Source organism: Schistocerca gregaria, chromosome 5 (genome assembly GCF_023897955.1).
Source record: "Schistocerca gregaria isolate iqSchGreg1 chromosome 5, iqSchGreg1.2, whole genome shotgun sequence".
Classification (NCBI taxonomy): domain Eukaryota; kingdom Metazoa; phylum Arthropoda; class Insecta; order Orthoptera; family Acrididae; genus Schistocerca; species Schistocerca gregaria.
Genome location: NC_064924.1, coordinates 360,527,342 through 360,599,430, shown reverse-complemented (window position 1 = coordinate 360,599,430; position 72,089 = coordinate 360,527,342).

Below are 72,089 nucleotides of genomic sequence, written 5' to 3'. Positions count from 1 at the left end.
CGCTCGGTCCTACAGGCGGCCACAATGGGACGGACCGGTTCCAGTGGCGGGCTCTTTGTGGCCCACGCGAACGCGCAGTTGCTAACGGCTCACTTCGACGAGTTCTGTGACCTGTTCTGCCAATCGCTGTTCCACATTATCCTCGTCTCTGAAACTTGGTTGAAACCAAACATTTCTTCCGACGCTATACGAATTGCTGGGTACTCTCTCCTAAGAGCAGATCGTGAAACACGACGCGGGGGTGGTGTGGGCGCCTATGTTCGCTCTGATCTGACACCTACTGTACTATGCACATCGGATGCAAAGGGCCAAGGAGAAGCAGAGTTCTTGTTTTTCGAAATAAACACATCAAATCAGAAACTGCTAATTGGAGTAATCTATAAACCTCCAAACGTCGGTGCCATGTCCTCCTTTCAGTCTGCCCTGTCCTCACTCGTGACACAGTATGAACACATAATCATTATGGGCGACACAAACATCGACTTACAGTTAAAATCTCCCTCCGCCGAAAAACTAAGGCGACTGTTCCACTCCAATGATATGAGTATAACACCGCTGGACCCAACTCATCACACGCCACACAGCCACTCAATCATAGATATAATAGCAACAAAGCGACCAGATAAAATAATCCGCGCCAATCAGACATCCGCTCCGGGACTCTCTGCTCATGACGTGATATTCTTAAATTACTCAATGCATACTACCAAAGAAAAATCACACCTGGTAACCTACAGAAACTTAAAAAATGTTAACCATGACGCTCTTCAAAAGGATTGCTCAGACATCCCTTGGCATGATATAAGCAATGAACCGACTTTAGACGGAAAAATTCGGCAATTATGTCGCAAAATTATTACACTGTATGATAAACATGCTCCTCAACGCACTGTCAAGGTAAAGAGAGCTCCCGCTCCGTGGCTCACCACTGCATTACGCCAGTTAATGAATAAACGTGTTGCTGCGCATAGGGCCTTCAAGCGTAACCCAACTCCCGAGGCGTACGAAGCTTATAGGAAACTCCGAAACAGAACCAAGCAAAGCGTGGGGAATGCCAAAATCAGACATGCCCGCTCTGTCGTATGCGGCATATCAAAACCTGCTGCACTGTGGAAAAAGCTGCGCAGTTTCGGTATAGGGAAGCGAAGATCTGACGTTGTTTATCAATCGTCTGCAGAAGAATTAAACGATTTCTTCTCAACAGTTGTAAACTGCCACGCAGCGACAAATTACCAGCCCCAAGATATCAATCTCTCGAGAGACAAGTTTTTCCTAAAACATGTCGCTACAGGCACAGTACACAAGGCAATTATGAGAATCTCTTCCGAGGCAGTAGGAAATGATGAAGTGAGCATTGGCATGATTAAGAACTTTCGTAGACACTATTATTCCAGTTATCACAGACATCTTCAACCTGTCTCTTGTCAGTAGTACGTATCCTACTGAGTGGAAGCAAAGTTTAATTCAGCCTATACCCAAGACTGACAACCCTAAGTCGCCAGGTGACTACAGGCCGATCAGCATACTACCTGCAATTTCTAAAGCCCTAGAGTACATCGTCCATGAACAGGTGACGGATTACCTCAAAACTCATAACATCCAGGACGAATATCAGTCAGGCTTTCGAAAGCACCATAGTACAGCAACCGCATTAATCAAAGTAACTGATGACATTAAACATGCTATGGACAGACGTGAAGCTACTATCCTAACACTGCTTGACTTTAGCAAGGCTTTTGAGAAAGTTGACTTCGATATATTACTAATTAAAATGAAACAGCTGAATTTCTCAAACAGCGCAATACACTGGTTCAACAGCTACCTCAAAAACAGAAGTCAACAAGTCATTTGTAGGTCGGAAAAGTCATCATGGAAAAGCGTGCGCTCTGGAGTTCCCCTAGGCTCCGTCCTTGGTCTACTACTCTTCTCACTGTACATTAATGATATTTCTTCAGTGATTCACTCCTGCAACTACTATCTTTATGCCGACGACATCCAACTGTACATAAGTACAAGCCCCAAAAGCATTGCTGGCGCAGAAGCGAGTATGAACGCAGATCTTTGCTCTGTTTCCCGATGGGCACAGAACCTAGGTCTGAAACTAAACCCCAAGAAATCCCAGGTCATACTTATATCTCATCCAAAGTTCATCAGCCGGTACTTTCGCGAAACAGTCCCTAAAATACTCCTCAATGGTACCCAACTACCATACCAAAAAACAGTAAAAGACCTTGGAATAATCTTGGATGAACACCTAAACTGGGAAGAACAAACAGTCACAGCTTGTCGGAAATCGCTCTCCTCCCTACATGCAATTCAAAAATTTAGAAAAATATTTCCAACCCATGTTAAACCAAAATTAGTCCAAACATTAGTCTTGCCTAATCTTTACTACTGCGATGTAGTTCAACGCGGCACAAATAGTGAAAATTCTAGATGCCTCGAGCTAGTGATGAATGCTTGCGTTAGATACGTGTGCAATATTCGGTTGTACGATCATATCAGTCCGTCATACTCCCAGCTAGGTTGGATACGCCCACATAAGGCACGCGATCTCCACACGATGTGCTTACTTCATCGATTTCTTAGCCACTGGTGCTCCCAATACTTATCTTCTCACATTAAACACCTATCATCATTCCACAATCGCAACACCAGATCGGATACGTCTATCATCTTGGCAGTACCTTTACATAACACAAAATCTTTCCCCGTGTCATTCTCCATCTCAGCCATACGACTGTGGAACGCGCTCCCCTGTGATCTTCGTCTTATCCAGAACTACTCAACATTCAAGAGGGAACTCAAGACTTACATATTAGGGACGGTATAGCCACCATTGTTGTGCCCCTCCCATCTCTTTCTTTCTCCTCTCCATCACAGCTTCGAATTTTACCGTTCTATTTCTCTTCCTCTAACCTATCTACCTCTTATATATCTCTTTCACCCCATTCTATCGTCTTATGTCTCTGCTCGATGGGAATAACTCACAAGCTACAAGAACATAACGAGAAAATTTCCAACTAACAATGAGACTGACATTCAGAAAAGAAAAGTATGTTTACTTTCATATACATAGTCATTATTATTATTATTATTATTATTATTATTATTATTATTATTGATTGTTATAATTATTTTTTATTGTTATAATTATCATTGTACTACTGTTATAATATCTATTTTTCTCTTTAACATCAATACTGCATAATACGCTATATTTCCTTAATGTTATGTAGAAACTGTAACTCGTTCAATCTGAGTATGCCTGGTTAGGTGTAAGAGAGGGCCTGAAGGCCCTAATCTTGCCAGGTAAAATAAATGCATAAATAAATAAATAATAAATAAAACAGCGCCTCAAGCGAACAAATGTACAACTAAATGAAACTTTATAGCTCCCTTAATTCGCCAACAGATAGTGCTTAGCTCTGCCTTTTGTCGATGCAGAGTTTTAAATTCCTAAAGTTGTGGTATTCTTTTTGAATCTCCCTGTATTGTATCTGAGTTAGGAGTTTAAAATTGCATCACAGTTACAATCTGATTAGGAAGGTACGAATGGTAGTCATGTTTATACTACTGGTACAACTATTCGTCATCACCAAACAGCGTTTGCTATTGTTCGAAAATCTCATCACATTACAATGCTTAAAGGCATTTCAATGTTTGTCCTATAGGGGAACTCGGGGCGGAACGGGATACTTAATGTTTAACCATTTATATAAAATAAGGGAACACAAGGAAACACTTCTTAAAGTTATAAAAAACACCTTGTAGTGTAGCCTAATGTACCTTATTTTAAAATCACTTAAAAATACATGTAGCATTTTTTACAATTTTTCAAAGAAAGCCTTGCATATTTCCCGTTCTGCCCCACCCACGGGGCAATAATTTTTGTTAAATTATTACGTAAATGTAAATGTGAATGACGAATATCGTATGAATCAATGACAAAATGTTGCATAAAAGGAAATTCAGACTAAGGGATGTGTAATTTAAACATTTAAAAAGTTATTCTTCAAAATAAAAAAATATTTTAATGTCATTCTGAAAAATGTACAGTTCTTAATAATCACCAAACCACTAACTACTAGCCCTTTCGACAATAGTCATAAATCAGTATTTCCTCGTCATCTTACTGTCTATACCAGTACATGAATTGTGTACCCACTTGAAACACCTCTGTCATGCGAACGAGCCCTTATTAGAAACGGAGAAGTCCCCACAGTAGAAACACTGAGCATCCTCTCTCTCTGATTCTCTCTTCTCCATCATCTTCTTCCTTTTATTTTTCTTAAGGTCTGTGATGTCCTCTGTTCTGGATTTCTTGGGTGTACAGTTTGAAATATTTGCCTAAGTTGCATTGCTCTTGACGTCTCTGTCCTGACATTGTTCATATTTGTGCAACCTCCTCCTTACTGAAGGCCTACTTTACGTGTGACAGCATTCGGCAGTTCCTTCGTATAAGGAGAATCTTTTAATTCGACGGTTTTTCGTTTCCGTCTTGTAGTCTGCCGAGTATTTTGACAGATTAGTGGGATTGGAATGACGGCCTCTGGCGATAACTGGAAAGCTGTGTTGTTCGGCGAACATAGCTGGTTGGGTGAGTCTGGCATTCATGAACATCCTGGCTGGGGGTAAATGATTGAGCCTTGGTCAGTCTTAGTCGCAGACCTACTAGTGGCAGGTTCAGTAGACACTGGAGAGCCTGTAATCAGTGTGTCAGATTGTCCATCTGCACAGTTTGTAGTCGGACTTTCTGGCGCTGATGGGAGGTAGTCTACATCTGAAAACACATTCAGGTCAGACGGCCATATTACAGTTCTCTTAAAGCCATTTACAGCCGTCGGCATCCTTGCACCACTTAAAAACGCGGCCTCAAATAGCGAATGATATTTGGAAATGAGTGACAACTTTTCCTGAATAGATTTGGAGCCATTTTCTTTTATCTCTTCACTGTAACAACAACTCAGGGGCTTGAAAACCTTTACCTCTAGCGGTTGTAATTCATGTGAAGTATGTGGCTGTAAACAAAGGAGGACTACATCATAGTCTCTAGCCATATAAAGCAGCTCCAGGTTTTTAGTGTGAGTTGAATGTCCATCAACAATTAGAAGCACAGGTGGTTCTTTTGTGGCCTTAGAAAATCGCACAAACATTTTAAACCATACTAGAAGTAATTCGCTATTGATCCACCCCTCCTGGCCGCGGTGGCTGAGCGGTTATAGGCGCTTCAGTCCGGAACCGCGCTGCTGCTACGGTCGCAGGTACGAATCCTGCCTTGGCATGGATGTGTGTGACGTCCTTAGGTTTAAATAGTTCTAAGTCTAGGGAGGGGGGGGGGTTTAACACGTGGTCTAGGGGTAGCGTCTTTGATTCATAATCAAAACGTCTTCGGTCCCGGGTTCGATCCCCGCCACTGCCAAAATTTGATAAATAATCAGCATTGGCGGCCGAAGACTTCCGGCATAAGAAGTCAGCCTCATTCTGCCAACGGCCTTGTCAAAGAGGGCGGAGGAGCGGATAGAGGTTGAGGGCACTCTCTTGTCCTAGGGGTGGTAAATTGCCCCGAAAGGCGGAAAAATCAGCGATGATCAACGACATGAGGATGCAGAAGGCAATGGAAACCACTGCATTAAATACACATAACGTTTATCCACAGGACATGTGGCCTGTAGTTGAAGAAGTGTCAAGTTGATCTCTCCATTGGCAAAAGATTCCGGAATAGTCAGCCATTCGGATTTCCGGGAGGGGACTGCCAAGGAGGAGGTTACCATGAGAAAAAGATTGAATAATCAACGAAAGGATAACGTTCTACGGGCCGGGTAGTGGAATGTCAGAAGCTAGAACGTGGTAGGGAAACTAGAAAATCTGATAAGGGAAATGCAAAGGCTCAATCTAGATATAGTAGGGGTCAGTGAAGTGAAGTGGAAGGAAGACAAGGATTTCTGGTCAGGTGAGTATCGGGTAATATCAACAGCAGCAGAAAATGGAATAACAGGTGTAGGATTCGTTATGAAAAGGAAGGTAGGGCAGAGGGTGTGTTACTGTGAACAGCTCAGTGAAGGGGTTGTTCTAATCAGAATCGACAGCAGACCAACACCGACAACGATAGTTCAAGTATACATGCCGGCGTCGCAAGCTGAAGATGAACAGATAGAGAAAGTGTATGAGGATATTGAAAGGGTAATGCAGTATGTAAAGTGGGGCGACTGGAATGCAGTTGTAGGGGAAGGAGTTGAAGAAAAGGTTACAGGAGAATATGGGCTTGGGACAAGGAATGAAAGAGGAGAAAGACTAATTGAGTTCGGTAACAAGTTTCAGCCAGTAATAGCGAATAAACTGTTCAAGAATTACAAGAGGAGGAGGTATATTGGAGAAGGCCGGGAGATACGGGAAGATTTCAATTAGATTACATCATGGTCAGACAGAGATTCCGAATAAGATATTGGACTGTAAGGCGCACCCAAGAGCAGATATAGACTCAGATTACAATATAGTAGTGATGAAGAGTAGGCTGAAGTTCAAGACATTAGTCAGGAAGAATCAATACGCAAAGAAGTGGGATACGGAAGTTCTAAGGAATGACCAGATACGTTTGAAGTTCTCTAACTCTATAGATACAGCAATAAGGAATAGCGCAGTAGGCAGTACAGTTGAAGAGGAATGGACATGTCTAAAAAGGGCCATCACGGAAGTTGGGAAGGAAAACATAGGTACAAAGAAGGTAACTGCGAAGAAACCATGGGTAACAGAAGAAATACTTCAGTTGATTGATGAAAGGAGGAAGTACAAACATGTTCCGGGAAAATCAGGAATACAGAAATACAAGTCGCTGAGGAATGAAATAAATTGGAAGTGCAGGGAAGCTAAGACGAAATGGCTGCAGGAAAAATGTGAAGACATCGAAAAAGATATGATTGTCGGAAGGACAGACTCAGCATACAGGAAAGTCAAAACAACCTTTACTGACATTAAAAGCAACGGTGGTAACATTAAGAGTGCTACGGGAATTCCACTGTTAAATGCAGAGGAGAGAGCAGATAGGTGGGAAGAATACATTGAAAGCCTCTATGAGGGTGAAGATTTGTCTGATGTGATAGAAGAAGAAACAGGAGTCGATTTAGAAGAGATAGGGGATCCAGTATTAGAATTGGAATTTAAAAGAGCTTTGGAGTACTTACGGTCAAATAAGGCAGAAGGGATAGGTAACATTCCATCAGAATTTCTAAAATCATTAGGGGAAGTAGCAACAAAACGACTATTCACGTTGGTGTGTAGAATATATGAGTCTGGCGACATACCATCTGACTTTCGGAAAGCATCATCCACACAATTCCGAAGACGGAAAGAGCTGACAAGTGCGAGAATTATCGCACAATCAGCTTAACACCTCATGCATCGAAGTTGCTTACAAGAATAATATACAGAAGAATGGAAAAGAAAATTGAGAATGTGCAAGGTGACGATCAGTTTGGCTTTAGGAAAAGTAAAGGTTCGAGAGAGGCAATTCTGACATTACGGCTAATAATGGAAGCAAGGGTAAAGAAAAATCAAGACACGTTCATAGGATTTGTCGACCTGGAAAAAGCGTTTGGCAATATAAAATGGTGCAAGCTGTTCGAGATTCTGAAAAAAAGTAGGGGTAAGCTATAGGGAGAGACCGGTCTTATACAATATGTACAACAACCAAGAGGGAATAATAAGAGTGGACGATCAAGAACGAAGTGCTCGTATTAAGAAGGGTGTAAGACAAGGCTGTTAGCCTTTCGCCCCTACTCTTCAATCTGTACATCGAGGAAGCAATGATGGAAATAAAAGATAGGTTCAGTAGTGGAATTAAAATACAAGGGGAAAGGATATCAATGATACGATTCGCTGATGATATTGCTATCGTGAGTGAATGTGAAGAAGAATTAAATGATCTGCTGAATGGAATGAACAGTCTAATGAGTACACAGTATGGTTTGAGAGTAAATCGGAGAAAAACGAAGGTAATGAGAAGTAGTAGAAATGAGAACAGCGAGAAACTTAACATCAGGATTGATAGTCACGAAGTCAATGAAGTTAAGGAATTCTGCTACCTCGGCAGTAAAATAACCAATGACGAACGGAGCAAGGAGGACATAAAAAGCAGACTGGCTATGGCAAAAAAGGCATTTCTGGCCAAGAGAAGTCTACTAATATCAAATACCCGCCTTAATTTGGGGAAGAAATTTCTGAGGATGTACGTCTGGAGTACAGCATTGTATGGTAGTGAAACATGGACTGTGGGAAAAACGGAACAGAAGAGAATCGAAGTATTTGAGATGTCTTGCTATAGACGAATGTTGAAAATTAGGTGGACTGATAAGGTAAGGAATGAGGAGGTTCCGCGAAGAATCAGAGAGGAAAAGGAATATTTGGAAAACACTGATAAGGAGAAGGGACAGGATGATAGGACATCTGATAAGACATGAGGGAATGACTACCATGGTACTAGAGGGAGCTGTAGAGGGTAAAAACTGCAGAGGAAGACAGAGATTGCAATACGTCAAGACGTAGGTTGCAAGTGCTACTCTGAGATGAAGAGGTTAGCACAGGAAAGGAATTCGTGGCGGGCCGCATCTAACCAGTCAGTAGACTGATGACAAAAAAAAGAAGTTTAGGGAACTGATGACCTCAGATGTTGAGTCCCATAGTGCTCAGAGCGATTTTGATCCATCCCGAGGGGTGAACTTCAGACCAGCCTCCTGGGGCCAGTCCAAGCTCAAATTCTTGTTTCTTCTTATTCCTTGGAAAGATGAGCATGGGCGGCATGTATAACCCAGTTGGCTGCTGTAACGGTTTCTCAACGTTCTGAAGATTTTACCTCTCCTACATGCCTTTTCCCTTAACTGCTATTATTTCCGGCTGGCTTTCAGGATTAACTGTCATGCCCGTTTGATCAGTGTTGAATACTTTGTTAGCAGCCAGCTTGTACTTATCAATAACTTTATTAAGAAGAGAGTTTACTTGTGAAACTGCTATTTTGTTTAATCCCATCGCTCGAGCACCAGACGTATTTTCTGGCTTGCGAATAGACAGCGTAGGATGCTTCGTAATAAATCCTTTAACCCAGTCTTGTCCAGCTATACAAATTTGTTTTTCATATCTATGTGGTAAGCCATTTCTTTCGGCTAGTTGGTGGGCTAGTGATCTGAGCTCTTCCATTGTTAGACCAAAAAGTCTGCTTTCCATTGACTTAAGGTATGTTACCAGCTCATGTTTCTGTTCTTCAGTAAACATCTTTTTAAATTTCCCATCTGATCTGTCAATTATGTAGTCAGGATTATTTGTAGCTCTATGCACATGTCTTTTCAATGTTGATTTCGGTACGTTGAACTGCTTAGATGCTTTTAAAAATCCCATTTTGGAATATGAAACGGTTGAAACAGCAATTTCCATCGCTTTTACGTCCCATTGCTGTCTGTCAGTCTTTTTCGTGTACGTTCATAACATCGGGAACAGCAAGGGGGAAAGAGATAAGAATATAGTTTGCTTTCTACTTACATCAAAATATGACGGGGCAGAACGGGACAGTATCCCATTCTACCCCGTCCCGTTCCGCCCCAAGAGCACTTTTGAGGTTAACAACTTTCATGGAGTGTAATAACTGGCGTATTCAAACGCATTAAATAACTTAAGTATAACAAATGTCATGCAATTTATGGGAATGTGTCATTTTAGGGTATAAAATTAACAATTAACAGATTACCTGGCGTTGAAATTCATCAGACCTTAGAAAAACGCAAGCGTTAAAGTGACCGACAACAATCCACTTAGATCTCGCACTTCAAACTAAATCAAAATGGCTGCTCTTAGTTCCCTTCCATTCGGAGAAATAGTTACATGCCCTTAGAATAGGTTGGAGCACAGTCCAGTCTAGAAAAGAGCAATGTCCCATTGTGCCCCGCTATCCCGTTCTGCCCCGAGTTTCCCTACATTCACAAATACTACAAACGACGGACATGGCATTTAAAGAAGTAGTTTTCGGGGAACTGAAATAAATGCATGGAGGCTGACCGTTGACTTTTGCGTAGGTACACACTTTCCAGGTAATCAGAACCGATAGCTGGTTACGGGACTATGGACTCTATGTCGATGGTTTCAGTTATTGCTTACTGCTTACGACCGTTACAGCATGTTTTTAAATCAAACTTGGTTTGCATCCTTATATTGGCGCTAGTAGCTCGAAAACTGAATGCGTATCATCTTTCTTACATAGAAACAAATCTATCAACTTTCGTTTATGTCGCACAACTCCTTCTTGCTGCTGCGATTTTTTTTTTCAGTGTGTTTATACTTTACTCCTGATGTGAGAGCCCCTTAAAACCTGATGACATAAACTATTTTGCTGTTCTTTTTTATTTGTGGGGACTTTCTGATATTAGTATCACCGCTCGATCTGGAAGCACAGAATTACAAGATGCACGACACTTTTCTTGAATGGAAATAATACATCACACAGCAGGCGGCCAACCCTGTAAGAAATTGATTCTAATTAATTTCCTTGTTTGTCTTACTTAACCTGTTAATCATCTGAAATGGTCTCCACCCATCTGGAAGTGTACTCTCTGCCACCGCAAACCTACTTTGCTTAAGAGGCTGTTAGGTATGTATCACACTGAACCTTCATATACATTCAACCAAGATTTCTCACACACCCACACATAAACGAATTCTTTTCATCGCTGAGATAGTGACTTAGTAATACTGTTAGCTTATGACTTCGACGGACAGTTTTGCTGTTTTCATTGTACGAGAAACAAAGAAAATCCAATTCATCGGAATTCAGTTCACCAGTTATCGTCAGAGTGGTCTGTTTCCAATGCTGAGCAAACGAAGTGAAAATACCCCATAACTGTACCAGTAGGGATAAGCAAACACTGTGAGTAAATTTGTCTCGAATCCTGGCGTTGAAAAAGGCAGCGCCTGTCACGTCGCTCTGTAACCAAGAACAAAACCGCTGATCGATTGAGCTGCACGGGAAAATATCTTCTCGCGGTATTAACGTGATGGATCACGCTCTCTCAGGGCTGCCCTTTAACATTTCCGCACGCCTGCTGCAGAGCTACGTCAGACACACTGTCGCTTGCGCATTAGTTATTCCAAACAACCTCGTTGACTGTCTCTTTACTTTAAAAACCTTAGGTGGACAGTAAAACACCGCTATCTGAATTATTGACTGTAACGTCCTCTCTTCGTACACCGATAAATATTTTTGTTGAGCAACTTCAGTACAATACATGTTCCCTATAGTACAGAATAAGTAATCAGATTCTCGAGTTCAACAATGGTGGTGTCCTATGTATCGCTCTTTTTTGTGTCTGCAGTGGATAAAATTTGAAAAATTACAGCAAAGTTAAGTAATAAATATTGTCAATATATTTGTCAAAACAGTTACCAGATTCTAATATCTATAGATTTCATGTCAAACTTTAATATGAAATGGGAAAGCAGATACTTCATTTGAACAGATTTCACAAGTGAACAACCTGCATAGTTATTAGAAGTTTACGAGCTTCCACCAGATTTGTGTGTATAAATATATGGATACGGAAACAAACAACATACTCTGTCACACATTAACGAAAGATCCTACAAACCCGAGAAACTTCTCGTCCTACCTCAAATCGGTAAATGAGTCAAAGGCTTCTGTTCAGTCTCCCAACGACCAAACTTTTGTGGCAATGGAAGACCGCAGAAGGAAGGCGGAAGCTTTATATTCCTCGTTTAAAATATCGTTCACACATACATACAGGGGTGGGAAAAAATATGGAAACACTGCGAGAAATGCTTGTCTGAGCACAAACACAGATGTTAACCAAGCCCACAGGTTGCGCTGCTGTATTTGAACACGAACGGCACATGAACGATATTCTCAATAAGACGCTAGAACCAGTCGTGGTCATAACAGTGTAGTGCGAGGCTCTAGTTGCGTTATGTCGGAGCAAAATGACTTCGAACGTGGGCGGATTATTGGTACTCGTTTGTTATATACTTCCATAAGCAAGACAGCCAATGTATTCGATGTTTTGAGAGACAGAAAATGGAAGATATGTACCGCATACACAAAAAGCGGGGAACGTCTTCCGCTAGGTCACAACGCTGATGAAAGTGTGTGTTGAATGATCGTGACAATCACACGTAGTTAGAGGATTGTGACGAAAAGTAGAGGAATGACAGCTGCAAAATTCAGTTCAGAGCTCAATGTTACTCGTGCGGAAACTGTTAACATTAAAACAACACGAAGGAATGTCCACAGGCAGGTAATTTCAGGGCGAGTTCGCGTTCCAGAACAATACGTCAGTGCTGTAACACATGGTGCCTAATCCATAAATGCAATTCATCAATGGAAGAATGTCATTTGATTCTTTGAGTGTAGTTGCACGTTGTTCCTAACTGCTGGCCGAGTTTACGTCCCAAGCGTAAAACATGCAGGGGTGCGGTGATGATTTGTTCAGCCATATTGTGGTATTCTACGGGCCCCATGGATACTCCGCAAGGCCACAGTACTGCCAAGGATAATGAATGATCAGATCCATCCCATGGCTAATGTTCTTTCCCCAGTAGTGTTGCTGTTTTCAAAGACGACAGGGTTCCTGTTCACACACCTCGCATCCTCCAGGGTTCTTTTTGTGAGCAGTATGACGGTTTGTTACGTCTCTCGGGCCACTACGGTCACCATTGTCAATCTTATTGAGTGTTTCTGCTATAGTTTGAAGTAACCGTCACTGGAGCTTGTCACTATTTTGCAGGAATAATGCTATAACATTTCTTTAGATAAATAGACTACCTGTATTTATCCACTCCGACACGACAGGAAGCTGTCTTTAATGGCAACGGTCGTCTCAGATTGTATTACGCATGATAATCTTTTGCGTTTTTGGTGTTTCCATGTCGTTTTCCACCGCTGGTCAGTCTCAGTTATGGAGGACGTAGTAAGATGAACCCCGGAGCTGACAAGACACTACGGAGCGGCATGTTACGTATTTAGCTATTACTGTGTTTTCTTACTTGTATATTTCTCATATTTTGTGCACGTTTTTTTCTGTTTCAGCGGTTTAATCTCTCCTTTCTGTAACTGTTTAGTGTAGAGGCAAGCATCCTTAGGCCCACTTGTGTTTTTTTCTGAACCGCTAGCGACACAGCTCATGAAATATCAGCCTCCGTTGGTCGTACGTCACGAGGGTAGCAAGTGGCATATCGAGGCTTCTGTCTGTGACCTTATAATCAATTCTTGAAACTTTTCCAGTTCATAAAGGGATTGGTACAGCAACCAGTATGTATGATATGAAGAAACAAGCAGTCTGGGTTTCAGTGTTTAATTTTTCTTATTTCCCAGTGACGCGTTTCACCATTATTTAGGCATCTTCGGATTGGATAACACTTGTAGCGATGAATACAAGGGATACTAGGCATAAAACACGCCAGCTGGAATATATCCCTTGTGAAACCTAGGTTCTTATTACAGTATATGGCGCAGTCCAATGCAAACAAGACGGGACCACGCCTAAAGTAAAGCTTTACATCGTAACGATGCCGGATGTTTAGTGCATATTCTGGTTGCACACATACACATCCACCGTAGTTCAACAAATAAATTGGCAAAATGCTGAGGAAGCAGAGTCTGTTACACTATAGGTTCAAAAGAGAATACGTAAATGCCGGCAGGAAAATTCATGCCGCTGTAGAAAGATCGATGCGTGAAACATGTAACTTGCACTGCCATACCTTAGTAAAAGATCCTTCCGAGAATCCAGAAAAATTCGGGTACTATGTACAGTCGCTAAGCCGGTCTAAAGCTTCTACCCTGTCATTCGTTGATCGATCTGGCGTGGAAGTAGAAGATAGTTAAATCAAAAGCTGAAGTTTTAAATTTCTCATCAAAGAAATTGATCAGGCAGGAGAATCACACGAGTTTACCGTCGTTTAATCATCACACAGACTCCCGTATGCTTCCTGACGCAGAGGAACGACTGACAGTTGAAAGCAAATAAGTCGACAAGTCGGTGTAGAATCTCAATTAGATTTTTCAAATAGTGCACCATAACATTTATTGAGAATCTTCAGCTCAAAGCGGAATCCCAAACGACTGGAATAAAGTGTAAATGACGACTGTATGTCTGAAGGGTAAACAAACGGAGCGGCGAAATTACGAATCAGCTTTGGTTTGCTGAGATTTCTTGAACATATTCTCAGTTTGAATATACTAAAGTTCCTCAAGACGGAAAAACTTCTGTCTACGGATCAGCACCGTTTTAGAAAGCAGCGCTCGTGCGTAAATCAGCTTGCCTTTTGTCACATGATATCCTGCGAACCATCATGGTATTTCTAGATTTCCGAAAATCATTTGATACGATACTCCACAGCAGACAGTTAATGGAGGTAGGTACCTACAGGATAGGTTTCCAGATATGTGAGTGTCTCGAAGACTTCTTAAGTAACAGAACACGTTATGCTTGTTGTCTTCTACGACGAGTTTTCTTCAGAGACAAAGCTATCGTCAGGGGTATCCAACGGAAGTGTCATAGGACCACTGTTACTTTCTATATACATACATAATCAGGCAGGCGGGGTAAGCAGCAATTTGCAGCTGATTGCTGATGATGATGTGGTCTACGTGAAGGTGTCGTTGAGTAAATTTGGAAAAGTGCAAGATGATGTAGACAAAATTTATAGGTATTGAGATGAATGGCAGCTAGTTCTTAATGAATGTAAATGCAATGCAGATGATTAGGGAAAATAAACGCATAATTTTCCAATACAGCGTTGGTAGAGTCCTGCTAGACTCAGTAACATCGATTAAATGTCTTTGGATATTGTTGCAGAGTTGTATGAAATGGAACAAGCATGTAAGGATTGTAATAGGAAAGGTGAATGGTCGAATTCGATTTATTAGGAGAATTTTAGGAAAGTAAGATGCTCTATTGTAGGACACTAGTGCAACCCATTAACCCATTCTTGAGTTTTTCTCGAATGTTTGGGATCCGCACCAGGTCGGATTGGAGGATGACATCAAAGCAATTCGGAGGCGTGCTGCTCGATTTGTAAGCATTGCGCAGATATTTCATGAAAGATGGGAATCGCTGGAGGAAACGTGGCCTTCTTTTCGAAGAGCTTGACTGCGAACGACTGCACTGCCACCAACCTATGTTTCGCGTAAGGACCACGAAGATAAATTAGGGATCGAACCGAGGGATAACGGCTATTGTTTTTCCCTCGCTATGATTGTGAGTGGAAGAGGAAAGGAAACGATTAGTAGTGGTACAAGGTGCCATCCGCTACGCACCGTACCATAGCTCGCGGAATTTGCATGTAGATGTAGAAAGAGTTGATATAAATAAGTCACCGAGTCTGGATGGCATCCCAGTTCAGCTTTAAAGAGTGTATTCCTCGGCATTGGCCCATTACGTACTTTGCGTTTATCACTGTATCTCTCCCAGTACCTGTAAAAAAGCGCAGGTGACTCTTATATACGAGAAGTGTAAACAAACGGTGCCGCAAAATTATGGACCAATATCCTTAATATCAGTTTACCGCAGAATTCTTGAGAGCATTCTAAATTCGAATACAGTAAATTATCTTGTGACAGAAAAGCTTCTGTCCACAAATCAGGATTTAAAAGAATTGCTCGTGTGAAATTCAGTTTGTTGTTTTCGCGCACGATATCCTGCGAACATTGGCTGAAGACCAACAGGCAGATTCCAAATTCTTATGACTCCGGGATGCGTTTGACACAACACCTCTCTGCAGACTGTTAACTAGCGTACCAGCTTACGAAATAGATTCTCGGATATATAAGTAGCTCGAATAATGGTTAAGTAATAGGCTCCATACATTGTGCTGAGGGCGTCTGTTCATTAGAGACAATGGTAGTGAGAAACGCCCCAGGGTGGTCAGAAACCGTCTGAAATGCTTCTAGGGGTGTTGGTTGTACTAAGAAATAATTGCTAAGAGGAAATTTAGCTACATTGCATCGATTCCGAGCTAATTAGTATTGAAGTTAACCGAACAGGTCGTTACTAGCGCCATTCCTAGCAACTGGTCAGGGACGCTGTCGCCAAATGTGTACGTCGTTCGATATCCTAAAATCGAACGAATCTAAACCGGAACAAGAGAGCGATACATAAATTTGACATGGGACGGTAGTAAGGATCGAACCAAAGCAGCAGGCGGAGCAGTTTCGTGCCCAGTCATCTGCGCTGTGAGAACAACTATCTGTATCTGGCGGGCCGCTTGATTGTTTCATCGCCCAACTGGCTACATTCAGTGCTAGTTAACTCGGAAACGGGGCAACGTATCGATTTTTTTTGTTAACAATTACTTATCAGTCCACCCTAACTTACAATATTCCTACAAGCTTTGCACACTGCTTCTGCCCACCCTGCATACACAAATGATCCGACAAGTAGGATTGTGAGCAATTTGCGAGAGATTGCTGAGGACGCCGGCCACGGTGGCCAAGCGGTTCTAGGCGCTTCAGTCCTGAACCGCGCGACTGTTACGGTCGCAGGTTCGAATCCTGCCTAGGGCATGGATGTGTGTGATATCCTTAGGGTAGTTAGGTTTAAGTAGTTCTAAGTTCTTGGGGACTGATGACCTCAGATGTTAAGTCCCATAGTGCTCAGAGCCATTTAAACAATTTTTATTGCTGCGGACGCTGTAGGGTATTTTTTCCTGTCGCTTGAGACTTATTGCTGGGCAATAGATTCAAGATAAATGCTAACTAGGTAAGGTACCAGCGTCACAGAATATATTTTGTTAAATCCCACTGGGATTCCATCTGGATTATTTGCTTTCACATATTTAACTTCTTTCTCTACGCCAGGTGTGTTTATTAGTAGGTCGTCCATACGGGAGTCTGTCCAATGGTCAAAAGACGATATGTTTGTGCGATTCCCCTATGTGAATGATCTCTTGAATGTGACATTTAAAACTTCAGTTTAGGTTTTGTTATTTTCAAATGCCACACCAAGCTGGTAAACAAGGGACCAAATGGAAGCCTTAGAAGAGGCTTAACGATTTGTGTATGACCACAATTTTCTCGGGTTCTCTGCCAGATCGTTTAATAAGCTGTGAAGGTCGACGCTGTTCTACGCTACACGCATAGATTTTCCCATAAACCCACGAATCTCTAATAAAATGCCCTTGTCGTCATTTATGCTTTCCCCTTTCAACCTAGAATGCAACAGCCTTTGCATAGTTGCATCCGCCAAATTTTGTTTTTAAACCGCAGTAGGATGCAACTGTAGGTTCTGGCTCACTTTTTCCAAGCTAGCTCACTTTTTTTGTCTCACTTCCAGAGCCAAAAGCGCTCGTCACCTTGGAAAAATTTTTCCAGAACCTACATTTGTATCCCACTATCGTTTATTTCAAGAAACATATTTTATAATAAATTATTAGAAAAATTATAGCAATGAATATTTTTTCTTATCATGTTCACTTATTATAAAAAAATACTTGTTCATTCAAAAGGGGAATGTAAGGAAATAATTAATAAATTATAGTTATTGCATGAAACATAAATTTTCTTTAAATTTACTGGCTCACTAAGCTGAACATGAGGAAAAAATTACTCTAAATTATTTTTTCCATTTAATTAAAAAGATTTAAAAGTAAGTTTAACACAACAAAACCTTTGTGCCATTTGAAATAAATTCAACAGAGTTTTTAATATCTCTATCACTGCATTGCCAACAGTTTAAGACATCGATTTTTCTTCTTTTTCAAACGATTTTAAAAATTTAAAATGCTTTCGTAAAATATTAAAAATTTGCAGAGATATTCTGTGTGGTCATTTACAGATCAAGTTCTTTTGACCATACATTGCCATATACACAGCTGTGTCATTGGGAATTTCGTCATTGAAAGGAGCACAAAGTTTCATAGTTGCCTTCTAACTTTGAAACAATATTTCATCTACATGTGACTTTAATCATATACAAAATGGTAGTTCCTTATAAAATTATGTGGAGTGACTAATTTGGGTATTTTAACTCGTTTAAAATAGAGAAATGTCTCGTAAGCTTTCAGAAGTTTATTTGGAGTACTAATATTACATATCTCCTCTTCAAAATTTCGTTTCTTTCATGTATATATTCCATAACTTAATATGATCGAAGAATGAAGAATCAGTTAACTGATTTGAAACCAACAAATATTAAAAATGGCATATCAAATTCTTATAAAAATTTTGATATCTAACTCAAAAACTTTACCACCACTTAGTTCTGCAAGTTTGAAGTTCACAAAAGATACTGGATCTTTTTGATTTTCCATATATTTTCTCATTGTTGAAGTTTATTATTTCGTTCACATTTAACAATTGTTACACGAACTTCTATATATTCTAAAACAATTTTACCTTCTTTTGGAAGAGTGTCTTTTATTTCAGTTCCTGCATCGTTATAACTAGCCCACCTTAGAACACAATGATTTGCAATTGAATTCCAAATAAAAATTACAGTCCAAACACTTTCCCAAATGATTTAATTACACTCTTTAAACAATCCACCAAGTAGTCCAAGTATTCCAAGTAGTACCTTGCTTTTGTTATTTTTTATTTTTCCATTATTGGGAGTATGACGTTCCATACTTAACAACTCCATAGTAGATGAAGTAATACAACTGATGAAGAAATAAAATGATGTTCAACTGTAGGTGCAATATAATGTCGTTTCCTTATCGACAAAAAATCAAACAGTTTTTGCATCTACTTATCAATTAATTTTTATAGGATTGTTTGTTGTATGTTGGATAATCTTTACCTTCAACTTCAGTATTACTGAAGCTCCTGTGTAATTAAGTATAGTTAGGATGAAAGCACCCATCCCCAACGTTTCTATTTATATCTGTGTCCTGATAGGGTGTATTTAAAATAATTTTTCGTTTCCCCTTTCACAGTGAATGAGTAAAACAGATAACTCTCGATTTTGTTCATGATTTATAAAGGAACACAAGTTATTAAGCAACACCTAAAGCTAACTTTGAGTCTATGACAAAGATATTTCTAAAACAATGGTTACAGAAGCACCATTACAATCAAATTGTCATTTTCATCAATTTCAGTAGTTTCTAAATCTTGAGTGGGATCAAAAATTGAAATATTTACAGATAATGGGGTTCATAAATTATTGGTTCTCTAAAGTCAACATTAGGCTTGAATGGAGAAATAATATTACTTTCTTTACAAAAATCATTAACGTCTTTTGTAAATACGCAATCAGCTAGGTTAAAATTTATGTTAATTAACTCAAATGCAGTAATTCTAGAAAAAAACATTACTAACTTCAACAGTTCATCCATTAAATCCAAGCATGTTTCCAAAACTATCATCAGTATCCATATGAAACTTTACATCACTCTCAGTACTTAATCTGCTTAAAATGTCATCTGCTTTAATTTTTATGTAGGCTTTTTTGTATTAATATTTTTTTCTAATTTTTCTAAACTATGGTAACCAACAGGAATGCTCATCATTTCTTTAGAGCAGTTAAGTTTATTATTTTTGATGAAATATTCGGAATTAAAATCGTTTAATAAAAACTAACAGATTCCTACATAGTATAGCTGTCTCATACTGATAGAGTTAACATTTTTTTGAGAACAGATGGTTTAACATTCAACTGAAATGGACATCCCAATTACATTTGACAAAATGTAAAGTCACCTGATGTGAACAAAAAATTATAATTTCTGAGAAGAAACCAAAACATAAGCACATTAAATGATTACCAAATCCTATTTGATGTGCAATAGGACCAAGAGGTTGTAGAAAGACGACCTTAAGGATTGATGATTATATTGTTACTCATGGACAGATGAATTGGAATTAAATTAATCATTTGTAGATTTATTCTAAAAGTTAAGATCAACCGAAATGTTCAGAGTACATAGAAATATGTAAAAAATAGAAGACAACAATTATGAAAAGAACACTACCATTTCTGAGAATAACTATGACATTATTCTATTAGATCAATGCCTAAATAATTCAGTTGTTGTAATTGATTATTTCAATTTGGAAAATCAGAATTAGGTTGTAGAACACTTTACTGGTGTTGGGTGTAAAGAAATAGATTGTTTCTATTTGGTTCACACTTATTCAAAACACTAGACGACTTAGTTAGAGATAACCTTATTTTCTTAAATAATTGAAACAAGATGTTACAAATTTAAAACAAATTTATAATGAAGAAATTGGTGGTGATAAAAATTAGATGATATTAAAGAAATATGAAGTAAATTCTGGAATGACCAGGTTAGATTTTTTCTGATAGACACAACTAGTAAACAAAATGAAGGCAAGTTCAGAAATAAAATACAATGTTTCATAAATATCAAAGGGTAACATTAAGCATTTAAGAATAATTGATTAACATGTTTTCATTTATATTAAATGTTTACCAAATGCAATAAAGAGATTGATAACAGTGCCAGCTGAAATAGAAAATGAAAATAACAATTAAAAAATTAAGAAAAGCAAAAGTAAAGGTCAGTTATCCTTCCAACAAGTTAAACAAGGAAACGAGGATTAGGTGATAGTTTATCGAAAGCAAATGAAGAAAATACACACATTTACGAACAAATGACACCTTATCATCATTTTCATAGAGAAGAATTTAGTAATCTGTCACCTATTAGAGATCTAGACAGTTGATCTGAAGATGATGTTGGTAAGCATGACTACACAGTTCATGAATCAAAAATACACAAAACAGTGAATAAACATGAAGCATAGAAACAAGGTCAAAGTGCACTTAAGAAAATAAAGGAGACACAATCTAAAGACAGCTTCACCAGTCACCAGAGTGATGATAAAAAAAACCATAGAGAAGATAAAGCTTTGTATTAAGACCTATAGGGGCATTTAAATATGTCAGTAATTTATCAGTTTCATTCAGTTAGGGTAAATAAAAACTCATGTTAAACAGTATGAAGCTATACTTATATTCATGAATTTTCAAACTTAAAAAACATGTTACTATGGATGATATGGGTGAAACATTTGATAGTGTTGATTTAGCTAGCTCTGCAGTTATTGTGTTCAAATCATGAGCAGTATATTCCAATAATAATCCAAAGAAAATAAAATGAAGTGCAGAGAGAAATATAAAGATTTGGCCAAAAAATTTGTGATGTTTATTTCCCAAACAAAAGAAGAGAAAATATAGTAGATACAGATGATAATTCAGATGAAAAACATGTTAGGGTTGGTAAAGAAATATTCAGAAAACCAATTGATTGTATTTGAATGGATGATATTAGAGATTTAATCTACAGATTAGCAGTAAATCCATAGAGAAAAATTAGATCGAAATAAAATTTATAAAAATGAAAAAGTTGAAAAAACTCAAATGTTAACTAATAAATTTAGTGATATCATCAACAATCCAAAAGCAATTCCTGATATGATTAGATTTTTTAATGATCCTCATCACAGACTTTGGAAAAGTGAAAAATATGGAAAAGGATTAGCAAATACTTCGATGGACAAATCATCATTTGAAATGTGTATACCAGTCTATTTGTACTGTGGCCCAGGGACCAAATAGAAAGAAAGATCATCTAGAGGTGATAAAGGAGTAACTAAATTAGATAAATCATATAAAAATGGTATTGCCTATGGAGATAAAAACGATTTAGAAGAAAAGCACAAAGCAGGTAATGAATTTCAGTCAGCTGAGAAAGAAAGAATGTATATTTCTGATACATCACTTGTTGAAAAATTAGACGCTCCTGGAAATAGAGGAATAATTTATGGAAAACGAAAATTAGGTATGGGCATTGATGTCGATAAAAATGGGTTTGTAAAAATGCTAATATTTTTACCCATATAAGTGAAGAACTTCAGCATTGATTGCAAATGTTTATCTAATGAAAAAGCTGCACAAAATCAATTAACATTAAATAAAATAGTGAACAATTAAATATTATCAATAATTATTTAACTGATGTAGAAACGAGAGAGTTAAGGAATCAAGTGGTAATTTAATTGTTACATTAGGTACGCCAATTGTAAAAAAAAATATTGGATATCTAACAAAAGGAAAGACACTTCTGCATTAACAAAACATGAAGGCAGATTTTTACCTTTACTGTTGTCTGCCTTTCACAAGCTGGTGGTTTGCAACCATTGAAAATGCAGTAATAAATAAAACTGTAGGTGATAAAGGACTACAAGAACAAAAAGTATATAACTGGCCAGTGGAAAAGGTAGCTGTAACTGTAATGAGAAACATAAAAAAAAAACTTGTAGAAATATTCAGTTTCTATCCAAATCCATTACATAGTTTTTTTGTAGAATGACTTTCCAAGGAATGAAAATCATATACTTTAGTGGAGTAGTCATGATTGATGAATTACCCAATTAATGAGAAAATCTTAAATGTGGAGTAGTTAATTAAGATACATCTGACCTTATTGGTACCCACTGGATTTGTTACTGTAAAAATAAATATAAAAAACTTGTATTTGAATCGTTTGGAGGAGCTTTCCCAAACAATTAGTAAATTGTTAAGGGAAAAATTATTGTATTATAATGCTGACAGAATACAGAATGTTGTTTTCAGGGCTCTCAGGTACCCTGCAGGAAGCAGTCATAGAAGGCCCATGATATTTCGAAGAATAACCTTTCCACCGTAATCAGGTAATTCTGATGAAATGCTCTGTCCCTCATTGTCAATATTATTTATATCCTTCGGTCGGGCATCGATTATCTGGTCCGACAGTCCGATTCCGGCCGCCAACATTGCAATAGCGAGCGCCTATGCTTCGATTGCGGCTGCCGACGATCCGTTTTTGGGCAACAATTCAGGTCCACGCCCCGATCCGGGACGTTTTCACTTGGTGGTGGATGATGCAGAATCGTGTGGAGTGTCCCTGGCAGCTGTTGGGGAAGGATGTGTCCAGATTCCATGCAGTGTTCTGCCAGTTCTGATTTGTTGGGTTGGCCTTGGCTCGTGTGGTGTTGGTGTGCTTTGCAGTAATAGTTGACTGTTCGTACTGTTTGACTGATGGAGGATTTTCCACAACCACATGGAATGTAAATAACACCAACAATGAGCAGACAACTCATTTCATCAGAACCACCTGACAATGGCGGAAACTAAAGGGAAATTTTATTAGTATTAATTTCAGATAACAAAATATCCTGATGTAGACTATATCTTTCAAAAATTTTTGAAGAAGGAAGCGGATATAGAAGGTGTAAGATTTTTAGGGTTTTACAATTCACAAATTCGTTGGGTAAGTAAAGATAAAATAGTTTTATAAACTTTAGACCCAGCAAATCACCATGGTCAGATTTTAATTAAGCAACTAATGCATTAATAAAAACAGAACAGACCCATCTACCAGATGGGGTTAATGTAATTTCATAAAAGATCTTTTATACATCATCTAAATTGCTGTCTGGTACATACAATAGTTAAAGAAAAGTAATTGCTTTAAAAAAGGATATTCTAATTCAAATTTTGTTTCATTACGTTCTACAATTTTGATGCCTTTGGGATATATTCTTTTCTTATTATATATTCACAGTTTGGATGTGTTTAGAAAGTACGTTAGTTTAATAAAGTTTATAACTTCATTCTTTACAATCTAATCACATCTTAACCATACTCCAATTATTTATCCAATAATACTGGAATGACAAACATTTCTCGAATTAATGTCTTCAGTTTTTTAAACTAGAATTCACTGCAATTCATTCATTTGCTCTACAAGAACTTCTTAATGTTTTCTTAAGTTCTGAATATCTTCTCTTTTTTTGCTTCAGAACACACATAGCCATTCCTTTATTAGTTCGAAAACCATCAACTTGTTCTTTTATTAAATTTTTTGTTGTTCATTGTAGTGTATATTGACGATATTCACTAATTGATGATTACATTTCTTCAGTTATCCAGTCTTGGAAATCTTCAGTTTGCTTCGTCTTAGATATCATAATTACTTAATATAAACCAGATTCATTTATAACTACAATATTTTGTTGCGTATATAAAGGTGTGAGCGGTTTGCTCATATCTAATTTTTCTTCTCCAATGTGCTCATCAATTGCTTCATGAGAATTTTTACATGCTCAAATTTCAGCAACATCTTTAACCTTGGTCCATGGATTACTGTCTTTATCAATTGTCACAGTACCTTTTTTCTCATTTCAAAGAAACGACTTATATAGATTCGTTAAAGAATTAGATGTACTTGGAATTGGCTCCTTTTATCCAAAAAATTTTTTTTACAAAATTCTATTTTTTATATTAAAGATTATAATCCAGATTCATTTGTTGTCAATATGTCTTAAGGTTTACAGTGTTTGACGGATCTTAAAGTTTATATTTTCAGTGTGTCCCTTAAGATGCACTAATGGACTGATGCTGTCATCAGTAATAACTTGTTATATTTTCTCTCTACATTAACAAAAAATTTTGCATATAAACATATTTGGCAATGCGATAGAGGAAATTAGCTCTTTCTTATTTTCTATCTCTGTGTTATCCTAATGATGATCAGTCCATGGGCAGCTTCAGCAGTCTGGAAGATGACGATATGATCCTTAAATTTATAAATAAATTAACTGATGAAAATGTTAATTATTTATGCAGTCTCAATGGAGAAGAAATTGGTATTGTTTCTGAATACTTTAAAAATAGATGTAATTATTTCTATATTGTTGAAATTTTGAAGTGGGAAATTTTTCCCATCTTGAATTCAAAACAGAGACCAACAACTTACTGTTGTTATTACAGTTTGATTGTTATTTTTGTTTTGCTATATGTTGTTGTTTCTTAGCTATTATTCCCATGTTTTTTGTTCTTTAAAACAATTCCATACTCTCATATTCTTGGAATGATCAATTTAAACTCTGTCTAATGATTGCTTTCTAGTTAGATTTAAATCATTTTTTGTTTGTACAGTTATCTAATGCTTTGTTTATTTTCTCTTATAATTCCATAATCATATCATTTTTGCCATTTAATTCCATTTTGTAAGGTCTAATTGGATCTGCTATCCAGGTTTATGCTAAGTGATTTCTAGTTACATCATTAATACAGTCAAAAGTTCAATTGATGTTTCAAATCGTAAGTTTATGAATCTCGAGTAAGGTGTGTAACGTACAACAAAAATTTCTTTATTCTTTTTCCCTCTAAAATCATCAAGTATTTCATGGATTAATTTTTCGGCTTTATTTACATCATATACTTCACCATAGTAACATGGTAAAATTTATCTTGGTGAAATATAACTCTATGGAACCATTTATCATGTTAAAATTTATCTTGTTCATTGTGTCAAGAATGGAAACTCAGATACTTATTAGAGAAGTCTGTTTTTCCCACATCTAAATTAGTTATTAAAGGACATCTCTTTTGGATACCTGTGTAAATATACCCTTTTTTGTTTTTTGTTTGACCTTGTAAATATAGTTTTTCATATTCATATTGAATTGTTCTAGCATTTTACTATTTTTTCAAATTTTTCTTTTTCTGTAGGAAGTAATTTCCGCTTGTTCTTTTTTGTTCCATAGTCATCTTTAATTTATATTCACTGTATTTTCGTATAGAAGGTAAAATTCATCACCAACCCTATTTCAAAACTGTTCAGCATATTTTATTTTTTTATCTCGTAATTAAAGAATACAAACCCAGTTCAATAATTAATACTGCATTATCATTTATATTTCGTTGGGTGAAGGAATCATTCACCCAGCTAGAACTATGTACACTCCTGGAAATTTAAATAAGAACACCGTGAATTCATTGTCCCAGGAAGGGGAAACTTTAATGACACATTCCTGGGGTCAGATACATCACATGATCACACTGACAGAACCACAGGTACATAGACACAGGCAACAGAGAATGCACAATGTCGGCACTAGTACAGTGTATATCCACCTTTCGCAGCAATGCAGGCTGCTATTCTCCCATGGAGACGATCGTAGAGATGCTGGATGAAGTCCTATGGAACGGCTTGCCATGCCATTTCCACCTGGCGCCTCAGTTGGACCAGCGTTCGTGCTGCACGTGCAGACCGCGTGAGACGACGCTTCGTCCAGTCCCAAACATGCTCAATGGGGGACAGATCCGGAGATCTTGCTGGCCACGGTAGTTGACGTACACCTTCTAGAGCACGTTGGGTGGCACGGGATACATGCGGACGTGCATTGTCCTGTTGGAACAGCAAGTTCCCTTGCCGGTCTAGGAATGGTAGAACGATGGGTTCGATGACGGTTTGGATGTACCGTGCACTATTCAGTGTCCTCTCGACGATCACCAGAGGTGTACGGCCAGTGTAGGAGATCGCTCCCCACACCATGATGCCGGGTGTTGGCCCTGTGTGCCTCGGTTGTATGCAGTCCTGATTGTGGCGCTCACCTGCACGGCACCAAACACGCATACGACCATCATTGGCACCAAGGCAGAAGCGACTCTCATCGCTGAAGACGACACGTCTCCATTCGTCCCTCCATTCACGCCTGTCGCGACACCACTGGAGGCGGGCTCCACGATGTTGGGGCGTGAGTGGAAGACGGCCTAACGGTGTGCGGGACCGTAGCCCAGCTTCATGGAGACGGTTGCGAATGGTCCTCGCCGATACCCCAGGAGCAACAGTGTCCCTAATTTGCTGGGAAGTGGCGGTTCGGTCCCCTATGGCACTGCGTAGGATCCTATGGTCTTGGCGTGCATCCGTGCGTCGCTGCGGTCCCGTCCCAGGTCGACGGGCACATGCACCTTTCGCCGACCACTGGCGACAACATCGATATACTGTGGAGACCTCACGCCCCACGTGTTGAGCAATTTGGCGGTACGTCCTCCCGGCCTCCCACATGCCCACTATATGCCCTCGCTCAAAGTCCGTCAACTGCACATACGCTTCACGTCCACGCTTTCGCGGCATGCTACCAGTGTTAAAGACTGCAATGGAGCTCCGTATGCCACGGCAAACTATCTGACACTGACGGCGGCGGTGCATAAATGCTGCGCAGCTAGCGCCATTCGACGGCCAACACCGCGGTTCCTGGTGTGTCCGCTGTGCCGTGCTTGTGATCATTGCTTGTACAGCCCTCTCGCAGTGTCCGGAGCAAGTATGGGGGGTCTGACACACCGGTGTCAATGTGTTCTTTTTTCCATTTCCAGGAGTGTATTTTATGGCATGTTTCTGTAACATGATTGTGAACTGCTTTTTGAGAATTAGTGAATTCCAGTATTTCATCAATTCCCTTAGATTCAAACCACTGCTTACCTTTTGTATCAGCAATTATAGGCACTTGACAGTTGTTGTATGAAAGCTTGTTATTTTGAATTAATTGAAAAATATTCTTTTCAACATTACATATACATCCATCATCATCAGTGTTCTACCAAAAGGCAGGTTTTCACATGGTAGTTCTCCACGCTGTCTGGTCTTCTGCCATCCTCTTCTGGTCTGCGTAATATCCTCTTCCCTTCACGTGTCAATCACTTTGTACCTCCTTCTTCCTCTCAGTCTTCTCCCAGAAACCATTCCTTCCAAAGCATCTGCTAGCAAGCATTCCCTTCTCAATAGATGTCCCAGTCGGTTATTTTTCCTTTCTCTCAGAACCTTCAGCAGACGTCTTCTCCCAAAAACCGTTTCCAATACTATTTCATTACTCACTCTTTCCATCCAGCTTATTCTCTCTATTCTCCTCCACATCCACATCTCAAATGCTTCTAACCTTTTTTCATCCCCTCGTCTCAGCGTCCATGTTTCTGCCCCATATACTGCCACACTCCAGACAAAACATTTGCCAAGCCTTTTCCTTAATCCTTTATCTAATTTACCGCATAATAGTCTCCTCTTTCTGCTGGATGCTCCTTTGCTATGGTAATTCGAGTTTTCACCTCCTGGTGACATCTCCAGTCTTCAGTTATTGAGCTTCGAAGATATGTAATTTCACTTACTTGGCTAATGTGCGATTGTTCTATTTTAATATTGGACAGCCTTATTGATGACCATACACTTTGTTTTTGGTGTGTTTATTTGCATCCCATATTTCACACAAGCTTCATTCAGATCTTGCAGCATGTTATTCACTGTTCGCTCACTTTCTACCACTAATACCATGTCATCAGCAAATCTTACACATTGTATTCTCTTTACACTAATACATATTCCTCTTTTGCCACCTAAGCCTTTCGTAATAATCACTTCAAGGCATATGTTAAACAACAGCAGGGGAAGGCAACAACATTGTCTAACACCTCGTCCAATGATGCTTCCTTCTCACATTTCATTTCCATTCCTTATCCTTACTTTCTGGTGTAAATATAGATTCTGCATCAATTGTCTCTCTTTCCAACCTACTCCTTTCCTCTTCAAAATATCCATTAGATTGTTCCACTGAAATCTGTCAAAAGCCTTTTCTAAATCTATAAAAACAGCAAAGATTTCTCTACCCTTTTCCATATATCTTTCCCCTATAGTTCTCAACAGGCCAATAGCAGCTCTTGTTCCTTTTCCTCTTCTAAATCTGAACTGCTCCTCTGCAATCCCTCTATCCAGGTTGCTATATAGTCCTCTATTCAACACTCTCAGCAGGACTTTAGCTGCATGAGAAATTAGACTGATGGTCCAGTGCTCTTCAAAGTTTTTAGTGTTTCTCTTATTCTAGATTGGTATCAAAACTGTTGTAAGGAAATGCTCAGGCCATTCCCCTTTGTCATATATCTCATTGCAGAGGTAGATTATTTCTTTTCTTGCCTTGTTTCCCAGACTGTGCAACAGTTCTGCTGGCAAATAATTAATTCCACGTGCCTTCCTATTCTTCATCTCCTTCAGCGCCTTTTCCATCTTCCGGCACATATTGCTCCTCTTCAACTTTAATTTCGCTTTACATTTCATCCATCTTTTACAGAAATTCAATATATTCTTGCCATCTGTTCAAAACCTCCTGTGGCTCTCCTGCTAGAGTACCATCCGCTCTTTTTATTTTCATGTTATTTCTCTAATTTTTACGTTGAAAAAATACCTCACTAGCCAGTCTATACATCATTTCATACTTTCGCTCTTTCTCCATTTCCTCCATTCGTCGCATTTCTGTTTTATCCATTTTTCTCTTGCGTCTTCAGTTTCTCTTCTTAATTCATTATTGAGTTCCTTTACCTCTTCCTGCCTTCTTCAGTTTCTACACTTTTCCACTTCCTCCACTCTTCCATCTTTTTGAACATGTTTTCTGTAATCCATTCTTTCCCCATGCTTTGGGATACTCTAATTCCTAGTACTTCTTTGGCAGAGTCCATAAGTCCTTCACTCATTTATATCCATTTGTTATTAACCCTTTCATCAACACTACCTCTCTGCCATTTTTCCATAAATCTGTTCTCCAAATCTGATGCCTTTCCTACCTCTTTGAGTCTTTTCATCTTTAGTCTTTCCTTTGCTTTACCTCTCCAGACTTTTTTTCAACTTCACTTGTAATTCTCCCATTAGTAGATTGTGGTCTGAATTTATGTCTGCTCTTTGATAAGCTTTAGCATTCTTCAAATAGTTCCTAAACCTTTTTTGTAATAGGATGTGGTCCAACTGGTATCTTTCCCTATTCAAATTTGGTATCCATGTGTAACGTCTCTTTTTGTGGTGTTCAATTAATGTGTTACCCAACACTAATGAATTTTCATTATAGAAACTTATTAGTTGTTCACCTCTCTCATTTCTTATTCCTAATCCCAATTTTCCTACTGCATCTTCACCGCTTCCTTCGCCCACCAGTGCACTCCAGTCCCGCATGATGATAATACACGCATTTCTATTTTCTATCTTAGCGAGTTCTTGTATTTTCTCTAAATATTTTTCCACTTCCTCATGTCTAGGTTGGTTGGTTGGCATACACACCTGTATTCATATGAAAACCTTTGAACTACCTTTCAGTCATATCATCATCAGTCTTCTATCAATATATTGTACCTTCGTTACCTAGTTTTTCACCTTTTTCCCTATCAATAATCCTACTCTGTTCTCACCACTCTTGACTTCCCCTGGTAAAAGAGCTTATAATCTCCACTATCTATCTCCCCATTCTCTCCCCATCCCATTTCACACAAATCGAGTGCATCTAATCTGTTCCTTTCCCTCTCCTGTTTTGCATTTTCCAGCTTTCCTGCTTGCAGTAGTATCCTCACATTCCATGTTCCAGTCCTTATCTTTCCTCTCTTCCGTGTCTCTTTCTTCATTTCAAATAGGTCTACTCTGAATGTGTTCCCCTCCCAGAGATTGGAACTAGGGGAAATTTTAACTTAGGAATCTTTCACATGGAGAGACATACTATGTACTGATTGTGAATGTAATCTGGTAGTTTCCTGTTACTTTCCACATAGGTAGTAGGATGCCCAGCCTAAAGTGATCTACTCACCATGAGTCAGACACTCTCTTCAGTAGTTGCCCCTCTGAGGTTCACTAGCTACTTGTACTCTTTTTGTTCCCAAAGAGAAAAGGTGCCACTTCCGCCAGCTCCGCCTTATCGAAGTCCATCTTCTCCACCTTCGCTGCTGTGTAGGTCTTGACCGTATTCCTGGCAAGAGGCCCTAATGAGATACTAGCACCTGGGACAGGTGAACCAAGTTTTTTTAATGAGGTGTTACTTCTTCCCCTCCTCCTATCGCAACTGGGCTTGGGACTGGCAATGGCAGAGCTACACTTCCAATATCTGTCATTTATAAGAAATAAATTTCATCAGATTTTTATTTGCTGGAAATTTCATTATCTCTATGAAACTGAACATAACCTCTTTTATTTTTTATATGTGTGGAGGCACTAAATATTTAGTGTCTGAAGTTACATAGTGAATAAAATGCAAATAACATTCATAATTAAAATATTTTCTCTTATGGAAATTAAATTTTTTTATTCTTTTAATAAAAAAAAATCTAATAAACATATATTGTAAAAGATATAAAAGCTAGATTGAAAGAACTGGTATATAAAGGATAGTCTAAAATGAATATACAGCAAGATATTTATGTTTACATTAATGGCTATAACCATGATAATGATCTGAAGAACTGTACTCTACATGAACTAAAAGATAGAGCAAAGGATTTAGGTCTTAAAGTTCATTAAAAAAGTGAGAAAACAAGAACTTGTTGATCAATTATATGGGACTAATGCACCTTTGCTGCATAATCTTATTAGCAATAACAGTAATAATATTGAACTGCAAGAACTAAAAGCTTGAGAAGAACAACTTATGTAGGTGATTCATCTTATGTCTAAAAATTTAAATTTTATACAGTTATATAACTTGTACTTTGCAAATGAAATGTATGTAAATAAATTTGTTTTTCATTTGAAGAAGCAAAATACATATCTGATTGTGAATGTAAACCATTATTATCAACATATTATAATATACCTGAAAAATTTACAGTGGGGTTTTATGACAAATAGGATTGGTAATAAACTAAGAAGTCGTGAATCACATTGTAAGGGATGAGAAAATCGTCAATTTGAGGAAACAACATGGAATTATATTTTTCATAATGAATTGATTGATGGATGATTAAAGGAAAAAATGTCCATTGTAAAGACAAGTTATTAAAGGAATGTCAGCATAATTTGTCTTATTAAGATATTGCACCATCGAAGTTAAATTGCTGTAATCTTTCAGTCCTTTCGTCTTGAATATGTAATTTTGTTAAATCATCTTTGTGTTTGCTTTTCCTAACATAACTTCAGAATATCCATGAAATTTAGACATTTTTGGAATTTCTACTAATTTGACATCTGTATTCTTCTCAAAATCCTTTGGAAATGGTTTTTCCAGTAATAATCCATAACTTTTTATTGAATCTATTGGTTATTCTCTCCAATAGCCAAAGTAATTTTCTATCTTTCTAATTATGAAGTTATTACCCGATATTAATGGACACTGTATGAAGTTGTAGACATTTATTTATGTGAGATATTTTTCAATTCATTACACATTTCTTATCTTCCTTTTCTACATGCATATTAATTGCTTCTCTGTGTTGAACGTATCCCAAAATACCTGAAACCTGATTTCCATAAAATTGCAGATTATTATTTCATTAATAATCATTAACACTTTATTCTTATTTTATGTATGCTTGTTGCTGACCTACTCCATTTTCTAAGACATTTTTATTAGATTTTTATTTTTACTAATATTAATTATGTGTATAGAGCAGTTGAAGTTGCAGGGTCATGAAAAAGTATATTAAAAAAGTACATTAGCAACAACAGAGAATTTCATTTATCACTAATCTAATAAAGTTTTTACTACATAATGTGAAGCAATCAAAAACAAATTGTATAGACATTGTAACATTGATTAGTCTTGATAACGTCACAGAAATACATATTGTAATCGATGAGTGAAGAAGAACCCATTGATTCAGCTTTAAAAAATGTATTCTTTCCAGAAATTAAATATCTTTTACCAATGTCTCTGGGAAATAAAAAGAAGCAAAGCTAAATATCTAGTTGATAAAGCATTTGCTATAAATTTTGGAAATAATATACACATGATTGAACCTAATCATTCTTAATTGCAGTAAAACTGGTAGTTGTGAAAATCATAAAAGACTATCTCATGGAGTTCAAGTAACTTTGTTCTTTCTTTGTGTATACCAAATGCTTACAAATGAAAATATTACAAAATTAAAACTCAGACAGTAAATAATAAGATCACAAATGAAAGGAAGATAACCAAATAATTTAAGATTGGCAACACAAATATTTTATCAAGAAAGGATCATTTTCTAGAATGTGGAGAAGGATGATCATTAAACAGAAGTGATGGACTAAAATTAGGAATGAACAGATATTTCCAATTGAGATGATAATCTTACATTGAATCACTAAATAAAACAAAAAACCATTTATTATCATAAAAAATAAAGATCAATTGTGTTTCCTGTGGTCTATAACATCTGCATTACATCTGGTAGATAAGAAATCACAAAAGGTACAAAGTATAAAAATGGTGATATGATATTGATCATAAATTTCCAAAATTGTGTATTTCCTGTTGTTGTTGATTATATTCCATAAATTGAAACGAAAATTGATATGTCTTTTGATGAAAAATGAAATAATTATTATGTAAAAAATGCATGGATGAAAAGGGGGAAGAAATGGCTTTAAATATTTTCGTTATTTACTCTTTCAATACGAACTTTGTTGTAGAACCCCTTATTTACATGTGGTAACAAAAATTCATTTAGACAGAATTAATCACATTTAAAATTATGTGAACCTTAGCAGCCCTCTCATGTTGATAAATTGAAACTAACTAATTAATAACATTTATGACTGTGAAAATTATTTAAATAAAATTTTTTACATATTTCAGCTTTGGCACACATTTTCTAAATGCAGTGGTTTTTTTTAAATATTTACTGAATTCTTTCCCGGCATTAGCTATGGAACACAAGACTGTCTGTGTTAGCATAAAATGGTTAAATATTGCCAAGCCGACCTCAACATTTAATTATCATTGACAAAACACACTTTACTATACGTTTGAGTTATTTGCTTTAGATATTGGAAGAACCAACAGACTAACAACTTCAACATTAATTATCCGCCTATGAATGCACAAATGTATAAATTCAGCCAGCCTCAGGATGGTTGTAAAAGAAAAATATTTCGTAATTCACTGCTAATTTTACCTGCTCCCGATTTACAGGTTTGGTTAATTTTATAGCGGAACAATTTTTTAAATGTGCCGCCGCTCCATATCGTTCGGTCGCGGCACAGACCAGCGACCCAAACGATAATTGCTAAAAGTGCTGAAAATTCTTTAAAGAAATACTACAGATGACACGGGCAAACTAATTTACATCAGTAATACAAAATTTTGATAAATTACACAGTATTTGTACATAACAATAATTAAAATTACACATCTGTATAAGTTCTCTTCTAATGGCGGCTAAAGACAGATACAGACAAAAAAAGTCTACTCATTCATGTAATGCTACGTCACAAGTTGCTCTCTCTCTCAGCTCTCTAGTAAGAAGACAAAGAATGCACATTATGTAGTGCATTTTATACTACTGCTGATTTTGAATATCTCTCTGTACTCTTACAACATTATTTTCATAGCAGATATTAACATATTTCGTAATTACATCATGAGTATAGAAATATTAGAATCATAAATACATCGACAATATTATTACAGAAAATATTACAATAATAGCCAATGTCCTTTGTACAAAATTAAATAATATTTTTATTAAACAATTACAGTACATACGAATTATCTCATAGCGGCATACATAGTACAATGAAATGTAATTTCATTTTATTAATGGATGCGTGTGTTGCCAGGGAGCGTTACAATCTACTGACAATTATTTATTCGATGAAAAATATCAATTGTGACCATTGAAAATTACGAAATATAAGAAGAGTAACATTACAGTTATTTTAAGAATGGAAGTAATTCACACTGTTGTTGTTTAAAATATTATCTCTGCTTGTATCGAGTCAAATTAATAAACATGAAGATGTAAAATGTATTTGTGGTTTGTGTTAATTCCATTTCATTAGTAAAACAGAAATTGATAATCGAACATCAAACTGTTTAGTTAACAAAGCATTAAAGGTAGTAATGCCACGCAAAGTTCATATGTACATATGAATTATTATCAACTTACACTAAAAATTCCATTTGTTACTTATAGAGATTTTGGAAGTTTGCCTTTAAAATTCTATAATTGCAAACCCAATACAAAAATGATAAAAATACTTAAATTATTTGAGAAGTATCGAATATTAACAGAGAACTAATTTCATAATGGTTGATACAGAGAAATATCAAAAGGCAGATATAATCTTAGCAATGAAATTGTAAATCTAATTGGAATAAATTAAAGCACAAAACTTCTACTGGGAAATATTAGAAGCATGAGCCAAAGGGATTATGTTATTATATCAAGAATATTAATGTACATTATAAAAATGTACTATGCAGAGGATAAAATTGGTAAATAGCTAATTCAGTATATAAAAAAGGGTGAAGAAATTGAAGGAATGAAACCATTACCTCTTGGAGAAGACTCAGTATATACAATACCAAAATTTGTACACTATGTAAATTTCATAATTCACAGAAACACAAAAAGCTCATCATAATGAAAATTTCACTGGAAAATTTATAAATTCTTTTTGTGATAATTATAATCTAAACTGACACATCCTAGTTTTGTGGCAATTTAGTTACATAATCTGTCAGGATGAGATTCACATCTGTTTGTAGACGAACTTGGTTATGATAGAAAAGATATAGATTTTATTCCTGATAATGAAGAGAAATATATTACTTTTGCTAATGATTGGAAAATATTTAAATTTATATCTTTATCTCTTGACAAAATTTCATCAAATTTGATAAGGGATCAAAAGAAAATTAATAGAATTTTTTCTAGAAATACAGTTCAATCTATTGATCATGAAAGATGTATCTCCATATGATTGCATAGATACTTGGAAAAATTTTAAAAGTTACCAGCAAAGGAAGACTTTTAGAATAAACTGGATGACTGTGAAATTAGTGACAAGGATTATGAACTTGCTAAAATAATTTGGGAAGATTTTAATTTCAATAATCTTGGGAAATGTCAAGGTTTTTAGTTTAAAACTACACTCCTGGAAATGGAAAAAAGAACACATTGACACCTGTGTGTCAGACCCACCATACTTGCTCCGGACACTGCGAGAGGGCTGTACAAGCAATGATCACACTCACGGCACAGCGGACACACCAGAAACCGCGGTGTTGGCCGTCGAATGGCGCTAGCTGCGCAGCATTTGTGCACCGCCGCCGTCAGTGTCAGCCAGTTTGCCGTGGCATACGGAGCTCCATCGCAATCTTTAACACTGGTAGCATGCCGCGACAGCGTGGACATGAACCGTATGTGCAGTTGACGGACTTTGAGCGAGGGCGGATAGTGGGCATGCAGGAGGCCGGGTGGACGTACCGCCGAATTGCTCAACACGTGGGGCGTGAGGTCTCCACAGTACATCGATGTTGTCGCCAGTGGTCGGCGGAAGGTGCACGTGCCCTTCGACCTGGGACCGGACCGCAGCGACGCACGGATGCACGCCAAGACCGTAAGAAAGAATTACAGGAATTTTGCATAGGGAATAGATAACATAAAACAGTTTTCATTTATTTACTTTCATTCACCTCTTATAAAATATACATTGAACTCATTAGCCAGTAAATTTAAAGTAACTTCTTATTTATTCTGTATTAACAATAATTCATTAATAATTTTCTTACATTCACTTTTTGTTTGAAATTATTTTTTTTTAGAAAGGGTGAACATGGCAAGGAAGAAATGTATAGTTCTATCCATTTTGAGTAATGCTTTAGACTTTTTGAGTTCAAAAATGAAAAGTATAAGATATATGTTTTTAAATGAAACTAAGTGAGACAGATATGAAATTTTGGATAGTACTTCTGGGTACATTTTCCCAAGATAGCGAGCTTTTTTGACTCATAATGCAAGACAAAAACGTGAGCTAGCTTGGCATAAGTGAGCTTGAAGCTACACTTGCTTGCTACTAGCCATGGCGGGCCTCCTCTATTCTTTATCCACTTACTAGGCAGGTAATTATCCAGACCACGATTTTCAATCGTGTTATACTTTGGTAATAAATCCTCTACATCAGTATTACTGGATCAAAGTGATCTTATTCGCTGTCTAAGTGAGATGTTAAGAACTGCTTAACTGCTCTATTTAGCTGAAACATTCTCCTAGCCAGCTTCATTGATTTATTACCTTTCGTAGTCAAAGTTGCTATAATGGCATCATAATCTCTAATCCCCATTTCCATACTGACACTGTCGATAGGGTCCAGCCTAGCAGTAGCTACTTCTATGATATTTCCACTGTGTGTGGGCTGTCGAGCTAACTGCTCAAGATTATTTTCAGAAAACGTGTTCCAAAGCATTTTGCAATCCTGTCTGTCTGTACACCACGGAATGAAATCATAGACATCCCAGTCTATATTCCACAGGTTAAAGACGCGTCCAACAACTGTTGCACGATCAGGATATTTATGCGCTGTTGACTGTAGACTTTTTGAATGACTCTCTCACAGTGGAATCCGGTAACCAGTGAAAGCATCCAACAATTTTCACTCACACCTGTTATACGCCATCAGATGACTTCACTGTCACGCTCAACTTGGACTTCAATAGAGATAATATTTCTATGAGCTGCAATGAACACTCCCCTTCCTAGAGCCTCTAATCTGTCTTTCCGATATATGTCCCATGGATCGCTAAACATCTCAGAGCTTTCCACTTCAGGTTTCAGCTGGCTCACGTTCCCGATAACTTTTTGAGCTAAAGAACTTTCCTGGAGGACAGTAAATTCGGGAACTTTATCACGAATACTTGGACGGTTTACCGATAAAAGTTATGACAGTTGAAGTGACTTTATTCTGAACGCCATTTGACTTCCCTTGCTGCATATCAACTGCAGAGTGTTCATCAGAGCACCTCGAACTACTACTTAGCATTAACAACCCTCATGGGCACTCCACAAAGTACTCGGCTTCCATAGTTTAGGGGAGACCTACAAATGCCCACACGATGACGCAATCTAGGAATCTGCATTCATGACCGTCATAAAGTCGAAGAGGCCTTTGGTTGAGACCCACACTCCTCGGTTCCAAACCAAAGAACCCTCATCAACTCCGGGTCGACGTTGCACATTGCGAGCTCTGCTTCTACCCTTTGCACGAGGCAAGCTCTCTTCACCACCTCCGCCAGCCACCTGTACGAACTGAATTTCGCCTCAGAGCCCATGCAGCAGGTGTCGTCGGTACCGACGTGAGTAACAACGTGCAGGCGACTGCATCCTGCAGGCTTGATTGGCGCAGGCAAGGCAGTGCACATTGGCTTTATTTCCAGCCCTGAACTCTGTCAGCCTAAGAATCTCCATAACTCCCGCAACATTGGAACTCCCAATAATAGTAGAACCCTTCTTCCATTTGCCTGCACGGACCCTGCTGAAAGGGCGGCCACCTATCCACTCACAGGGAGAATAGACGAGGCCAGGCGACCAGTCACCGCATTGGCCCTTCACCTCTAACGACGCGAACACGTTACCACCCGTCATTCACCCTGCTGTGAGGGTGGAATAACAGCGTAAGATGTACTAAGCGGTGTCTCGGAAGCAGAGCCCGTAGGAAAAACAAATGACTCCTGAGGTGTCACATGCGACGCCTCAGATTCTCCGCCACCTACACACCGAGGCAGCAGCCTGTAGGTGACTGCCTGTAGCCAAAAGCACATTCCGCTCTTAGGAAACTGCGGCCATCTCTTCCTACGTCCGCACACAAACGGAAACAATCCTAGGTACGCAACCTTCTACCCTTCTGACATGTCACCCATGGACGCTGATGTGTTAATGAGCTTGTTAGTTGGCTGAACAGGACCAGCTATTGCACTGCAGACTTAAAGAATTTACACTTGCAAAACGCGGGATTAAACCTCTTAAACAGAGAGCCTCACACGAAATTTAATAAATGTAGTGGGTGAAAACACATAAATAATTAAACACTTAACTTGCCGCTCTGTATCAGATGATAGATGGAGACTGACTAACTGGCTTACTAAATGAATGAAAGGGTCCTAACGTTTAATGTTAAAAAAGAAAATCAGCTTTGGGCCTTCCAGATTTGAGTGAGCATTGCCGTCACAATTTGATATAAAATTTACTAAAAGTTCAGGTACAGCCAGCTTTAATCTTGCGGTTTCATGAAATCAACACTCATTAGGAAACTATTTTCATCCTGTTACAAGTCTGTATTTTATATCCTCCTTACTTATGCTGTTGACACATTTTTGCTCTAGTCCGTAAATAAGGTGATTAAGATACCGACCACTGAAATAACATAATGCATTTTTAGACTTCAAAAGGGGGAGTTCGAGACAAAGACAGCCAGAGGAAAAAATTTATTTGAGAAGACTGTAGCTTCGCCATCGTGAGGTGGAGATGTTTGGTAGCGCTAATTTGTGGTAGTCACTGCGCTATCTCACTGCCTCCAATTGACCCCTGTTCAGCAGCATGCTTGTCAAGTACTGCTATTGCACACTACGACGGTGTTTCACACCGAAGAATGGCCTATGTCTAACCGGACTGTAGTTATGGGGCTTTTCAGGCCAGGAAAATCTCGTTCTTCGAGTAAACCGGTACATCCGTGAGAAATTATTGCTGATTGTAACCGTCATTTAGATGAAGGACCGCAATGAAGCCACCTGAAGACTTCCTGACGGGGTAAGCTTATTTGGGACACAGCAAGAGACCTAACCCTGCGGAGCAAAACCGTGCGAACACTTACTGGACACTTGCAAGCGAAAACTCGTCTATAACAATAACACTTAGACAATCTTCAACGAAGGATCGAGAAGAGGAGAACTGCTCAACAGAGATCGTTTAAAGACTGTAACTGATAAATCATCACCTAATAATAACATTCGGCGATAGTACTCGGCATGAAAAGCAGGGCGCTAGAGATTGGAAAGAGCTGTTTCCGGTAGAGTGGCGACATTCAGTGGACCTTCTTTTCTTGAGAGTGTTGACTGAGACATTGTGCTGGTAATTGTTCTGTCAGACTACTTGTTAAGAGATAGTTCCAAGGTTTGGTAGCCAGGACATGTACTACACTTGTCCTTGGTGGTGATCTGATTCCGTACTGACTTCAGTTTACTAGATGCTGATAACCATTTCAGTCTGTGCTGGATTCCACTCCAGTCTGATGATTATTCGCATGAAAGGTAGACGATGTTTCTCTTTCTGCAACCAATGATCCCTCACTCAGCTGTAGCTGCTTTAGAAGCCTGATTCCAATACTGGCCCTAATTTTGACTCTGTTGCCAACGAGTCATTCTCATGACCACCATAATCTAGCTAAAATCTGGGTTCTTGAGTAATACCTCTCTAATCTGACCTCATAAATAGAGCCTTGGAGATCCGAAACCTCGTCGTGCTGCTACCTAAATGGTAAACGCACCGAGCGCTAATACTTTCAGATAGCACATATTGGCGAGACTATTCAGCTGGTGACAGCTGTCAGTCATCCACAAGCCACTGCCTGCTCACAGCAATGAGGAAAGAGCCAAGTCCAATTTGCACACTGCTGCTGCTAATTGAGGCCCGGAGAATGCCTTTTGTGCACGGCAGATGCCTCATGAGACAATTCACTGATGTGTCTCACAGTGTGATGAGACCTTACATTCAGTTATATACCTTATCTGATGTTTCAGTACGCTGTCTTGATATTACTGTCTGTGCTCATCAGGCATTCTGGTGTTTGCACTCATCCAATGAAAAAATAAGTTTTTGTTTGATAAATGTTGATCGAACGTAGCGACCAGAGAGCAAGAAATCAATTAATTTTTACATATATCCCTGCCAAAATTACTCATTTACCACATTTTAGCATCCAACATGGCCTCACTGTAATAGCGTTAGCACATTTCGGGACCAACATGGTGCTCGACGCCTCACGAGAGTACCACGTTTTTGGTGTTCAATATGGGGTCATTTGAATATCAGTCGCATTCCATTTTACCCCAGTACTCTTGTATAAATATGAGTGAATGATCTAAGTTGTCTGATTAGGAAAAAACTTTGATATTTTCCAAATGATGTACAACTACAGTTTAATTTTAGGGATTCATACACTGCTTTGATATCGCGAAACACAAATGTAAGTAGGGACTGTTAATATTACTAGACTCAGGGTGACCTCCTGTAAGTAATTCTCATCGCTATTATTACTGAGCTATCAAAAAGATGACGATATGGACACCAAACTTAGATTCCCTTTCCGCATGGGAAACAGTTCACAAGCAGACTGAAACAAATTTATTGAACACATTGAACAGAATGAGAATGTTTAGTGTCCCTGATAATACATTTGTTGCTTGAGGTCATCCTAAACTTCCCGCATCCAAAAATTCATAACATAATGAGCGATACGTCATCAGTTTCATCATATAAAGTGTCTTTCACATCTAAATGTTGAGTCCATAAGAGCAGCAAATTTCTGATATTATCAAATAGACTTGATTTCGAGAGTTGCGCTTGACGCTTTTTAAAAAAGGTTATTATTTTACTACTGTCGTGGAGGAATAGTAGACAACACCAAAAGATAATTAATATGCCCCTTTTGCTAGTAGCATAACAAGAAATCTTATCAGACATGGCTGATACTCGGAATATCTGGTACCTAGTTGCAACTGACTTACGAAAGGGTGCCCTTATATAGCATATGTGTTGAAGCGGTAATTTTTCACGTTGTTCCAGCAAGAGGCTTACCCTTATAATTTTCGTAGTAATTTGCAGAGCGAATGGTGCCTGAATTCTGCAGAACGGTTAATTTTCCACAAAGAATTATCTTTCTGATGAATACTCTGTGCTGGAACACTGGTGTGAAATTAGACCACTACAATTCTCATTTAATAAAATGTGCATTTTTACATTTTTAATTAAGCGAAATTCTTAGGTTTGTACCAATTACTACTTCATCTAAACTAGACATCGTGAATCTGCACAAGAAAAAAGAAACAGAAATGTAAATCTTTCTTATCCACCTCGCACTTTCTAGGCACTTTGTTCTTCGGAAGGCAAATTAAGTGGTACCGGCTGTGCAGGATCTGGGCACGGAGAATTAGCTACTGCTTCTCGAGTTCGTAAAAGTTTTAGAAGTTAATTCTCTCAACACCAGTCACCCTTAACAGTTCTTCCATTACAGTGGATTATTTGAACTGCAACGCATTCTTTGTGTCTGCTCTGCTTTTAACAAGATACTTATTGTTTCGAAGGAACCATGATTTAGAGCTTGAAATTTTTGAAAAATCGTGTTTGGCACACAAGTGTATTTTCGCTTCATTAACAACTAGTGTTGGTTAGAAACATACCGTCCTCAAATATAATGTGACAACATTAATGAAGTTCATGACATCTGGAAACTCTTAATATGTATCTTGCTCCAAACCATCATATTTAAATCTAGCTGTAATATTTGGACACATATGTCGCACAATAGGTAATGTGACGAAAACCTCAGTATGACAGAAGTCTTGCCATGTGTATATATTTTTAGATCATAGTTTGGCAAATGTTTTAAGTTTAATTTTCTCCATCATCTGTACTATTAGTACAACATACACTATTGCTGTTTCTAGAGATCATTTTCAAATGGTTATAGGTGTTGAAAACATAACAGTAGTCAACCAAATGTATGTAAATTATGTTCCTTAATTTCAGCGGTGTCGTTACATGGTAAGTTAGTGTTCACATTGGTTATATCTAAGGAAATAACTTTTGTGTTCTTTGCAATAAGAATATCTTTAATTTGTTGTATCACATCACTTGTGTTCTATGCTGTGTACTGATTATCATATATGTATTTCTGCGTCAAAATTTAAGTTTTTGCGAAGTCGTTATGCTGCAGTAATAATACAAGTAACTATTGGCCCCGAACTAATGCGATCTTTTCATTTATTCCGTTTATATGTGATTTGTTTTACAAATGTTTTTCGAATTGAATCTAGGAAAAACTGCTTCAACGTGTCTACGTGTCTATTAGAACAAGTTCAGCTTATTGTTAACCTAGCCACTGTACTACAAGAACGTGTTGTATAATTACTTATGGATGCCCTATGTTCTCAATAGACTTCAGGCAAATCTTAAAGCCTCTTCATAAATTGTAAAGTTTGTTATTGGCTATTGGCCACTAGCTCAATACAAGCTTCCTACTAACAAATAATACTATTAAAGCTCAATGTTCCTAACAGCTTAAAATTTGGTTATAGCTATGATCTTCGTTCTAGCGTTTATGGTTTAAATCTGTAACTGTTCATTCTGTTACAATTGCGACCACTTACCTCACTATGATACCGCAACTTTATTTTCTTATAGGAGTTAGTGCAGTTGCTTAAAACATTTCCATTAATTGCTTTTACTATACCAGCCTGTAACTTTAGAGCTTTTGTCTCATTGATGAACATATCTTCTGTCAGGCCTAAAGCAAACGACCCAGATGATAAGTTTCCTTAGGCAACCTGTAACTTTACATTATTTTGACTTACTTTTTAAACATACACTTTACTGAGTGTTAAGCCAATTTTGCAGTTTCCTAAGGTTGTCATTTAAAATTTCTTTCCAAGGACAAAGAAGCACATCTAAATGTTTCTTCCTGCTGCAATTCACGAATTTTAGTTTGTTAATGATACTTCTACTTTATCGTAAAGCAGTTTGATTTGTCTTTTCTTTATCAGACTCCTTGTGTTGTACTTGTAGCACATTTCTTTTTGAAACTTCTTGGCAGATTAAAACTGCATGCCCGACCGAGACTCGAACTCGTGACCTTTGCCTTTCGCGGGCAAGTGCTCTACCATCTGAGCTACCGAAGCACGACTCACGCCCGGTACTCACAGCTTTACTTCTGCCAGTACCTCGTCTCCTACCTTCCAAACTTTACAGAAGCTCTCCTGTGAACCTTACACGACTAGCTCTACTGAAAGAAAGGATATTGCGCAGACATAGCTTAGCCTGGGGGATGTTTCCAGAATGAGATTTTCACTCTGCAGCGGAGTGCGCGCTGATATGAAACTTCCTGGCAGGAGAGCTTCTGTAAAGTTTGGAAGGTAGGAGACGAGGTACTGGCAGAAGTAAAGCTGTGAGTACCGGGCTTGAGTCGTGCTTCAGTAGCTCAGATGGTAGAGCACTTGCCTGCGAAAGGCAAAGGTACCGAGTTCAAGACTCGGTCAGGCACATACTTTTAATCTGCCCGGAAGTTTCATATCAGCACACACTCCGCTGCAGAGTGCAGAGACAGGGGTCCCGTCTATCAACTAATTATTAACTGGAAAGGTGAAATAGACTTAAGAATTAAAATCTGATCTAGTGTACCATTTAATTGTTATATGCTGATGATTTGGTAATTATTCAGCAAACAGAAGGCAAGTTACAAAGAGCAATGTATAGATAAAGCCAAACTGCAATATATTACAACTTAACTATGTCTGGAAAGAAGACAAAGATAACAGCTTTCAAAGGAAGGAATCCGGTCCAACTGAGAGCAATAACAAATGAGAAAAGTTTAGAACACGTAATCCACTTCAGTTATCTAGGAGATAATATTAATTTTATGACAAACATACAGAGAAGAGCAAGAGGAGAAATGCAAATGGAATGCTATAATGTTATGGCACTACCTACTTTTTTAAATGGTTCTGAATCATGTACAATAACAAAGAAAAAGGGAAGTCACATACCCAAGCAACAAACATAAAGTTTACCAGACATGTCTGTGACTGTAATAAAATTGATAAAATAACGAACGAACAGTAAGATCAGATTTAAATAAGCTTCCATTTAATGACCAGATAGTAGAGAGCAGAATGAAATGGAAAGTTCATGTTAACAAACTGCTAAAAAGTTAGGAATTATTGGTCGACTGTAAAGAGAGAACTAGGTTGACCTTATAAGAAATTAACGGAGGGATGATAGGAACAGGTGGTTACAACTCCTCATCCATTGTAGGAAATGATGGTGATCATTATTACTGCTGTTGAAAACAAAAAGTAGTCGAAAGATACTTCCATGTAATCATTCTTATCTGAGGTGTCATCAGTTTCACAGACAACAGTTTCCTGGTATCCAGTACCATCATTAGAATCTTCAGCAGATTCATTGCCTTTTTGTGAATAATATGATCAATATCTCCATCATCAGATGGTATTTCATACAACTACTCTTCAATCACAATCTCTTGTACTCACTACTCAAACGTATTTTACTTACAATTTAATTAGGCAACACGCTGCGCGAAAAGTTAATGACAGCTGAGGCGATTTACAACATGGGATGAGTCAAGAAACCCTAATAATAGATACCAAATTAAGCAGGAAATGCTATTTTCATTGTTGCAGATGTGTTGTATAACAGATATTCAAAGTAAGAGTCATCATTCCATCTTCATATTGTGCACTCAAGAAGCAAAAAAAGAAGTTTAGATTAGAGTCCTACTGACTGCAATGGTACTCTATGCAGAAATGAATGAATTTTAATGTGTTATAAATGCATATATTTTGGAGGATATGTATTTCACATTTGTTTATGGGGTCATATTGACTGCCGTGGTATTAGGATGTTTAAACATCGTATAGTCTCTAGGCAGAACTAAAGAGCTGCAGAGATATCGTTGGCCACTTCTCATTTTCAAATAATGACATATTAACTACATTGTTCAGAACGATTAAGGGATCACGTGAGGTATCATACACAAGAGACATACAGTAACATATTTTATTCAGATATCGGTTACAACTGCAATTTGTATGTGATACAGTACGATATTTTGCTGTCTCAACTCTTTACTTGAGGTTTACATGGCGTTTACGCAGAGCAAGGCACCATGGGGGCCACCACAATAATGAAACAGTCATTACCATTGCCCTCTAATATGGTGTGTGATCACCTCAGACAGCCAACACTGTGGCTGCCCTGTGTGGCTCGCAGAGTATGAGGTCATCAATCAGCTCTTGAGGGATATTTGGCCACTCTTCAATGAGTGCAATATCCAGCACTGCAACCGTTGTAGAAGGTGCTGGTCTGGCTGCAATGAGTCTGCCATGTCCATCCTACGCATCGTCAATCACGTTTAAGTCCGATGAACAAACTGGCCACTAAATTCGTTCAGTTCCTCCAGCTTCAAGCATGTTGTTTACCAGTGCAGCTCTGTGGGGACGAGCGTTATCGTCCACTAGAGGAACCCATGTCCTATGGCACCAGTGTAGGACACAACAAATTGTTGAAGCATCTTGTCTCTATACCTCTGAGCAGCCAAAGTGCCATTCTGAACGGCATAGAGGTCCAGACGTCCACCAGTACTGACTCCTGCCCACTCCATTCGCCCACCACTGTGATATGGTGATGTTTCCTGACCTTAAACAGGATTGTTCCGAGTTCCACGTTCTCTCCAAATAAGGGAGCGACGATTATCTGACTGAACACAAAATCTTGACTCACTCGTGATCAGCACCCGGCGCTACGACTCCAACCCAGATTCTGATGGTTTAACGGTGTCTTGGGTTTAATGGGACACACACCATAGGCCTCCGGGAGTAGAGGCCACGTTTCCGAAGGTGATTTCGGACTGTTTGTGTTGACATTGTGCACACTGTTGCTCTCTGGAGGGTGCATTGAAGCCGAGTTGCATTCAGCCTCCTCTCTCGACGGGCTTTTAACCGGAGATGACGATCATCTCTTGCTAATGTTACTCGTGGCCGAGCATGGCCTTACCTTCTTTTAATGTTTCCTGTTGTCTGAAATCGCTTCCGGTTCCTGGAATTTACACTTTAGGACACTCCAAAACCTGCACCCACCTCTGTCTGTGTCTGTCCCGGTTCCAACCGTCCTATGACTCTCCATGCCATAGCTTCGGGTAAATCACATTGTTTTGTACATTGCACTACCTGCTCACTACACTATCTGAACCCAGCTGCTTAAGTAACTCGTTTGGTACAGTAAATACAAGTCAATACTAATACCCTCTGAAACAACTTTTCTTTGTTACCAACACCTCGATGTCTGTAATGTTGTTGTGACGACTACATATCACAGACAGAAAGATATTGAGCCATTTTAGTTCATTCTGCCGATGACTATACTTATGAACCTAGATATCTCAACTGATCCCCTAGTTGTTTCGACCAGTATAGTTTTCTAGTATCATACGAATTGCATAATAATTTAATCGTACCCTACTCTGTGAAATCCGATATTATTACAATATTTAGGACTTATCCTTTTTATGTTTTAAACACCAAGGTGTCAGCTGTTATTTATAGAACTTAATGCTATAGTAAGGACCTGACATGTCTGGCAGGTGGTGCACATCATTGTGATGTAGCAAAGAGACTTCATTTGGCATTTCCGGATAGTTGAGACAAATTGAATTAGAAAGACTCTAAGCAATATATCAATTGAGTTGTGGCCCAAAGTGTATGTACTTGTGAATTCAGAAACCCCAGCTGTCTACTTACAGGGACTGGTAGGTTGGCAAGAGCAGAAGCCAGGTAGAGGAGCTGGCGTATATGCACAGGTACATGGTCCAACTTGAAGCCTAAACACAACTGTTTTGTGAAATACACGATGGTCCAACAAATTAACTGGCTCACTGTTATCCCTACGTCTAATTTTAAATTTTTTTGTTCTATGACAGTACAAAACTGATATGGACTGCTTTTCCTTCTGGTGTAACTTTACAATATGGAAGGAACAATCGACAAAAAATTAAATGCCATCATGCTCATTCCTCAAACAAATTGTCAGGCTTCTTAAGCCCTTACACCAACGACTCTTCTCTTTTCTTCTGTTAACCAATCACAGAAAAGGATCTGTGACATCACGGCAGTATCAGTGTTTCGTTGTGTGAACTCTTAAACACCATGGAATCTTCCTCCATATTCTCGTTGTATTTGCATATCGTTTTTTTAAGCACTCAATGTATCGAATGGCCATTGATGTAGTTATTCCACCCATTGTAAACGCTGCAGAGAACAATAGCTAACAAGACTACTGTTGCACAGCATACGCAATTCCCAGGTGCAAATGTGAATTTTTAAATTTATTGGATAGCGTGGATGGAGCGATCGGGCCCTCCATATACGAGGTGTCACAGTCAGCAACTGGAGCACACAAAGAGTATCAAAGTTGTGTTGCCTCTGCTAATACATTTCTACAACGAGCCAAGCATTGACCGGAGATCAAATGGCGAAGTACTCACATGGCAGCACCTGATACGTCATTCTGTAAACAGAGCCTTAGCTTGTATCATCCGAGTTCAACTGTCCTATCGCATATGTAACGGGTAATGGAGTTCTATTTAATGTTGTTGTGTTGGTGTGTATGTGTAAGTGTACAACATATGAAAATGTAACAGCAAGAATAACAGTATTATTAGAAATAAATAAATAAGCTCTGTCAACTGTTATTTATGTACTGCTGAGCCCGACTATAGTTTCAATAATTCTCTACTTGACATTAAAATGTATGCATGAAATAATTAATATACCACACCATAAACTCTACCCAAAACAACGCTATCAAATATTTTTATTTAAAGTCACTGATAAATAAATGTGAGGAAAAATTAATCTTATGCACCAACCATAAAATTGTTTCATTTACGTAAAGGAAATAATTCTACTGAATGTTGATTTCACTTTTACAATAGAAAAATAATAAATTCCTGTAGGTTCTTGTCCTCGAAGTTCAAAATTGTAGCAACGATCGAAAGAATTAGTGTCCCATTATTTCTGTAGTTTAGAATTGACGCTCTGTACGCTCACGTAATGGTGGCAAACAAAGCACTGTCTGGACTGCTGCGGACACAAAGCTTAAAACGTTCATAATTGGTTATCTAGTTACAAATAAAAGTCTGTAAACTAGAATTGAAGTTTACATTATAGTTTTCTTTTGATCACTTGTGACTACCTTTCACAATACTTAAAAGAACAGATCTCAGCTTATTTTCGATCTCATCCACTTCATACATCACGAGAAGAAGAAGACCATAAGAAGGGAAAAATCCACAGACAATACAATGCCGATACAATCTTTTATTGGTATTATCTTATGTTATATGATTATTCCTTGCAAATAACTGGTAATAAAAGTCATAAAAAAACGTTGTTGGACATTTCGCTATATAATAATAAGTCACAAAATAATAATAAGTCTTTTCTAAGTTAAAAGTCATTTGTAGAAAAAATTCATAAGTCTCCAGCACTGTCCTATACACTGGCGACAAAAAATATTGGCTTTGACATTACACTGCCCCTTGGGCTGAAAAAAGTAATAATTGGTTCATAGAATGGTTTTCATTTTACAGTCCACTAAGCCAATTCCACAGATTGTTCAATTTTCACTTTAGTTTTCAAGTTCGCAAAATTTACATAATGCTTACATAAAACATCAAGTAGTGTACCATATGTCTGCTGTGGATAAAGCAGATTTAAATCGCTTCACCAACTGTACAGTTTCGGAAAACACTGCGGAGACTTCCCGGAATTGCTTATCCCGCCCCATTCTGGTGTACTGGCTCCAGAAACGCGGGAACAAAGCCATTCAATGGTCTTCGAAAAAGTACAGTTATCGAATCTAAGAGTCAGACTTGACATGTTCATTATAGAAAATATTGAGTGTGTTGTTGCGGTCAAAAGAGGTAAACAGATGTTTGAAAGTTCATTCCAATTGCAAGGAAATTTTAATGAAGTTCCAGGCGACGTTGAATACCCAACCCTGTATGAAGTTGCTGAATCAGAGGTCGAAGACAGGTGGAGGCCGCTGCTGATGGCGGGTGCTACTGGTTCGCCCCGAGAATGTCGATGGAATGCCACCTGCTACCAGCTGCACCCGGTTCTCGATCTAGTATTTCTGGCATGGTTCCTGCTTCCACGTTCCACGTTCCTCTCGCCCACTGTGGGTACATGCAATATCGAAAATTGGTGTCAGTGACAAAGAAATTATTTATTTTATGATGTTGAAGAAGCAAGTTTATCTCTATTCACACGGATTAACTCATTTTATTTATGAAAGATGTTCTGTATATAAACACTGCTCTGGTTAATGTACTGATTCACATTTCGTTTAAACTAATCGCATTTGTATGACACAGCACTTTTGAAAGAGTCTGGTGTTCATCGTGTGCTTTGTTTATTTCTCACTGTACGTAAACATTTGTGCATGACATAGCGGAGCCGACGTTGCACTCGCATTGTTGGAACGTAGCTGGCAGTACAATCTGTTTCAAGTGTTAACAGCCGCGATCTTATCTCGTTATATTAAATGTCTGAGGTCTGTTAAATTATCTTCTAAATTTTAATGTTTGTTAACAATTGACCAACGTCGAGTCTTTACTGCTAACTTACGAATTCGAAGAAAGTTAATATTATCACTGATTTGAGAGATTTTTCACTGCTTAACACAGTTTTAAAAATGAAAAACAAAGTTTGTACGTATCAACTTGATTTTTAAAGTTCTCGTGAGACTGATAGCACAAATATTGATTACTGCTGGGGCTCATAGTTCCACAAAACAGATAATCTTCGTTTCACTTTACGCTTACACAGCAGTGATATTTGTTTGTGTCTACATTGGCTTTTCTGTTGAAACATGAAGACAAAGATCATATAGTATATTCAGAGTCATAAAAAGAAGACTGAAAAAAATCTTCTACATTTGTCTTGATCAACAGGTCACTTTCGATCCGTGTAGAGTTCAGAACATCTCCATAAGTTGGTATGTTTTATTCGTTTATTGTCATTTATTCTCATTCATTCACAATCGATTAAATCTTATAATTAGTATTTAGGAGCAGATGCCCATATTAGGTACATCTACTAGTAAGTAGCTCAAGGAGCTAACGGCAAGGCAAAACCCGAAAGTTAAGAGTACCCAAAGTGGTTCGCAAGGAGGCAAATGCTCCAAATAGAGCCAAATCGGCAGTGAGGAAACATGAGGACTAGCACTCAACTAAGATCTGTTCGTGTGTGTGCACTACATAAATCAAGGTAAAGTACATTCATGACTCATCCACATTCATAGTTGCATGATTTACTTAATGTATATACATAGTTACCCCGATATAACCTAGGTATAAAAAAATCAGAAAATCATATTTACATTAAACATCCATAGAAACAGTTTACAAATTTTTTGAATGAACTTTCAGTATTGAAACTTGAAGGCTTAAAATTCTTTAATTGTTCTCTTATGCCAACCTAGATCTGATCATAGATTAAAATCACAGTTAAATGTATCATCTAAAATAAACCCTTATAAACTAAGGTGCATGAGTGAAGGAATTTACAATAAAACTACTCTGTAACTACTACTTACATATTTTACAGTGGTGCTTCTGCACTGAATGGATTTTGTTACTTGCAATCAGTGAAATGCGGTTCATAAAGCAAACATTTCGTAAGGTCCTTACGACAATAGAGTCCCATTATACTTTCAGTATTGACGTCTTGCAGTAAATAGCAACAGTCATGAGAAATTGAAACAATCTGGAATGGCCCTTCGTATAGTAGATGCCACATTTTATTTTTATTTTCCTTAATCAGCGACAGCTTAGGATACATTCTAAGCAGTACTACTTAAATCTCACATTACCTCATTTTTATTCGTCCAAGAGCCCGAATACGAAACTTTACAATAGGTGTTGTGCGTGTACACTTTCATATCATAAATATATCATTTTATAGCACCTGGGTGATCTTTGAAAACTTTTTCATAGATAATAGATTTACTAATTGCCTAGCTTGAAGTTTGTCAATGCATGAAGCTTCCTTCACTTTCTCCTCAATCGTGGCAGAGATCTCACATGGTCGGGAGCATCATCCTTTTAGCTAGTATGCCACTCTTTTGGGTGGTCACACTCTAATATAAGCAATTTTGTTCGCTGATCGCTATATTTACAGGTCTAGTCATCTGAAAGCCTACCTGGATTTCTCGATTTAGCTGTAAGATTATCTTTCGCTCCTGGAACTTCAGATCGCAGACTCCTCGGGCGAGATCTGTTATTGCTTCTCTATCCAGGATAAACTCGAAACCTGTAATAATTGCACAGACAGGTTTTCCATTACTAGAAACATGCGCTTGAGGTTATTATTTCCGAAGGAAAGCTCTGCCTGCCTTTCGAACTTCACTGTCTGTGACCTATTTCCCAAAGCTCTTATAATTTTGCAGTTGCTCACTGGCAGAACCGGTAATCGCTTGACCTACATAACCTGCTTGGAAAATTGCCCACTTATCATTGAAATACTTGTGCCAGTACCAAGGAGTACTGAGGTAATAATTCCATTTGCGGACGCATTAAGTGCTGGTTGTATATATTCTGCTGTTTCATTATCAGAGACGGTATCTTCTTGATATAATTCGTCCTCTAATTTTATTCCACCCTGATACCTAATCATATTAATTACATTGGGAATAGACCTACTGCCTTTATTTCGTAGTCCGGTTTCCTGACGAAGGCCTACAGGGACCGAATCAGATTTGTCGGATTCTTTGTTGCTTGTTTCGTATCTGGTGATACTTCCACAATTGTCATATCCTCGGTAATATTAGATAGAGGTCGTTTGTTTGGATCCCACGACTGTGAAAACGGACTGTTTGCTACATGTACAGTCTGTATATAGTTTACAGGCAGCCCGCGGTTTGCAAAATTTTAGTGGAGTTGCCAATGACTCGTCCCTGGTTGTTGCCTATACTGATTGTCATTAGGCACATTTTTCGGTCTACCCTTCTATGGACTTCCCGATTTGCTTTAGTTTCTCTTCCTTTTATTATTTTGATGTTTATTATTTCTATTCTCATTCCAATACTGCCTCTGATTATCATTCGCATGTTGACAATCTCGGATTCCCTGGTAACTATGATTATTGTGATTGTCCTGACTCTGGTGATAATTATGTTTTCCATTGTAATTGTTATTACCATTAAATTTATTTTTACTCTTCTTCGTACTATTTTCGCTCCTATTACCGTTGTTCCCATTCCAAGAGCTTTTTCCATTGGAATAGTTGGTATTAGAATTTCCTGTATCTGAACGTTTTCGTACATCTTCCTGGAGCAGGTCAAGTGAGTCTATTATGGACACAAATTCTTTAAGGCCAGTGTCCGTAACATTGAACAGCTTTTTACTTATGTTGGTGGGTAAACTTGCTTTTAATTCTCTCAATAGATCTCGGGTAGTGACCGGCTCGTCCCAAAACAGAGTCATTTTATGTATTTTTCAGTCAGTATTTACTGGATTCTGACACTGACCCTAAGTTTCGATAGTCTAAATTGAAAACTCTGGCTACCCCCGTAAGTACTTGTTTCTTCACTTCGGTTTGTATTTTACCTTCAGTTCTGCCTACGACCATAGTCAGCGTTTTATAACTAGTTCTAAGTTATCATTTCAGTCTGCATATCATTTACTTTGGTGGGAATGTTTACCAACGGTTTGGTCGTGTCTTTAACTGCATGTATCTCCGCATTAAAGTGTACTGACAATGCTTTATCCCTGTTGATTATCACCTGGTTAATATTTTGAACAATTTTTTCGTCCCGCTAGATAAAGATCTGATGGATTTGGTCTAAGAATTTTCTCTCTCTTTCCTATTCTTTTAATTCACATTACTCTGTTTTTAAAGTCTTTCCTTGTAAACTTTGTTGCTCTTTAAGAGCTTCTTCTTCCCTCCATTGCTTTTCTATCAGTTCTAATATCTGAAGTAATATGGCTAATATATTACCATCTGGTAGTGGCGTAACTTTGGTATTGGTAAGTCCTGCACCTTCCCCGGGAAAATTACTATCATTTGCTTCCAAAGCTCTCACAACTGGAGTGTCACTGAACAATGGCAACTCTTCATTTCCGATATCACTTGACATGTCCGGTAACATAATATTATCATCAAGATTTAAGCTATTAGCTCTGCACCAAAGTGAGTGGAATTTGGCTCACTTGAGCATATGACACTAAATCAGTATTAGCCTGCTCATTCGTTTTTGCCTGCTTCTTAGGTTAACCATTTCTATCAGCAAATATCTAACCCTATAAGGCAATTACAACAAATTCAAATCCCCAAAACTATACCATAACTAACACTAGAAATAATCCTTGCACCTAAATTTATGTCTGTTTACACAACAATTCTCTAGATACAGCAAAATACTTGAAAATGCTTCTCGCAGCGGAATTAACTGAAATGCTCCAAAATTCTGTAGCGCACGAACAGGTGACAGCTGCGTGCTAGTGCTATATATTTGCTTTTGTCCCTACCTTCAGCCGAACGGCAACGATATTGCTGAAACAGGGCAGCACACTGCTTACAGTTTCACATTTAAGATTGTCAGCACTTGTGCGTTTAGTTGGTAAATGGAAAGGCGAACAAAATAAGCATTAATACTTTACAGTTGCAATCTACACATGAAAAGAAATACACTGATTACAATATTAGTACTAGAGCCTCATGTGACAGGGCACCAATGTAATGGGTAATGCGGTTCTATTTAATGTTGTTGAGTTGGTGTGAATGTGTTATTGTAAAACGTTTTAAAACGTAGCAGCAAGAATAATAGTTTTTTTTGAAAGACATAAATAACCTGTGATAATTCTTATTTTCTTGCTGCTGAGTCCTACTATAGTATCAATAATTGTTTACTTGACATTCAAATGTATGCACCATGTAATTAATCTATCTGATTACAACCTCTACCCATAATGACACTGGTGTCGTAAATATATTTACTTAAAGTCTATGATAAACTAGCCTAGGAAAAATTAATCTCACGCACCATTTCATTTAAGTAAAAGAAGATTGTTCTACTGAATGTTATTTTCAGTTTTACAATAAAAAAATAATAAATATCTGTTCGTTCTTGTCTTCGGAGTTCAAATATTGTAATAACGATCGAAAGAATTAGTGTCTGATCATTTCTGCAGTTTAAAATTGACACTCCATACGTTCACGTAATGGTGGCAAATGGACTGCTGTAGACACAAAACTTAAAACATTTGTAGTTGGTTATCTAGTTACAAATAAAAGTCTGTATACTAGAAATGAAATGTACATTATATTTCTCTTTTGATTACTTGTGACTAGCTTTTACAATATTTAAAGGAACATACCTCAGCTTTTCTTCGATCTCATCCGCTTCATACACCAAGAGAAGAAGAAGAACAGAAGAAGGAAAAATTCCACAGACAGTGCAATGCCAATACATTCTTTTGTTAAATGATTATTCCTTGTAGGTAACTGGTAATAAAAGAAATAAAACATACCGTTGTTGGACATGTCACAATATAATTACAAGTCAGAATAAAGTAATAAGTCTTTTCTCAGTTAAAAGTCGTTTCTCGAAAAATATTCGTTAATTCATAAGTCTCGAGCACTATCCCATACACTCACGACACAAAATATTGGAGTTGACATTACATGTCCTGACAATGAGAGAAAGGGCGAAGGCAAGAGGACAATGATTGAGATACCACAGTGCGGCCAAGTCCATTGACAGCACTGGATAATGAGACCAGTTGCCTTTTAGAAGCCTCGCTATCAGCGTCTGATCACTCCGCCTATATCTCTGCTTCTGATGCAATGACAGTAATGCTAGTTAAACTTGGTGGAAAATCGTGATGCCCTGCCTGAGTGAAAACTTTACCTCTAAGATTCCAGCCAAATGGATGTCGTGTGACTTCACTGATTGATCCTGCCTTTGTTGTTTAGATACCTCCATCACTGATAGATGTGGACGATTCTTTACCATTCTCTGGTAAAGGACCGTACCAAGTGACTGCAAACTACCGACTGCAACCTGTTGGGTCAGGCAACTCAGTATCACCTCCTTGATTGTACATCATATTGCCTCCCTTGCTATATGCTGTACTGCTACCCTCACCACGTCGTAATCTGCGCTTCCTGCACCTGAGTAGCCTGCACCTCACCTGCTACAGTATCAAACCAGACTAAAAATCGTGACTTGAGGAATGACTGTTACAACTGGTTGTCAAAATTTTGCTTCGCGTTGACGTGGCTATAACAGGAGTTATAAGTGGGCATCAGGTTAACGTGGCTAAAAGTGGCTTCAAAAGTGGCTGACCACTGCAACATCGAGTTTCTGACGCCATAGTCATCACCGCAGCAGCTTAGCTCAACTTATCAGCGCTCCATAGACTGGAGGGTGCTGCATGTAAAGCACTTTGGCCCTTCTTGTATAATGCAGTGGTCATGGTGGTATACAGGGGCGTTCAATTTAATTTGTGGGTAATTCTACTATGACCATGTGAACCTCCTGGCTGCCTGGTTTTATGACAGTTACTGCCAGTTTTATCTGACACCTGCCAGGTGTACATTTGGAAACCTTTGTAGGCATGAGTTGGCGGTCACGAAGGCTGTGCCAACCATATGTTTCACTTATCGATCTTGGGGTCGTTTGGCGCGAGACTGCAGTGATTGTGTATGAGCTGTGATATGTCGTAAGAACGAGAGTAGCTCGTTATATATTGTGTACACGTACTGTGAACCTGGTGTTAATTTCCTGTTTTACTGTAATGTAAACAATACAAAGAGAAGGAAGAAGTACTACACGCCGAGAAGCAGCAAATATAAGGGCAACTTGCGGAGTTATACAAAGCGCGGGATTAGCCGAGCGGCGTAAGTCGCTGCAGTCGTGGACTGTGCGGCTGGTCCCGGCGGAGGTTCGAGTCCTCACTCGGTCATGGGTGTGTGTGTTTGTGTTTGTCCTTACGATAATTTAGGTTAAGTAGTGCGTAAACTTAGGGACTGATGACCTTAGTAGTTAAGTCCCATAAGATTTAACGCAAAAAAAAGTTATACAAAGTGCACCCTCTCCTCCTGTCGATCCTGCAATAGCAAATTTGAAACTCATTTTTCTCGCAACGTAACACAGAATATAATTGCTTGTTTGGATGAAGTTTTAGCTAAAACAAGAAAGGGTGTTTCGTCTGACGAAACGTGCCTTCGCATGGCCAGTTTGCGGTCGATCGAAGGGCTAAAGTGTGCGTTACGTACCAAGAGACCTTGCCTTGACGCGCAAAGATTTGAACAGTTTCTGAGGGATTATGACAGCAGCAGTATCAGGATAACAGTACTTGCTTCTTTAGGGAGAATTTGACCGTATTAACGCAGAAACATAACAAGTAAGTTGAATCATTCTCAAACAGAATCCGAAAGATCAATGTACAAACGCTCAGGCCAATGCAGAATGAAGAAGTCAGTACAGTGCTACGCTGGGAAGTCGACAAAAGGACTCTCGACATATTTTCCTGCACCATTCCCCCTGAAATTTTGCATATGGTTAGGAGGGAGAAACTTTTCTGATTTCACATCAGCTATTACAAACGTTACATAGTCAGAAGAAACAACTGAAACAAATACGGGTCGCGCCGATCGCTGTGTCTTTGCTTCAGTAATAAAATATCACAGGTGTGGACGTGAGGGCTATTCCGTCCAACACAGTCATCTGCCAGAGTGCTTACAATGTAGACGAATAGGCACAGTAAACTAAACGGCAAGAGTAAGATACGGGAAGTCGACATCAGCAGAAGCACTCGTTCAACACGTATATATCAGCCATCGGGAAAGTCTTCAAATAAAGCGTAATACTGCACTAGTAGATGCAGAGACATGATGCAGTTTGTGGACTTTGTTAGAGGCAAGGAACATAGATTTTTAATAGATAAAGGAGCACAAGCATCGGTCGTCGCGCTAGATCTATACGGTAAATGAACTCTAGGGAGCCGGCCGTGGTGGCCGAACGGTTCTAGGCGCTACAGTCTGGAACCGCGTGACAGCTACGGTCGCAGGTTCGAATCCTGTCTCGGACATGGATGTGTGTGATGTCCTTAGGTTAGTTAGGTTTAAGTAGTTCTATGTTTTAGGGGACTAATGACCTCAGAAGTTAAGTCCCATAGTTTTCAGAGCAATTTGAACCATGGTCTCCGGGTTTCAGATTGAGTGCCTCGGAGGTGGACGTCCAAAGGTACCACATACGACCCCTACACCACTTTGTGCGTGGGTGATGGGAAACAGTTGTAAAACCTCCAAAGGAAGCTCCGGTTTTTTATTGCAGATTACAATTCTAATGGAGAATCTACACAGATGGCGCTGTAATCTGAGAAGTAGACATTTGTACACAATCTTAATTTACGATAGGCTACTCAATGGACCTTGAATGCACCATGGCACGTGGGTTTCCATCTCCTTGCTGTGAGGGTAGGACAGACCATTATCTCATAATTTCTAATTGCAGACCCCTCCGAAATGTTGTATTTCTCTGACACATCGAACAATGGACTTCTCGACGCGCCACTGTGTACGTAATTTGAGGCGCACTTCACTCTACTTTTCCAATCAGAGTAACTGTTCAAACATAGTACCGCCAACATTAGTTTACTTAACGGTTCGCTTTTCATACGACCATATGCAGAATAGAAGCATACATGTGGAAATGTCAGTAGAGGTTTTTGACGCGTTTGACCATGTCTTCATGGCCTGTTGGCACTTGCTGGTACACTTTTCTCTTTCACTTAAGAGCCAGAGAAACAGGTACACCTACCTAATATCGTGTACGGCCCCCGCGAGTACGCAGAAGCCTCGTAACACATAATGGTAAGGACTCGACTAATGTCTGCAGTAGTGCTGGGGGGAACTGACACCACGAATCCTGCTAGGCTCGCCATACATCCATAAGAGTATGAGGGGGTGGAGACCTCTTCTGTATAGCTCGTTGCAAGACATCCCAGGTACGCTCGTTAAATTCCGGGAATTTGGTGGCTAGCAGATACGTTTAAACTCCTGGAGCCACTCTGTAAAAATTCTGGAGGTGCCGTGTATCGCATTGTCCTCCTGGAATCACCCAATTCCTCCGGAGCGCACAATGCACATGAATGAATGTATTTCTTGATTCAAAGAACTTTACCAGCAGCAGTGTGTTGTGTTTTATTTTATTGTTTACTTCAAATGCTACTAGTTTCGGCAACCCAATATTGCCACCTACAGGCTCCATACGCTATTATCGTATTAACAATCTTATAGACTGGTGACATGAAACTTTAATCGCAAATCCGATCGTTATGTAACAGATACCTGTGAACGGGTGACACTGATGTTGGCTCAGTCAGTGTCACCGGTTCACAGGTAATTGTTGCATAACGATCGGATTTACAATTCCCATTGTATGGCACCATTCGATAAGATTGTTAATACGATAATAGCGTAGGGGGCCTGAAGACGGCAATATTGAGTTGCCGAAACTGGTAGCATTTGAGATATAAAGTAATATAAACCAAAACATACAGCTGTTGGTAAAGTTTTTTGAATCACGAAATACGTACCAGCCATGTCCCCCAGGCCATAATAGATCGACAGAGACTGAATGAATGCAGGTGATCAGACAGGATACTTACGTACGTGTTACTTGTCTGAGTCGTATCTAGACGTATCAAGTGTCCCATAGTACTCCAACTGCACACTCCCCAAATGATTAAAGACCCCACACCACCTTCAACAATCCCCTGCTGACATGCAGCATCCACGGGTTCCTGAGGTTGTCTCCACATTCCTAAATGTCCAACCATTCTACACAATTTGTAAGGAAAAGGCCATATGTGTCAGTCATTAACAGTCCAGTGTCAGTGTTGACGGCCCCAGGCGAATTGTAAAGGTTTGTGTAATGCAGTCATCAAGGATACAAGAGTGGGCCTTCGGCTCCGAAAGCCCATGTCGATGATGTTTCGTTGAATGTTTCGCACCCTCACATTTTTTGATGGCCGTCGATAAAATATTGGCCAATGAATTTGTTCCCCACAATGCCACAATATAAGTTAACCGACCAAGGTCGTTGATATGAAGATGTTATCTGATCTTTAGGACATGTGCGAAAGAACAGTACCATCTTCATATAGTCAAGGCTAACCGGCCATTGACGTCTTTTTCTGTGCGGATGCACATGGATTGCCTGAACTCTTAAGGGACTCGGTAAGATTGTCTGCCGCGAGTAATGAGTGTAATGATCAGGGACACTACGAATGTAGTGTGTGGACATTAAGTTGGGAATGTGGGTCTCTCGGGGAGCGTCCAAGGGATACGTTCCTGGAGTCGCTCTATCCTCAGTGCCCCCAGTGGCTTAGATGGATAGAGCCTCTGCCATTGAAGCTAGAGGTCCAAGGTTCGAATCCCGGTTAGGGCACACATTTTCAACTGTCCCCGTTGATGTATATCAACGGCTGTCGACAGCTTAAGGTCTTGATTTAATTACCACGTCAAGGACGTTGATGGTTTACTTACCATAGCTGGTGGAAATTGTCTACACTCGAGTTATGTATATTATGCCAGATGATGCTAGATGGTTTGAGGATGTAGACGCATAGAAACACAGAACCTCTGCAAAGAGCGTGGTGGTTGTCCGCATCTGTTGACGAGCCCATCCATGGGAATCGGCCCCATGAAGTTCTTGATGCAGTGACAATCGGTCTACCTGGTAATTACAACGGTGCAGCATTGTTACAGTACTACCGAAGGACATATGAGAATCGCGGTGTAATCACCGGAAGCTTATCTGTGGGTTGCGGTGCACTGCCGCTATTACAGTCATTTCATTGGGTTCCCCTGTAACACATTTGCCCCCGTTAGCTGATTGGTCAGAGTGGCGGAATGCCTCGCCAAGGGGATCGGGTTCGATTCATGGCTGGGACAGTAGATTTTCTCCGTTCAGGGACTGGGCGTTGTGTTGTCCTCATCATCATTTCGTCCCTATCTTCTATGCGCATGTCACCCAATGTGGCGTCGAATGCAATAAGTACTTTCCCTTGGTGGACGAACTTCCCTGAGTGGTGGACTCCTGGACCACAATGCCATATGCTCATTTCCTTTTTCTTTAACACATTTGCTTCGTTTTGTTTTGCCGGTCTGTAAAGTTGCCATGAGACAAAGGCGTTCAGAACTTTGTAAAGGGACGACCGAGAGCGAGCTTTCTCTCGAAAGCTCTCTACATATAGGGCAACAGCAGACTCAAAAATTGTTTAATAAACAAAGAGTGATCAAAAAATAGTCCTAAACAACTATTTTAACATAAAGACAATGCAAAATAATAAACCAATCATTACTTCTCCTACATTCTCCGTATATCAGGATAATTTCATTTTTTTTACGACATTCGTCGTACACTTGCACGTCTGTTCGCCAAATGATAGGTATCAGCCAATAAACAGCGCAGGAATTGGATGTTTATAGCTACTATCTGTTCTACGTCCGCATGATACATACGCTCCGGACGCAGTGTACTGCGTGTTATGATACGTCATAGCTCGCTACATTGTCACAGTAGCTCTTTGCGTTGTCCCTTGTCCAATACAAAGGGTGAATACAATGTTGTGAGTGGTGTTACCAATTAGTAGTATGGACTACTGGTCTGTCCTGCCATCGCATCATCGAGGTGGGATCCCATGTGCCATTGGATATTCAAGAGCCATTGAGTAGCAAGTGGATTATGTACCCATTTCTATTTCTTCGATTTCAGTGCCATCTGTGACTAAACGAAGAAAATTCTTCAGATATAAGAGATGTAGATTTTGCCGCAGAATCGTAATCTGCAATAAGAAATGGGGGTCCTCAATGAAATTTCAAAGTTGCTTCCCACCAGGCAATGCACGTTGTGGGTTAGCAGGTCGAGTGTAGTACCACTGGATGTCTCCTCCGAGACAAACTGATTATAATTATAATTATTCTTGATCTGATCTGTAGTTTTCTAGGTATTTCCATATCTTTAGTTAAAATGAAATCCTGTATCTACACACATACACACAAACACAAACACACACACACACACACACACACACACACACACACACACACACACACACACAGCTGGTAAACAAAAAACTGGGAATATCTTATCAGATTTAATTCTGATGTTTACGTGATACTCAAAGCCTCTATTATAAATCTTGATCGACATTGCCGGGCTATTTCCTTACTGTTATTGAATGGGCCCAACAGGACCGCGTGGGGTACATTCCATGAATGCCACAATTGACGACTTGCCTTCCTTTGAGTCCCAAATTGTTTCATCCTTTCCGAATGAAGTCTCTTTCTTTCATCAGATCACGGTGTTCCAGCCCGTTTTTGAATTTTCTTCTCATCAGCTATCCAAGACTGAATGCTTTTCTTTCTGTACCAACTGCATGAGTTATACTGTCTACTTTAAGATCCTCCTTAATCGCAGCGATTCAGTTCATTGGTTCAGTTCTGGCCTTACCTCTGTTTTCGTAGAATTGTACTATTTGCTTTACTAACATAGTGGGTGCCATTCTTTTAATGTGACCATAAAATTTATATCTTCGTTTTCTCCTGTCACCATGTATGTCTGCGTATTTTCCTAGTTCCCTTTTACTTCTCAACCTATAAGTTTCTCCGTCAGTAGTGCTGGGGCCTAATTATATCCTAACAATCTTTCTACCTTTCTTTCTTTTGAATTTCTTCAACATTTGCCTTTCGAATTAAAATTAATGTTCTTCTGCATAAAGACATCCACGTTTGGTTAGAGTGCTGTAATGGTTAAGTTTACTTAATTTAGAAAATTATTTTTTATTATAAATATTTTGTGTTAATCTGAATGCAGTTGTCATTTTTTACTGCAATCTTCGTTTGCAGCATTTCCCAGATCGTTATCTTGTATGTTTTCCTGCAGGTATTTAAACTGAGAAAACCTTTTTACTTTTCCATATTTTGTGTTTAAAAACTTGGGTGCTTTTTTGACTGCCATATATTCAGTTTTCTCGAAAGATATTTGTAGTCCTACACTTCATGGAACTTCTTTAAGCATTTCAGTTTTCCTTCTATTTTTTATTTATTTTTAATTTTGAGCTGGGGTAGTGTCCTTAGCTAAAATTCCAGATCATCTGTAAAGACAAGGCAATCTATTCTAATATTACTTCTGCCTATTCTGATTGATTGCTCTATATCTTGATTCGACTTTTAGTCTCGCCAGTCAGTAATCACTTTTTCCAAAAAGCAGTTAAACAGTAATGGGGTCAGTCCATCACCCTGTTTAACACCAGTCTTCATATTAAATGGTTCACAAATTTTCCTCGTGAATTTAAAGCTAGTGTCAGTTAACTTTTCGTTAATAATTTTTACTATCTAGCCAATCTTCCTTTAAAATTTGGAAAAGAGATTCGCGATCAGTTGAGTCATTGGCCCTTTTAAAATCCACAAATGTACATACTATACTATTACCAGAAATTCTTTGTTGTCTAAGGATTACTTTTATATTAAGAATCTGTTCTGGACAGGGTCTGTTTGGTGTAAAACCTGCTTGATATTACCCAGTTTTATGTTCTATTTCGATCAAGTAAAGAACGCTAGAGAATTTTGTATGTGAGCGAGATAATGGATAAATTAGGGCAGTTTTACGGTCATCATGTACTTTCACAGTTTGCCAGCTATGTCCTACTAGTGGCGCCATCTCCTTTATACTGTTGGTTCCAGCTTATTTTAGTAGTTCTGCAATTATGGAGTCTTCTCTGGATTCCTTAATCTTTTTAAATCTCTTAATTTGTTTAATTACTTCGATTTCGACAGAGTCAGAGTCAGAGTTGGTGATATTAGTTTTCTGTGGTTGAAATTTATACTCTTGTTCTGGACAATTTAATAGTTTTCAAACTAATTAGCAAGCACCTTGCAATTGTCGTGGTTGTTAAAAGCCCAGTAGCCATTTTTGTGGCAAGGACTTTGAGGTTGGTGACCAGTTACATTTGTTTTGAATGTTTTATAAAAGTGTCTTGTATTGTTCTTTTGGAAGAAAAGTTGGCCATTTTCGTACTTTATTTTAGTCCATAGGATTAATTTACATTTTTGTTCTCTTACAATTAGAAATGTGCTGTTCATATTTTCAGTTTCGATACTATTCCACTTTTTGAATGCCCTCATTGCTGTTTCAGAATTGGCTTTCCCCCAAGTGAGCTTTTTTTCTTTCGAAGTGTAATTAAATTTTATGCAGTTCTGATGAACTCTTTTTTTTACCCTTTGCCAATTGGTGGGTTGTTTTTTGTTCAGTTCGCTTGTTAGAGTTGGGGTTATTTTCTCAGTGTCAAGTTTTGGGATAATTTTTTTTTTTTGAATAGTTTTAAGGTTGAAATTTACCTTATATTCGCATTAAATAATGGACAGAATGTATATTAGCCCCTTTCCTAACTTAGACATTTAAAATTTTCTTGTAGTTATGGTGTGAAATTTCTATATCATCGTTTTGAAGTTCTCCAATAAATGTATTTGGTACCTGCCAAGATTTTTCTGTAGAAAGGTTCTATTCAGAATGTATTGAATTGACACGATTTTAGGGTTAACATTTTTACATGTTTTAACGAGTCCTTCGCCATTTTGGCTTGTCCACTTACATGCAGGAACTATACCCACAGTCTTCTTATATACACTTCTGGAAATTGAAATAAGAACACCGTGAATTCATTGTACCAGGAAGGGGAAACTTTATTGACACATTCCTGGTGACAGATACATCACGTGATCACACTGACAGAACCACAGGCACATAGACACAGGCAACAGAGCATGCACAATGTCGGCACTAGTACAGTGTATATCAACCTTTCGCAGCAATGCCGGCTGCTATTCTCAAATGGAGACGATCGTAGAGACGCTGGATGTAGTCCTGTGGAAAGGCTTGCCATGCCATTTCCACCTGGCGTCTCAGGTGGACCAGCGTTCGTGCTGGACGTGCAGACCGCGTGAGACGACGCTTCATCCAGTCCCAAACATGCTCAATGAGTGACAGATCCGGAGATCTTGCTGGCAAGGGTAGTTGACTTACACCTTCTAGAGCACGTTGGGTGGCATGGGATACATGCGGACGTGCATTGTCCTGTTGGAACAGCAAGTTCCCTTGCCGGTCTAGGAATGGTAGAACGATGGGTTCGATGACGGTTTGGATGTACCGTGCACTATTCAGTGTCCCCTCGACGATCACCAGAGGTGTACGGCCAGTGTAGGAGATGGCTCCCCACACCATGATGCCGGGTGTTGGCCCTGTGTGCCTCGGTCGTATACAGTCCTGATTGTGGCGCTCACCTGCACGGCGCCAAACACGCATATGACCATCATTGGCACCAAGGCAATAGCGACTCTCATCGCTGAAGACGACGCGTCTCCATTCGTCCCTCCATTCACGCCTGTCGCGACACCACTGGAGGCGGGCTGCACGATGTTGGGGCGTGAGCCGAAGACGGCATAACGGTGTGCGGGAACGTAGCCCAGCTTCATGGAGACGGTTGTGAATGGTCCTCGCCGATACCCCAGGAGCAACAGTATCCCTAATTTGCTGGGAAGTGGCGGTGCGGTCCCCTACGGCACTGCGTAGGATCCTACGGTCTTGGCGTGCATCCGTGCATCCGTCCGGTCCCAGGTCGACGGGCACGTGCACCTTCCGCCGATCACTGGCGACAACATCGATTTACTGTGGAGACCTCACGCCCCACGTGTTGAGCAATTCGGCGGTACGTCCACCCGGCCTCCCGCATGGCCACTATACGCCCTCGCTCAAAGTCCGTCAACTGCACATACGGTTCACGTCCACGCTGTTGCGGCATGCTACCAGTGTTAAAGACTGCGATGGAGCTCCGTATGCCACGGCAAACTGGCTGACACTGACGGCGGCGGTGCACAAATGCTGCGCAGCTAGCGCCATTCGACGGCCAACACTGCGGTTCCTGGTGTGTCCGCTGTGCCGTGCGTGTGATCATTGCTTGTACAGCCCTCTCGCAGTGTCCTGAGCAAGTATGGTGGGTCTGACACACCGGTGTCAATGTGTTCTTTTTTCCATTTCCCGGAGTGTATTTTTCTCTTTTCATAACTGATCATTAAAATTACCCATAAAATTTTAGCATGGTTTGAAGGAATTTTCTAGATGATGGTTTTACATTTCCCTCGCTTCATTAACTTCTTCAGATATTTACAGTTATCCCTATTAAAATATATTCCTTATATGCAAATTTAAGAGATATTGTCATTAGTCTGTTATTAATTGGTTTTTACCTCCAATATTGAATTTAAATTTTTTTAGGAGACTTCAAAAGTAACTCCCAGATATTGAGTATTATTGATTATTCTTTTATCAGTTTCACTTTTCAAAAGACAATAATTTACCCAAATCCATGGTGTTTCTAGAGAAGCCAAAACAGAAAATTCATCTCTAAATTTATGAAGTTCACCTAGTTGCAAAATTGTTTGTATGTTAAGTGTTGCAGAAAATATATTTATGTTGGTTTTAAGTTGGCCTGAAGACTCTGACTTCTACTGTTGAATCACACTGCATTTTAACCTAACTGCCTCAGAATCTGGAACACCAGCTGCACCAGTAATACTGGTGGTTGTTTGACCACCTGGAGTAATACTGTTATTATCAAAGTGGTCCATGATGATTGTAGCAGGAATCAGGGTGGGGGGAGGTTAGTAAACTCATTGAGTAAATAGCAGAACATAAATTTCAGCTGCACCATTGGTGAACATACATTGACCACTTTGCCACTTGCTGCAAGAGAGATGCAAATTGGATATGGTTTTATTTTGCCTTGATCCAGGACTGCTTATTCTGTATTCACAACTGTCCACTATATCCGATGGAGCATTCAATATCTGCCACCTCTGACCTGTCCAATACCCTAGGATGGTCATCTTCTTAGACTTTTAGTTAGAAAGCCTTGAAACCTAGACATATTCCTTTAATTTATGTGCTATATAAACGTGTATGTAATACATAAATGGAATAAATTGTTAGAAAAAATGAGCAAAAGTTCTTCAGCAGTTTACTTCAAATTTTTCCATGACACTATAATGAATAGTCAGATGGACATAGAGTTCTTACTTCTTTAATATCTAAAGTAACATATTTATGTAATACATAATGAGGAAATGTTGTTAGTAAAACCTCAAAAACATGTTTATCAATTTATTTCCTACTTTAACATGGTACTCTAATAATTTTTTAGATACATGTAGGCTGCATACTTTAAATGTAGTTATATATGAATATATGCATACATGTAATGGGGAAACGTTGTTCACAAGAGTCTTGAAAAGTTTTTGATCTATTTATTTCGAATTTTTGTACAATGCACTACTAATAATAAGAATAGACATTGGCTGTACATTCTTTAAACATATGTGTCATGTAAATATATATTCAATACAGAACTGGGAAACGTTGATAACACTAACCTGGCAACATTTCTGATGATTTTATTTAAATTTGTCACACACTACTCTACTAAGATTCAGACAAGTAAACAACAATCTAAACTTTTCTGTTAAGACCGACTGCAAAACAGGAAACGCTGTGTTTGGAAAATGTGCGATTTTCTTTTTTTTCTCACATTCAGTTTTATCTTAAATATCATAATGTCTAAATCATTAGCATATTTTATCATACACATATATTCTTTATCCTTATGTATCAACAATAGAAGTAGCTATGAAAGGGTGCTGCTTCGATTTTTTCATAATATTCAGTTTAAGGAGGACAGAGGAATGTGTTATTTATGGATTACTGACTAATTATTAGAATACTGCTATGGAATCTGAATAATCTGAAGATTTTCAGTCTCACCCATTCACAGGGTAAAACTATGAGAAATAATGTTGTAGAAGCTATTACCTTTCTAGACCCTGCAGTTGGAGAAGCCTCTACTACACCCATTATATTACCGATTCTAATCTATTTACTCAATCATTTTCTCCCTTTTATAGTGTTTGTATCTGTTCTGATCCTGAAGAACTTTTGATAGACTGAAACTTTGAAAATTTTGGTTACAATAAATTGCATCCATTGACTTTGTTTGATCCTTTGTAGAATGTATTCTGACAGAAAAAGTCATTTTGGAACTTTAGGTTGGCGTCCACAGAAAAAGTACTTCTCAATCAGTTCCATCATTGAAGACCTTATGTATTTTTATCATTATTACAGCAAATTCTGAGGTAATCAATTTGCCAACAATGGAATTTGTGTTGGTATAGTAAGGTAATGTATGTATAAGTGAAGTCATTGGTTTATTAAACAATCCAATGTATATTCCTTTGGAAAGGAGGGAATGTGCAGTGTGATTTATCATTTCCTTCTGTAACCAAATCACTTTGTAAAATGATGCATTTCTGCTGAGGATAGTAGATCTCTATCTTTACAATTCACATATTTCTTAAGATTTTTGTCTGAAGAAAGTGGCTCCTTTGGAACTTGATGCAATAATATTCTTACTGATGAACAAATATGAGAATGATGGTGTTTCAGAGGATGAAGACCATATTTCAGATTGCATATATTCATCTTCACTAGAAGGGGCAGATGATACTCCGGAACAAGAAACGGCAAACAGTGCAGTTATTATGTCAAAGGAAAATGGAATGGAAGACAGAACCCCTATCTCGTGATGGGACGCATCCTACTTATAATATGCTTTATCTGACTCCCGTATCAGTTAGGTATTCAATTTGTCTCATCAAAAATGAATACACAACTTTGAAATACTTCATTACTCTATTAAATGAAAACATCATACTCACCTATAATAATGCTGAAAGAATGTGTGGAAAAACTAAATTTCTTGACCAAGTTGCTTGCCTAATTTTATTGTAATTAGCATGAGTTTGTAAGGCTCATATTGAGTCTAATAAAAGTTTATGGGCTTAGTACCAATGTTTCCCAGTTTTGAAAGCTACAGTGTCAGTAGAAACGTTCAAAAAGATATTGAGGGTTAATCAGTTTGATCACCATGGAATAAGACTACAGTGAAATGAACAAGGCAAGTTAGCACCTGTAACAGATTTGTGGGAGAAATGAGTAGAGTTTATCTATTTGTACAATCTTCAGATAACTGTTACAGTAGACAAACAAGTTGTTGCCATGAGGAGAGACTGCCCTTTCTGCCAATACATGTCTAGTAAACCAGCAAAGTAAGGCATCAAGATTTGGAAACTTTGTGACACTCAAGCTATGTGTGGAATATTCAGCCCTATATCTGTTCAGATTAGTATAGGGTAATATCAATAGCAGCGTAAAATGAATTAATGAGAGTAGGATCAGTTATGAATAGTAAGGTAAGGCAGAGATGGTGTTGCTGTGCACAGTTCAGTGGTAAGGCTGTTCTTATCAGAATCGATAGCAAACCAATACCAACAACGATAGTTGAGGTTTACAAGCTGAGGATGAAGAGATAAAGTGTATGAGTATACTGCAAGGGCAATACATTATGTAAAGGGATGTGAAAATTTAATAGCCATTGGAGATTGGCATACAGTTGTAGGGGAAGTAGTAGAATAAAAAGTTACAGGAGAATATGGGCTTGGGACAAGAAATGACAGGAGACAGACTAATTGAGTTACTTAATAAAATTCAGCTAGTAATAGAGAACACTATGCTCAAGAATCACAAATACTTGGAAAAGGGAAGTTGATATAGAACGTTTCAGTTAGGTTACATCATGGTCAGACAGAGATTCCGAAATCAGATACTGAATTGTAATGTGTTCCCAGGTGCACAGATAGACTCAGATCACAATATAGCAGTGATGAAGAGTAGCCTGAATTTTAAGTGATTAGTCAGGAAGAATCAATACGCGAAGAAGTGGGATACGGACGTACTAAGGAACGACGAGATACAGTCGAAGCTCTCTAAGGCTACAGATACAGCAAAAAGGGCCATCACAGAATTTGGGAAGGAAAACATAGGTACAAAGAAGGTAACTGCGAAGAACCCATGGGTAACAGAAGAAATACTTCAGTTGATCGATGAAAGAAAGAAGTACAAAAATGTTACGGGTAACTAAGGAATAGAGAGATACAAGTCACTGTGCAGGGAAGCTAAGACGAATCAGCTGCAGGATAAATGTGAAGACATCGAAAAAGAAATGTTTCTCGGAAGGACAGACTCAGCACACAGGAAAGTCAAAACAATCTTCGGTGATATTAAAAGCAAGGGTAATAGCGTTAAGAGTGCAACAGGAATTCTACTCTGAAATGCGTAGTGGAGACCAGATAGGTAGAATGAATACATTCAAAGTCTCTATGATGGGGATGGTCTTTCTGATGAGATGGAAGAAGAAACAGGAATTTAGAAGATATGGGGGATCCAATATTACAATCAGAACTCACAAGAGATCCGCAGGAATTAATATCAAATAAGGCAAAAGGGACTGATAACATTTCATCAGGATTTCTAAAATCAATTGGGGAAGTGGCTCCAAAATGACTATTCACGTCCGTGTGTGGAATTTACGAGTCTGGCGACATACCATCTGACTTAAGGAGCAGTATCATCCACACAGTTCCGAAGACGGCAAAAGCTGATAAGTGCGATAATTACTGCACAATCGCCTTAACATCTAATGCATCCAAGTTGCTTACAAGAATAATACACATAAGAATGGAAAATAAAATTGAAGTTGCGCTAGGCGACGATCAGTTTGGCTTGAGGAGAGGTAATGGCATGGGAGATGCAATCCTAATGTTGTGGTTAATAATGGAAGCACGACCAAAGAAAAATCAGGACACTTTCATAGGATTTATCGATCTGAAAAAAGTGTTCGACAAAATAAAATGGTGCAAGACGTTCGAAATTCTGAGAAAAGTAGGGGTAAGCTATAGGGAGAGACGGGCATAAGCATTATGCACAACAGCCAAAAAGGAATAATAAGAGTGGACGACCAAGAACGAAGTGCTCTTATTAAAAAGGGCGTGAGACAAGGATATAGCCTTTCGTCCCTATTGTTCAGTCCGTACATCAAGGAAGCAATGGTGATAACAAAGATTCAGAAGTGGAATTAAAATTCAAGGTGAAAGCATATCAATGATACGATTCGCTGATGACATTGCTATCCTGAGTGAAAGTGAAGAAGAATTTCATGATCTGATGAACGAAATGAACTGTCTGGTGGATGCAGAATGTGGATTGAGAGTAAATCGGAAAAGATGAAGGCAACAGGAAGGTAGAAATACGATTAGCAATAAACTTAATATATGGATCGAGGGTCACGATGTAGATGAAGTTAAGGGACTGTGCCACGCAGGCAGTAAAAGAACGGATAATGGACGGAGCAGTGGCAAAAAGGGCATTCTTGGCCAAGAGAAGTGTACTATTATCAAATAAAATTTCAGAGAAAATACGTCTGGAGTACAGCATTATATGGTAGAGAAAGGTGGACCGTGGGAAAATCCAGATCAGAAGAGAATTGAAGCATCTGAGATGTGTGCTACACACGAATGATGAAAATTAGGTAAGGAACGATGAGGTACTGCACAGAATCAGAGAGGAAAGAATGACGTGGAAACACTGATAAGCAGAAGAGACAGGATGATAGGACATCTATTAAGACATGAGGGAATGACTTCCACGGTACTAGAGAGAGCTGTACAGGGCAAAAAATGTAGAGGAAGACAGAGATTGGAACACATCCACCAAATAATCGAAGGAAATTGACGGAGAATCGAATTGTGAAATGATTTGGGTGAAGGTCACGGTTAAAGCAGGCTCAGACATGGTAATTGGATGTCTCTATAGGCTCCCGGGCTCAGCAGCTGTTGTGGCTCAGCACCTGAAGAATAGTTTGGAAAATATTTTGAGTGCATTTCCCCACCATGTTATAGTTCTGTGTGGAGATTTTAATTTGCCGGATATAGACTGGGAGACTCAAACGTTCATAACGGGTGGCAGGGACAAAGAATCCAGTGAAATATTTTTAAGTGCTTTATCTGAAAACTACCTTGAACAGTTAAACAGAGAACCGACTCGTGGCGATAACATATTAGACCTTCTGGTGACAAACAGACCCGAACTATTTGAATCAGTTAATGCAGAACAGGGAATCAGCGATCATAAAGCGGTTACTGCATCGATGATTTCAGCCGTAAATAGAAATATTAAAAAAAGGTAGGAAGATTTTTCTGTTTAGCAAAAGTGACAAAAAGCAGATTACAGAGTACCTGACGCCTCAACACAAAAGTTTTGTCTCAAGTACAGATAGTGTTGAGGACCAGTGGGCAAAGTTAAAAACCATCGTACAATATGCGTTAGATGAGTATGTGCCAAGCAAGATCGTAAGAGATGGGAAAGAGCCACCGTGGTACAACAACCGAGTTAGAAAACTGATGCGGAAGCAAAGGGAACTTCACAGCAAACATAAACATAGCCAAAGCCTTGCAGACAAACAAAAATTACGCGAAGCGAAATATAGTGCGAGGAGGGCTATGCGAGAGGCTTTCAATGAATTCGAAAGTAAAGTTCTATGTACTGACTTGGCAGAAAATCCTAAGAAATTTTGGTCCTATGTCAAAGCGGTAGGTGGATCAAAACAAAATGTCCAGTCACTCTGTGACCAAAAATTGTACTGAAACAGAGGATGACAGACTAAAGGCTGAAATACTAAATGTCTTCTTCCAAAGCTGTTTCACAGAGGAAGACTGCACTGTGCTT